Source organism: Mesocricetus auratus, unplaced genomic scaffold, assembly GCF_017639785.1.
Source record: "Mesocricetus auratus isolate SY011 unplaced genomic scaffold, BCM_Maur_2.0 Super-Scaffold_100007, whole genome shotgun sequence".
Lineage (NCBI taxonomy): Eukaryota > Metazoa > Chordata > Mammalia > Rodentia > Cricetidae > Mesocricetus > Mesocricetus auratus.
The window spans coordinates 3,247,355-3,319,443 of record NW_024429191.1 but is presented as its reverse complement, the minus strand read 5'-3'; the positions used below and the strand labels follow the sequence as shown (position 1 = coordinate 3,319,443).

At 43.2% G+C, this 72,089-nt stretch overlaps 1 protein-coding gene and 1 pseudogene across 1 annotated transcript; one reads left to right on the top strand and one right to left on the bottom strand.

Annotated features, from left to right (window-relative positions):
- The first annotated feature begins 20,085 nt into the window (after positions 1–20,085).
- Positions 20,086–48,805, top strand: CUNH16orf72 (chromosome unknown C16orf72 homolog). Its single transcript, XM_005084555.4, is given in 5 exon segments — positions 20,086–20,505; positions 21,150–21,230; positions 31,424–31,593; positions 31,595–31,700; positions 46,435–48,805. Coding segments are annotated over 5 exon segments (828 nt in total). The 5' UTR covers positions 20,086–20,279; the 3' UTR covers positions 46,680–48,805.
- Positions 24,748–26,082, bottom strand: LOC106022375 (annotated as a pseudogene).
- Positions 48,806–72,089: the final 23,284 nt, after the last annotated feature.

Here is a 72,089-nt window from a genome sequence, read left to right as displayed (position 1 = left end):
ACGATGAGAGGAGAAAGTCACACTTTCTGAATAACCTAGGAAAGCAGGCGACTTATGACCCTATATGACTGCTGTAGGGACAGAGGCTCTGGGAAGGAACAGTACACATCTCATTAAAAGACTAATTCATCCACTTATCTTACTGGCTTGTCTTGAAGTGAGCCCACTTTCCTGGGGTGGACCCTTAGCAGAAGTGATGGAGCCAGCCTAGCTGGAGTGTTAGGTCTGCACTCAGGTCAGAGGTTCCATTTTCTTGACCGGATCTCTCATCTAACACAGAGAGCACTTGATGGGACTTCAGCAGATGAGGCAAGCGGAGGTCACAGGGGTAATAGTGGCAGAGAAGACGTTTCTACATCCCAGGAAAGATGTGAGAAAGAAGAAAAGTCACACTTGAAGGTGAGACAAGCTTAAGCCCCCAACATGACTTACTGCTATTGAAAATGTCCCTATTAAAAGAAGATACTTTCTCTGTGGGCAACTTCACAGCAAATGTTAATTGTGCTGGAATTTTTTGTTTGTTTGTTTTTTGGTTTTTCAGACAAGGTTTCTCTCTGCAGTGCTCCCAGAGACCAGAAGAAGGTAGTGGGTCTCCTGGAACTGTAGTTACAGAGGGTTTTTAGCTGTTGTATGGGTTCTGGGAATTGAATCCAGGTCCTTTGGAAGAGCAGCAAGTACTCTTAACTTTGGAGGCATCTTTCAATCCCCCTCCCTGTTTTTTTAGTCTCAATAAATGTCCGGGAGTGGTCCTGTTTCAACCTAACTAGTTGGGATAATAAACCTGAGGCCAAGGGCCCGACTTGAAGCCTTTATAATAAACCAGTAACTATAAGTCAAGTGAGTTCCTTAGTTTCTCAGATGCTCCAGAAAATTTGCTCTCAACCCTGAGGAGGGGATTGTGGGAATCTCCAATTTACTCATGGTGGATCAGAAACGTGGGTGGCTTTGCTTTACAATAGCATCTAAACTGTGGATCAAGGTGTGGGACTGATCCCTCAGTCTAGGAGTTTTTGATGCTATATTTTGGCTTTTCTTTCTTTCTTTTTTTTCCGAGTCAGGGTTTTTCTGTATTGTTTTAGAGGCTGTCTTGGAACTTGCTCTGTAGACCAAGCTGGCCTGGAACTCACACCGATACGCCTGCTTCTGCCTCCCGAGTGCTGGGATTAAAGGCGTGCGCCACCAAAGCCCAGCTATTTTGGCTTTTCTTATGAGGAATAAGCAGTGAATAAATGTTGGGTAAAATCCTAGAGTGTTGTGAAGTTGTGAGTTGGGGGACAGAGTTTAGAGGAACGAAATAGACTTGTACTATTTAATTGTATTGCAATAGAAAATCCTAGGAAAAGCCAGTGGTGGTGGTGCATGCCTTTAATCCCGGCATTAGAGAGGAATATAAAGTAGGAGCTCACTCTCTTAGTGTGTATTCAGTCATGCTGAGGACAGGATTGTCCCAGCCTTGGTAGAGGTAAGAACTCTCTAGTGGTTAGCTGCTTTGCTTTTCTGATCTTCAGTTTGAACACCAGTATCTATATCTGGGTTTTTATTATTCATGCTACAGTTTCGGTGTCAAGGTATAGTCACCTAGTAGAGCATTTTACTGGTGGGATGTTGTTAGAAATAATAAAAACCTGCAGAAATGCTTCCAGTACTAAGTATTTAATAGGTTTAATTATTTGGGGGTTGTTTTCATTTTGACTGTAGGTAGAGGGTGTCTGAACTGATTGATGACACATCCCTGTGGTGTACTGAGCCATGGACAATTCTTTGCCAGTAGAGCAAAAGTCTCACCACATTTGGTATCAGGAGGGTTCTGTGGCTAGAAACAGACATGAGGCATCTTTGTGAAACATGGCATCAGGTAGCAAATGGAAACAAATATAATACCCTAAAAACAATTAGCCCAGTTGGTCTTGGTGACACATACCCCAGCTTCAGTGAGACCTAGGCAAGACGATTGTGCAGTCTGATGCCAGCTTGGGATATATAGCAAGATCTTGTCTCAAAAAAATAAACACAACTGCCTGGTTTACAGAGTGAGTTCCAGGACAGCCAGGGCTACACAGAGAAACCCTGCCTCAAAAAACCAAAACAAACAAACAAATATGTAAAAATAAAACACACAGGGCAACTCAGTGGTGAAGAGAGGATGTGAGTTCAATTCCAACCACCCACATCAGGTATCTCATAATCACCTGTAGCTCCAGCAGGAGTCGGGATTCCACTCTGCTTTTTGGTCTCTGTCCTCACCCATACACACAGCATACACTCACAACACATACGTTATTAACAAAATAAAAATAAATACTAGAAAATAAAAATAAAAACAAATGCTGTGTAATATTCCTTTACACTGTGTGAATACATGATGCTGTGATTGTTTTAATAAAGAAGTTGACTGGCCAATAGCTGAACAGAATACGTTTATGCAGGAGAACCAGAGTAGAAGAATGTTGGTCAGAGCAAGAGCAGAGTCTAGAGTTGCTAGCCAGACACAGTGGGATCTGGAGATGAATATGCCATGTTAATAAAGGTGCCACCACATGGCAAAGCATAAATAAGGAATATGGGTTGACTTAAAATCTAAGAGCTAGTTAGTAATAAGCCTGAACTATTGGCTGAGCATTTATAATTAATATAAACGTCAATGTGTTTATTTGAGAGTGGCTGTAGGACAGGAAAACTCCACCTACAAATGGCACTCAACGTGGGGCACAAATCCATGACCCTGAGATTAAAATCTCATGTTCTACCAACTGAGCTAACACATACAGAGAAAAATAAAGTATTGGGGCGGGAGGTGGCTAATCAGTAAAGTACTTGTGAAAACATGAGGTCCTGAGTTTATCCCCAGAACCTGTGTAAAAAAATCAAGCCAAGTGAAAGACAGCCTGGCCATTGTGAGCACTGGCTGCCCATAACACTCTCAGATGCTCAGGATTTGATTCTCAGCAGCCACACGTGGTTCACAGCCACAAGTAGCTCCAGTTCCAGGGAATCGGATGCCCCCTTCTGGTTTCCACAGATATCACTCACACACATGCTGCACATACATACATGTAGGCAAAACACCCACACACACCAAAAACAAATACAAAAAACGAAACCAAGTGTGGTGCCATGTGTTTCATAATCTTTCCATTATGGAGGTGCAAACAGGTGACCAGCTAGCACAGCCTATTTGGAGAGCTCCAGGCCAATAAGAGACATCGACTCATTTAAAGAAAAAAAAAGGTAGATGGTACCGGAGGAATGACATCCAAGGTGGTCCTCAGGCCTCCATACATATGCACACCTACATAGCTACAAGTACCATTCACACATGAATATGCACACACACACACACACACTCAAGAAATCAATATAACAAAACAAAAAATTGAGTGCACTAGAAAGATTAAATATCAAGTGAGACCCACCATAATGTTACATGTGGAATTACTTGCATCTGTGGCAGTATGGGGACATTTTGCTGAAATGTTATTGTTCAGCAGAAGATGGTGGCTCAAGCTGGGCAGTGGTGTCGCATGCCTTTAATCCCAGCACTCATAAGGCAGAAGCAGGTGGATCTCTTGTGAGTTTGAGGCCAGACAGATCTACAGGGTGAGTTCAAGGACAGACGAAGCTGTTACACGGAGAAACCCTGTCTCAAAAAACCAAATAAATAAATAAATAAATAAATAAATAAATAAATAAATAAACGTTATTGTTCAGTGCTTGTAGTGAAACCCTAAGAACCTCTGTACTTATTTCTGAAAATGCCTATAACCCAGCTCAGAGGGATCCAAAGCACAGGCTTGATCTCACATATGCACAGGTATAGTGTGTGACAAAATACTCAGAAAGCAGCTAAAGGGGATGGGGTTGCTTCCCCAAACAGTTAAAGGGAACAATCCATCGTGGTGGGGAAGTGAGAGCATTAGGAGCTTGAAGCAGCTGGTCACAATTAGGAAGCAGAGGGTGAAAGTGCGTGCTCACCCCTCTTCCTCCATGATGCAGTTCAGGATCCCAGCACAAGTAATGACATCACCCACAGTAGTCAGTGATAAGTAAAGATATCTCCCGGTAGTGGATAACTCTGTCGATATAATAAGCCAATCTAAGCTGAATTAAAGTCCAGGTTTTAATTTAAGCAAAGCAGTCCCAGGTGGTCCCAGGGACCATGAGAGAAAACCACCAGGGCAAGTCCATGCTCCAGACAGGGTGGGGGGTGGAGCTGCTACTTGGCCGACTTCCTTTGGACAGGATCTGGAGTGGGCAGCTCTGAGGGCGGGGTTTGGAAACCCAGCGCCAGGGAGATCCCCAACAGTCAGATCCTCCCACCTCACCTAACTAACAAGATAATCTCTTCCAGACATGGTCAAGGCCTACCTCTCATATGACCCTAGATCCTGTCAAGTGGACTACTAACCCTAACAACTAAAGAAACAAAAGGAAAATGAAAAAGAAACTTATTTGGAGTTAGTAATAGGGGGAACACATCTGTAATTCTAGGACTCAGGAAGCCAAGTCCAGAGAAGGGCCACAAGTTCAAGTCCAACCCGGGCTACATAATGAGTTCCAGGCTAGCCTGACCTACAGTGTGAGACCCTATCTTTTAAAAAAACCAAACCAAACAAAAAAAAAAAAAACAAAAACAAAACACAAAAAACATTCCAAGCCAGGTATGGGGTACATACCTATAATCTCAGCACTGAGGAGGCAGAGGCAAGAAGGTCATGAGTTCAAGGTGACCCTGAATTACACATGGTACAGCTACATTTCCTGGAGGTGTTACATGAGATCCCCTAAAAAAAATATCCATCAGGGGATAAGGGAAGGGAGAGCTTGCCTTTAATCCCAGCATTTGGGAGGTAGAGGCAGGTAGATCTCGGAGTTCCAGGCCAGCCTGGAATACATAGAAAGTTTCAGGCCCGACACAACGACATTTATTTTAAAAAGGAAGGAAAGAAGGAAGGAAATAAAAGGAAGAAGACAACAAAGGAAAATAGAATAAAAATAAATGTGGTGGCCGGGCGTTGGTGGCCCACGCCTTTAATCCCAGCACTCGGGAGGCAGAGGCAGGCGGATCTCTGTGAGTTCGAGACCAGCCTGGACTACCAAGCGAGTTCCAGGACAGCCTCCAAAGCCACAGAGAAACACTGTCTCGAAAAACCAAAAAAAAAAAAAAAAATGTGGTGGCTTTCAATGTAGTCTCAGTACCTGGGAGGTAGAGCCAGGGGGATCAGAAGTTCAAGGCCATTCTCTACTACAAAGTGAGGTAGAAGCCAGCCTAAGTGACAGAAAACCCTGTCTCAAAAACAAAGGGGCTGGAGGATGGCTGGTGAGATGGTTCAGTGTTTTAGAAACACTTGTGGTTCTTATAGATATCTGAGTTCTGTGCCCAGCACCCAAATGGTCACTCAGAGCCTTCTGTACCTCCAGTTCCAGGGATTCTGATGCCCTGCCCTACTCAGCTGCATGTGGTACCCAGACATACATGCCTGCAGACAAAACACTCATACACGTAAGATAAGTAAATCTAAATGTAAAAGAAAATAAAGGGGGGCTATACCTAGTATACTTCTATTTCATTTACTGTTGTTGTGTATTACTATGCGTCATGATGTGTGTGTGGATATGCCTGTGCCGTGGAGCACAGGTGGAGGTCAGAGGACAATTTTGTGGAGTTGGTTTTTCTTTTCACATTTCTGGTGGTACTGGGGATTGAACTCAGGTCTCCAGGCTGTGCTGCAAGCTCTTTACCTGCTGCACCATCTTGTTGGCCCTTATAATATACTTTTGTGATGTGGACCCAAAGAAACAGAAAGCTGAATGTCTTATGCCTTGGATAGATGAAGAATGGACTCTCCAGCAGAGCGGGGTTGTTGCAGGGATGTGGCCAATGGTGATAAATTTGGGGCACTTGTCAGCCTGTGCACAGATATGGATGTTCCTTTCCTCAGAGAATAGGTTGATCACTTCCTCTCACCAGGCCCCATCTCCTGATAGCCCATTCACAGATGAACTTTTGGGGGTGGGTTTGAGACAGGGTTTCTCTGTGTTGCCCTAACTGTCCTGGAACTCCATCTATAGACCAGGCTGACCTTGAACTCACAGAGACCCGCCTGCCTCTGCCTCCCCAGTGCTGGGACTAAAGGTGTGCGCCACTGTTCGGCTCAGATGAATTTATTAACTGCTGAAGCATGTGTCCTTCTGCTGCTCAGTTAATACTTAATAGCACCACCAGAGGGGACCAAACCTTTTGGGGGGCACATTTCCTATACAGACCATTAAGGAAGTGAAAAGTGACCTTTCTGCTTCTACTGTCATCTCAGAAGCCATATTTTGGGGACAGGGTTTGAGGTGAGTTAAAAACTGTGAACCATATTTTTTTTTTGAGACAGGGTCTCATTATGTGGCCTTGGCTGACCCTGGAACTCCATAGGTGAATGGACTGGCCTTGACCTCACAGAGATCCATCTTCCTCTGCCATCCTCTGCTTAGACTAAAGATGTGTGCCACCACAACTGTCATGAGTTTATATTCTGAATGGAAAGCATATTAGCTCTGGTGTCAGCGGTAGCTCTTGCCTTGGCCTGGCATCTTGTGGCTCATCAGTTCATGAAAAGACCAATCCGCCCCCCCTTTTTTTAATTTAAGGAAGCAGGGTTTCCATGCAGCAGTGAACCACAAGGTGGAGGTTATAGTGCGGTCAGGTGACCTGTCAGCTTCCTATTCTTAACTCTGGCCCAGAGCCTGCCTCCGCAATAAAAATAAGTGGTGTATGGTAATCCAGGGCAGATAGGTGCTACTTAAGGAGAGGGCGCACCTGACCCAGCTAATTTGCCCTGATCACCTGTGGCTGCAGAATAGCCTGCAGGGAAGCCTCACTGTGAAGTCACAGCCCCACACTGCAGTACTTTCCAGGTCTCACACAGGACTTTGATTTCTGCCTTTCTCTTTTCAAGCCTCCAGCTCTGTGTGCTCAAATTGAAAGCCTGCATCCGGGTTCTGGGTGGGCTTGTGTCATCCCTGGAGAGTCTGGCTCCATGCACCCACTGGTACTTGGGAGTATTTCCTGTCTTCTTTCCTGGACTCCACAGAGAGTTCTGTCACTGACCCACACTCTCTTGTTTGTTATGTGTCTTTTAAGAAGGGTCGCTCTAAGTTGCCCAGGCTGACCTTGAACTCACTCTCTAACCCAGGCTGGCTTTGAACTTGTAATGCTCCTTTTTTACTTAGCCTCCCAACTAGCTGGGATTACAGGCCTGTACTATCAGGCCTGGCTGAGAGTTTTCATTATTTTACGTGTGTGTGTGTGTGTGTGTGTGTGTGTGTGTGTGTGTGTGTGAGAGAGAGAGAGAGAGAGAGAGAGAGAGAGAGAGAGAGAGAGAGAGAGAGAGAGAGAGAGAGAGAGGTATGCATGTATGCACATGTGTGTGGAGAACATCGGGTGACCTGCTCTATCACCCTCTACTTCATTGCCTTGAGAAAGGGCTTCTCACTGAACTCAGTGCTGGGCTGCCGGTCAGAAAGCTCTACAGGTGCTACAGGTGCTTGTGGTGGCCACACCCAGCTTTTTTGTTTCGTTTGTTTTTCAAAAGAGTGTTTCTGTGTAACAGCAGGAGGGCAGTCATGTTCAACAGGCCTGTGACCCACAGGTTGAGAATCACTACTACTACACCAGTTGGGAAGAAGTGGGAGGGGACAAAAAAAGTGAGAGGGTGAGGGGATTTGCTCCTCGTGGTGGCAAATGCCTTGAAGCAGAGACAGGTGGATTTCTGTGAGTTCAAAGACAGTCTGGTTTATATAATGAGTTCCAGGATAACAGGGCTGTGTGGAGAGACCATGTTTCAAAAAAAAAAGTGAGGGGGTACAATTGAAATAGGTTCTATATGTGTGTGAAAATGTCATAATGAAGGAGGTTCTAGAATGAAGTTCTAGGGTTGCAGTGTTACTCAGTAGTAGAGAAGTTGCCTCGTATATGCAAGGCCCTGGGTTATACTTCAGCATTATGGAAACTCATTATGTATAATTCATATATTCTACTTTAAAAAGACCAAAAAGGAAGAATAAATGTCTTGGTGGGAATTTAACTCAATTCATAATTTTCCTGAGTTGTTTCTAAGTCTACAAATCAAAATTTTCCTTTAATTCTTCTTTTTATACAAATTGGTTGTTCGTAAAAAATAAAGAAAATGGAAGGCCAGGAGTGGTTCCTGTCTTTAATCCCTGTCTCAAGACCAAACCAAAAGAAAGAAACAAAGGAAGAAAGAAAAAAAGAAGGAAGAAAGAAAATGGACAAAGCATCCCTCCCCAAAGAAACAAAGAAATAAATGAAAGGCCAGGCGGTTGTGCATGCCTTTGACTCCAGCACTTGGGAGACTGAGGTAGGGAGGGATAGCTGAATTCAAGGCCTGCATGGTATGCAGAGTGAGTTCCAAGACAGTCAGGGCTCCAGAGAAACCTTGTCTTAGAACAAACAAATAAAAAACGAATAAATAAAAATTAAAGGAAATAAAGACAAAAAAGTAAAGCAAAACAAAAACCTTGAGGAATCTGGGTATGGGTTTAAAAGCCTACAATTCTAGCATTTGGAAAGCTGAGACAGGAGGATGTTCCAGTTCAAGGACAGCTTGGACTATATAGTAAGAATCTGTGCCAAAACGACAGAATAATTGGGTATTGTGGCACAGATCTGTAATCCCAGGACATGGAAGGTAGAATAAGCCAAAACTCAGCTATCCAATGAACTCAAGGCCTACTGGGTGACAATCAGCTTTGTCTTAAAACACCAAAACCAACCAAGCAACCAACAGACAAAACAACTATTGTCACTAAAACCAAAAACTAAACCTTGGGAAATGTTCATGATATAATGTAGCAAAGAAAGCTCTTTTCGGGGACTGGAGAGATGGTTCCAAAGTTAAGAGCACTCTCTGGGGACAGCTGGAGTTCAGTTTTCAGGACCAGGTCAGGAGGCTTGAAGCTGCTGGTAATCCAGCTCCAGGAATCCAACACCCTCTTTTGGCTAGCGAGTGTTCCGAGATATATGTTAATGCACGGGAGTGTGCTAGGTGGCGAGAGAACACACAGGCACAATCTTTTTTTGAAAACTGCATTCCAGTAAACATCTGTTTCATAGAATTTCCTTCACATTTCATCACTTGCAATCATTATGTTTATATGTTTACTTATAGAAAATGTCTGCACTTACAAGGAAGAAGCTTCCAATAAGTTGCTGGCAGGCAAGTGGATGGGAACCCTGATGTGTCCTCAGGCAAACCTTTTATGTGCTAGTAATTTTTTAAAGAGAGTCTTGTGATGGTTACCCCTGGTTGTCTGGTACTTGATATGTGGCTCAGGTTGGCCTTGAACTCCTGACATTTAGTCTACCTCTGGTTAGTGCTAGGATTTGGAGTATGCATTTATTTCCATGCTGTAAATATTTGCTTGGTGGCTGAGGATGCTGAGATGTTCCTGGAGGGGTAGCAGGGTAGAGGTATGTAAGTGGCTATTGAGAGTCAAATACACAAAGGCTATGTAGGTCTCAAATACTACTGAACATCCTGTGTTCATATAAAAGACTGGAAGAAGTGATGAAGGGCTAAAAGTTGAATGGGGTGGTATTTTTGCCATATACCACTCAGACAGGTGAGGTGGGCATGGGACCACTCAGACAGGCTTGGTGGCATGGGACCACTCAGACAGGCTTGATGGCATGGGACCACACAGACAGGTTTGGTGGCATGGGGACACTCAGACAGGCTTGGTGGCATGGAACCACACAGACAGGTTTGGTGGCATGGGGACACTCAGACAGGCTTGATGGCATGGGACCACACAGACAGGTTTGGTGGCATGGGGCCACTCAGATGGGTGAAATGTCATGGGGCCACTCAGACAGATGTAGGGTGCAGGCTGTAATCCCAGCAATTAGGATGCTGAAGCAGAGGTTAAATACGAGGCCAGGCTAGGCTACATATTAAGAGCCTGTCCACAAAAATGAAAGTAGTAATAAAAAGAAAGCACTGATTTCCAGTTTAGTGAGAAAAGACTTGGAGGAAATAACTGCTCAACCTGTTCAAATTCTCTGAAGAATAGACTCCAAGTGGGTGTTGAGCAAGTAAGAGTAGAGAAATAAAAGTTTTTTACGGCTCTTTGGGTAGGGCGGAGATTCTAAGCAGGAAGCTAGAAAAGAAAGAAAGAAAGAAGGAAGGAAGGAAGGGAAGAAAAAAGTTAAAAGAGCAGAAGGCACATTACACTAGCAAATCCTGTAAGGAAGCAGAGGCTGGGGCTCAATCTGTAGGGTGCCTGCCCAGCATACGTGGAGCCCAGGGTTCAGTTCCCAGCACAAATAAACCAGGTGTGGTACTGCATATCTGCAATGCCAACACTCCTGAGGGAGAGGCAAGAGGATCAGAAATTTGAGGCTATTCTTAGCTACACAGTATGGGGCTAGCCTTGGATATATGAGACTCTGGCTCAAATTTTGAAAGGATTTGGGAGTGGGATGGAGGGAAGGCTGGAGACTTGACTCAGTAGTTAGTGGTTAAGAGTGATCATTTCACAATCATGAAGACCAGGGTTTGGATCACCTCACCCGTCTAACAAGTTGTATGTGACCCCAGGCTTAAAAATTAAAACAATCACAGAAAAAAAAAAACCTGATGAGACTTAGAACTTTGGCATCTTTCAGACAGAGCAGAGGAGACCTGATATAACATGTTTCTGACTGGAAAAATGTAGTGTTTGGGGCTTAAAAGGGAAAGCACTAGCCGGGCGTTAGTGGCGCACACCTTTAATCCCAGCACTCGGGAGGCAGAGGCAGGAGGATCTCTGTGAGTTCGAGGCCAGCCTGGTCTACAGAGCTAATTCCAGGACAGCCTCCAAAACAATACAGAGAAATTCTGTCTTGAAAAACAAACAAACAAACAAACAAACAACAACAACAAAAACAAAAAAAGGGAAAGCACTGATATTAGAGAATATTGGATAGAACCTAAGGTGAAATGAAACCAGAAATTAGCTGTGTTTCTTTAAATCCTAAGCAATAGAGCCCACTGAAGAACAGGTTTCTTTTTCTTTTTTTTTTTTTTTTTTCGAGACAGGGTTTCTCTGTATTGTTTTGGAGACTGTCCTGGAACCTGGAACTCGCTTTGTAGACCAGGCTGGCCTCGAACTCACAGAGATCCGCCTGCCTCTGCCTCCCGAGTGCTGGGATTAAAGGCGTGTGCCACCAACGCCCGGCTGAAGAACAGGTTTCTGATGCTGATGATTGGATGTAGAATCACCATGGCAACATTCCTCTGTGGGGTGTGTGTGTCCATCCAGATTGGTTTAATTGAGATGAAAAGACTCATCCTAACAAGAGTGGTGGCGTTCCATGCCCTAGAGGACTGGCCTGCATAAAAAGGAGAAAGTTTCAGGGCGGCATTCATCCAGTCTATTCTGACTGTGGACACAATGTGACCAGCTGCCTCACCTCCGGCTGCCATGGCTTTCCTGCCTGGCAGACTGCAACTGCAAACTGTGAGCTTTATTACATTGATTTTCTCAGTTACTTCCTAACAATTGCAGAGTAACTAATATAATGTAACAAACACTAAGACAATCATTAAATCTGAGTGTTGTGAAGCCTAGGTAGTGTTCTTGTTTTCATTTGCCTTTTTTTAAACACTTATTTTGTTTTCTAAATGTTGTTTTTCAATCTGTTGTAAACAGTTTTACAAACAATTTGTAAAATGAGTACTTAAAATTATTATTATTATTGTGTGAATGATGTGTGTGTGAGTTCAAGTCTGTGCATGCTACTAGATGTGTGTAGTTCTCTCTTTCTCTTTGAACTCCAGGATCTGACTCAGGTTCACAATCTCTCACTGTAAGATCTTTTACCTGCTGAGACATCTTGCCAACCCAAGACGAATGCTTTTTAAAATGTACTGTAACTAACTAGGTGTGATGGCACCTCTCTCTCTGTGTCTCTGGTTAATCTCAGCACTTGGCCAGCAGATGCAGGTAGATCTCAAAATTTCAGGTCAGCCTTGTCTACATAGTGAATTGCAGGCTAGCCAGAATTACATAGTGAGAGCCTGTTTCAGAACAATGTGCTGAACAGAAAGAAGAAAACTCAGCAGGAGCCAGGTGTTGGTGGTGCACGTCTTTAATCCCAGCACACGGAAGGCAGAGGCAGGTGGATCTCTGTGAGTTCAAGGCAGCCTGGTTTACAGAGTGAGTGCCAGGACAGGCCCCAGGACAGGCTCCAAACCACTGAGAAACCCTGTCTTGAAAAACAAATAAACAAACCAACAATATTAGCCTAATGAAGGTCCCCATTTCAATGTTCATCCAAATTCCCAGCTCCTGATGGGGAGAATTGGCTGAAGGATTGCATGCAATTACAACAGGAGTAGGAGAAATGACAACCATAAACATTCTTGTATGAACCCCTGGGTGAGAGCTGTTCAGGCTCTGTGCATTGTGGGAAGATGGAGCCATCCACATCACAGATTTAAGTCTAAATGAATGGATTGCAGGAGGCTTCAGAGGTTATGGAGTCTGTCCCCCAGGATTCTAAGGAAATGGGGAAATTCCTTCCTTTATACATGCATAGCTAGTGCACACATATGTGTACACATATGTGACATCAGCTGCCACACATGGACATCTGCTGACTCCTGGTTTCTCTGAGCATGAGTTCTGCACCATTTCCACTGTCTCCAATTCTAAAGCTGGCATATTTCTTCCCCCAGAGGGGGCATTCCTACTAAGGGACCCATGAAAGTCAGGTACAACTTTAAATGGAGGACAGTCTCTATATCAGAGCTCTTAGCTGAGGTTGCTGTTGCTGTGGCCTTAGGAATGTACTAATGTAAGAGATTTAAGAAATCATTTGGGATCAAAGCCTGACACATGCCTGTCATCCCAATATTTGGGAAGCAAATGCAGAATGGCTACAAGTTTGAGGCTAGCCTAGTCTACATAGTGAGTTCTAGTCTAGTCAGAGCTAGAGTAAGCTGTTGTTCACAACAATCACATGACAGTTAACAACTGTCTGTAACTCTAGTTTCAAGGGATCTGACACCTTCACACCAATGCACACAAAACAAATTTAAAAGAAAAAAATCTTGAGCAACAAGGAACACAGTTTCAAAAAACAAAGCAAAACAAAGAAATAGTATTTTCCCTCATTAGAAAGCTAACATTAACCGGGTGGTGGTGGCACACACTTTTAATCCCAGCACTCGGGAGGCAGGGGCAGGAAGATCTTTGTGAGTTCGAGGCCAGCCTGGTCTACAGAGTGAGTTCCAGGACAGCTTCCAAAGCCACAGAGAAACCCTGTGTGGAAAAACCAAAAACCAACCAAACAAACAAAAAAACTAAGTAAATAAAATACACTTTTTTCAGACTCATAGATAACAAATGAGCAAAATCCAGAGCCTTTCAAGCATGCTAATAATGTTCCCTGCCAGTAAGCTACACCCCAACCCGGAGACAGGAAACCTCTGACCTTACATGGGAAATGGAGAGACTGCTCAGCTGTGAAGAGTTCCCACCCCTCTGGAGTTTGGTTCCCAGTACCAGCAACAGGCAAACTTAACTCTAACCTAGCTCCAGAGGTTCCAGTGACCTCTTTTGGTCTCTGCAGGCACTGCATTCATGTGCATACTGCCTCCCTCATATATACATTAAATAAACAAACAGAATTTATAAAAAGGATATTTTCAAAAAGATTAATGGGCTAGGTGAGGCTGGCAAACCTTTGTGAATTCAAGGCCAGCTCAGTCTATAAAGAAGTTCCAGGTCAGCCAGGGCTAGCTACACAGTGAAACTCTGCCCCAGAATAAAAAAGAAAGAGACAGTAATGGATTGTTTAGTTCTAATCTGTCCATATTTACTTGTATTTCTGTATTACACAGAGTTTTTTTTTCCCTCTATTTAAAAAGTCTCGAGGTAGGTACGCTATGACACCTGCAGATTCAGTCTCAGAGACTTCTTCCTGCTCCATCGTGTTTGTACATATTTCAATCCTAGGGATTACCTCATGTTCAACCCAGCATATCTTGTTTGTGTTCTAGGAAGCAGGAAGGAGGAAAAGGCAGGGGCAAGAGGACAGGCTAAGACAGTTCCTCTTCAATAGTTTTCCTGGAAGCCCCACCCAAGCACTTCCTCCTATTATTTCATCATTCTCCATTACCTGCAAGGGAGACTGGGAAATGTAGTCTTTTAAAAATATAATTTATATTTTGTTTTTTTTCTACATGCATGTGTATATGCCATGTGTGTGCCCATGGAACCAAAAAAGGAAGTTGGATCTCCTGGAACTGGAGTTAAGGGTAGATGTGAGTTGCCACTTGGGTGCTAGGAACCAAACCCAGGTCCTCTACAAGAGCAATAAATACTCTTATCTGATGATCTGTTTTGCCTAGGAAATGTAGTCTTGAAATCAAACACATTGCCCAAATTTTAAAAATTTTATTTATTTATTTGGAGACAGGGTTCTCTGTGTAACAACCCTGGCTGTCCAGAATCCACCTGCGTCTTCCAGAAGACCTGGCTTCAATTCCCAGCATCCACATGGCAGCTCACAATTGTCTGCCTCTCCATTTCAGGAGATCTGATACTCACACACAGACATACATGCAGGCAAACCATCAACACACACACACACACACACACACACACACACACACACACACGAGTTGAGTGTGGTGGCACAGGCCTTTAATTTCAGCACTAAGGAAGACAGAGGCAGATGGATCCTGAGTTCGAGGCCAGTCGCTCTAGAGCTCCAGAACAGCCAGGACTACACAGAGAAACCCTGGGAGTATGGGGAGAAGGAAACTGAAATAGGGTGTTAGGGTGCATTTCTGGAAAAACAAACCAAGAAACCGTTTTGAGAGGTGAAAATGAAGGCCTGCTCCTGTTGGCTGAATGCTCCCATGTTTATTAGCGATCTAGTATTTGTGTAATATAATCACATTCCTTCTTGGATCTATGACCAAAAATAGATGTCTTCACAAGGAAAGGTCAGGGTCAAACCCTGACTACACTACTCATTGAGTCTGAATTATGAGGAGAACAAATACAGCCTTATTCTTTAAAACCTCAACAGGAGCCAGAGGTGGTGGTGCATGCCTTTAATTACAGCATTTGGACGATCTCTGTGAGTTCAAGGCCAGCTATTTTCATATTATGCTCCAGGACAGCCAAGGTTGCATAATTAATCCCTGACTCAGCAAACATAAACAACTCCAACACCATCCTGGCATGGTGGTGAATGCCTGGCAGTCTAGCACTGAGGAGGTGGAGGCCAGAGTTTGAAGGCAGCTTGAACTACACAGTGAGCAGGAGGTCAGCCTGGGCTACATAGTGAGCAGGCCAGCTGGGAATGATCCCCATCTCAAAAAAGAAATAATAATGAAAACAAAAATAAACACTAAACTCCAAACTTCAAAGATGATGTGCTGTATTGTTATCTCACACAGAACATTAGACATGCGCTTTGACTTAAAAACATTTGGTTGTTTGTTTTGAGACAGGGTCTAAGTAGTCTCGGTTGGCCTGGAACTAGGAGTCTACCTGTTTTGCTCCTGAATGCTGGGATTAAAGGCGTGCACCACCACCGACCAGCGCTTTTGACTTTTGATTCAGCAAAATGGGAAGACCATGTTCTTTCTTCTGTGAAGAGCGCGGGAGCTGCATGTCTCATAGTCCGTTACAACAGGAGAGATGTGTGGGACTCTTGGAATTTTGTTTGGCAACACTGGCATTGAATCTGGACAGCTACTGCATTCAAAACAGAGCATCTGTCCTAACTGGTTTTATGTCAACTTGACACAAACTGGATTATCCTGGAGGAGGGAGCCTCAGCTGAGAAAATGCATCTGTAAGAACAGGCTGTAGGCAAGCCTGTGGGGCATTTTCTTAATCTGTGACTGATGTGAGAGGGCTCAGCCCTTTGTAGGTGTTTCTACCCCTGGGCTGGTGAATCTGGTTTCTATAACAAGGCAGACTGGACAAGGGATGGGAAGCTAGTTAGTAAGCAGCACTCCTCCATGGCTTCTGCATCAGCTCCTGCCTCCAGCTTCCCACACTTCAATGATGAACAATGATGTAGAAGCATTAGCCAAATAAACCCTTTCTTGCCTAAACCGCTTTTGGTCCTGGTGTATTACAGCAATAGTACCCTTAACTAAGACAGCACCTTGAAGGCAGGGTTTAAATGAATTCACCGGACCCAAGATAACTGATAAGTAGGTGTTTTATTGGGGAACAAGTTACGCAGATAAGAGCAAATAACTGCTGCAGCCTTCCTGCTCCAGAAGATGCAGTCCCTGCCCTCGTGATGCTCTCCGCAGCGCCTCTACCCTAAAAGGAAACCACACCAAAAGGGTGTGGCCGCTACTACAAGATACCACTACAGCACCTCTCTTATCTAAATGTTTGCAACCTGGGTGTGAAGTCACACACCTGTACCCCAGTACCCAGGAGACTGAGGCAGTACAATTGTTCTGTATTCCAGGCCAGCTTGAATGACACCATGAGTGTCTCAGAAAACCAAAACCCAACCTAATCAATGACCCCCCATACATGCTTGCTTATTTCCAGGTTATTAGAAATAATTCCCCTGGCTCATTGTGGTGACTGGGGAGACCCAAGAATTAGGAGCGCCAGTTGGAGGCCAGCCTTGGCTACATAGCAAGACCCTTTTTCAAAAGAGTGGGTATGTTTTGTGGGTCTAACGAGCTGGTTCAGTGGGAAAAGGCATTTGCTGTGCAAGCTTGCTGACTTCAGTTTGAGTCCCAGGATGCATGTGAAGTTGATATGATAAACGGCTTCTGCTCTCTACATGTGTGACCTGGCATGTGTGCCTATCTATGCATCACGCACAAATGTGGATAAAAAAAACTAAAAAACGGGGAGGGCTGGGGATGCATCTTAGTTGGTACAGTGCTTGCCTCATATGCACAAGGTCTGGATTCTGTTCCCAGCACCACATGACTTGGCCATCCACAGGGAGGCATGCTTAGAATCCCAGCACTCTAAGGTAGGTGTGCACTGCAGTGCTTCTCTTTAGCATTTTAGGAGTCGTTGGCTTCTCCACATGAATGATGTCTGAACTGTCATGAGGAAAAGGTTTGAAGAATAGTAACATGTTAAATGAATCACCTCACCAAGCATGGTAACACATGCCTGTCATCTCAGTCACTTGAGAGAAAGGGGGATTGCCAGTAGGTCAAGCCCAACCTGGGCAAATAGAGTTCTATTTAAATAGTGAGTCTGGAGTGAGAGCCTGTCTCAAAGTCCAAATCAAACGAAAACAAAACAAAACACCCATGTATTTCAATTATTATTGTCATGTACATGTGTGTATGGTGTATGAGTGCCACAGTGTGTGTCGAGGTCAGAGGGAAACTTTGTGGAGTTGGTTCTCTCCTACTTTTATATGGCTTTGTGATCTGAATGCACATCACCAGGCTGTCATGGCAAGCACCTTGAGGCTGGGTTCAACTAAGTTAGGGACTCCCTAGGCTGCCTTGGAAATTGCTCTGTAGTCTAACATATATAGTGATCCTCAGACCTCAGGCTCCTGAGTGCTGCCATTTGAGCTCCCCCATGCCCCTTTTCTCCTGGAGTGAGGACATCCACCTTTAGATCACACACACACACACACACACACACACACACACACACACACACACACACACACGACATAATGATTCAGTTCTCAAAGGTTATTTCTTGGGAACAGGACTGCTGATGAGAATCTAACTGAGCTAGGCAGAATGAATGACTTACATTTTTCATTTTATCTTTTCCAGTCTGCTAGGAATTTATCTGTGCCTCACTCCCAAGGCAGAGAATGCCCACTTTTGATTGTCCTCTAATCCCACGATGGGACCTTTTGTCTATCTCCCACATGATTTTATGCCCTGTGACTTTTACACAGGCTCCCTCGCCCCCACAGGGTTTCTCTGTGTAGCTTTGGAGGCTGTCCTGGAACTCCGTAGATCTGGCTGGCCTGGAACTCACAGAGATTCGTCTGCCTCTGTCCCCTGAGTGCTGGGATTAAAGGCATGCACCACCACTGCCTGACTACAGGCTGCTTTTTTTTTTTTGTTTTTTTTTCGAGACAGGGTTTCTCTGTGGCTTTGGAGGCTGTCCTGGAACTAGCTCTTATAGACCAGGCTGGTCTCGAACTCACAAAGATCCGCCTGTCTCTGCCTCCCGAGTGCTGGGATTAAAGGCGTGCACCACCAACGCGCGGCTACAGGCTGCTTTTTAAATTAAGTAATATTTAATTTTCTGAGACTAGTTTTTGCTTATGCCAATTTGTGATGATCCTCCTGAGTGCCAGAATTGATTCCAGGTGTGTTCCATCGGGCCTCGCTGAAGCATAGGTTGGTTTTTACAGACTAGTTGTAGGCACCTGAAGGGTCCGGGTGTTGATTTGTGATAATGTTGCTTAGGCTTCCTTGAGGTCAATTTAGGATTTAAAAACAACAAAACGAACCAAAAACCCACCATGTGTGTTGGCACATGCCTTAACCCTAGCGCTCGGGAGGCAAAGAAAGGAGGATCTCAAGAGTTTGAGGCAATCACGCTAAGCATAGCGACCCCAAGGACTACAAAACAAAACGAAACAAAACAAAACAAAACAAAACAGAACAGGGGACTGGAGAAATGGCTCAGCGGTTGAGCGCCCTGGCAGGTCTCCCTGGCAGGTCTTGCAGAGGTCCTGGGTTCAATTCCCAGGAACAACATGGAGACTCACAACCATCTGTCATGAGATCTTGCGCCCTCTTCTGGCACGCAGACATACATATATAGCAAATCTTTAAACACACACACACACACACACACACACACACACACACACACACACACACACACACACACACTCTCTCTCTCTCTCTCTCTCTCCCCCCCCGCGAGGAGGAAAAAGAAATATGAATTTTCAGACAGATCAGAGACTAGGAGGTGGGGGAAGGCGACAGGTCAGGGTGATTGGACAGAACCGAGGGTGATTTCGGGAGAAGTCAGCGCAGGCAGGGTCAGATCCTGGTTTTCAGGCTGTGCAGTTGGTGTAGGGTCCTCTGGCCAGGCTGTCAGCTCGGTCACGTCATCGCCCCTACCCTCCTCTTCCCAGACCCGGTTCCCTGGACTGCCCACCCGTAAGTCGCTGCGCAGGCGCGGGGATGCCAGGAATTGCACCAGGGGCGGGGGAGGGACGCGGAGGTCGCACGTGTCCCGGGAGCGTGCACAGGACAGGTGCAGGGCCGCTTCTAGCTCAAAGCGGGACCGATGTCGAGCTCGGGCCGGTCCCGTTCTCCCGGAAGCCGCGGTGGGCGTCCCTTTGAACTCACACGATTTATTTGCCCACTAAGGTTAGGAATTCTGGCATGGAAAACGCTTTGGAAACAGACGTAGACTGACTTCTCAGGAACCCGGAGTCAGAACATAAACAGTCGGTGACCATGGACTTGCAAGCCCTAGAAAGGCGCCTCCACCCCCGGGCGGGTGCGGTCACCCGGACGAGTCACGTGACTCGAGCTGGACAAGGGACAGCAAGCACTGAGCATGCGCAGCCTCCTCTGCGACGGCGTACACATATTTTTTTCTGCTTTGGTTGGCTGGATGCAAACACTGTCAACTCCTCCCTGCTGTACGGTCTTCATGTTCCCTGACATTTACTCCTTTCCCCCCCCTCCACCTCCGCCCATTGATGACATCAGGTCGACAGGCGGGCGAGCCAATCAGAACGCTGTGTTCAGGGGCCGGCACGCGGAACCCGTTGCAGCGGGCCAATGGGGAAGGCTGACGGCGGACGCACCCCAACCGCCTCCTCCCGGGCGGCCCGCTGGCCAAGTGGGCGGCGCTTTCCAGTCAGCATGTGGGCGGGGGAGGGCGGGGCCCGGCCGCCGCAGAGGCGTCGACGCCGCCGCCGTCGACGACGTTCTTCAGTCTTCGGGGTGGGCTCGGCGGCGCAGGCCGGGCAGGGAGCGCCGGGTGGAGAGCGGCGGGGGTCGGAGCGAGGACGGGGTGCAGTGGGCGGGTGGTAAAGGGGTGCGGGCGAGGCCAGGGCAGGGTGCGGAGCCTCTGAGCGGGTCAGGTGGGGAGAGGGCCCCCCCTCCCCGGGCTTTGCGGGGCGGGCGCCGGCTCCGCGGGCTTGCAGCAGAGGCCTGGGCTGGCCGCCGGGCCCCTTGTCTCCGGGCCTGTTGACGACGACGCTCCCGCGGGGGCCCCGCCTGAGGAGGACGCGGCGGCGGCGGCGGCCAGGCCGCGGGAGGCCGCGGAGGATGGAGGAGCGGAAGGAGGAGGGCGAGGCGGAGATTCAGGAGCACGGGCCTGAACACTGGTTCTCCAAGTGGGAGCGGCAGTGCCTGGCCGAGGCCGAGCAGGACGAACAGCTGTCCCCCGAGCTACAGGAGGAGGCAGCGGCCGCCGCGCAGCCCGAGCACAAGCAGCAGAAACTGTGGCATCTCTTCCAGAACTCGGCCACAGCCGTGGCTCAGCTCTACAAAGGTGAGGCCGCGCCGCCATCTTGGCGCCGCCCCGGCCTGCGGAGCTGCCCTTCCGCCCGGCTCCCGGCTCGCTTCCCGGGACCCGGTGGATCCCCGCATCTTGCGGGGACAGCTCGGCGGCGGGGAGGGGACGGCCGCCCCGCGGACCCCTTGCCATCCGACTCGCACGACGCCGACGGAGGATCGGCCCAGGGAGGGAGATCTGCGATGAAAGATGGGGAGACTCCCCCGATTTGGAGTTCCCTGGAGGGTCCCGACTTATCGGTCCGGGTGTCCCCCGCCGGATCGAGGGGATAGGGGAGGAGTCCCTGTCACAAAATGGCGAAGGAGGCGGTGGGGCGGCCCTATTGTGCCCCGAGCCGGCCTCGGGGCGGAGACTGCGAGGGGCGCCTCCCTGCTCCTGCCAGGCCGTGTTTGCTGCTCCAGCTTCGCTGATGTCAGGTTCCCCCTTCTCGACTCAGTAACTCCGGTCTCAAGCTCCCTTTGGGATCCCCAAACCCTGAACAAAATGGCGAAACCTAATATGGCCGTTCCGGAGTGACTGACGCCCAAATAACATTCTCTTCTTTCTCTGTGTTCTTGTGTCTTTTGTCCCCCCTCCCTTATTGTTTTTTTTTTTTTTTCTTTTTCCTTTTTTGATTCCAGACCGAGTGTGTCAGCAGCCAGGACTTTCTCTCTGGGTCCCCTTCCAAAACGCAGCCACCGCCGTCACCAACCTCTACAAAGGTAAAGATAACCTTGCTCTGCCTTTTGCCAGGTTAAGGGGGAAGGGAGGAAGGGCAAGTCGCTTCGGGTTGGCGGCCGATGTTCTGTGTGTGTTTTCTGCTCTCAAGTCCAGCTTCTGCTAACATTGAATGCCTTGCAATTTGAGGATATCATTAGTGTTCTAGCGAGTATTTTTGACACTTCGCTGAGGTCTCCGAGGCCTCCTCCTCGGGGGCACTTGGTTGTCATCCCTGAGAGGGGCTGTTGTTGGCATGTGGTGGGGTAGAGGTTGCTGGTTATTCTGTAGTGCCAGAGACATCCCTAGCTCCTACCCTTATCAAGGACTTATCTTACCCAGTCTCCAAAGTGCTGAGATTGAGAAGCTCTGCAGTGGAAGACTGATGAGCCTTGTTTCTGTTCAGGCTTCAAGGGAAGAAAAGTGATTTTTTTGTGTGTTGGTTTTTTTTTCTTGGTACCACAGAAGGGATCATCCTCCCTTGGAAGATTCTTGAATCTGGGCTCTTGAAGCATGGTAGTTTGATAGCATTGAAGTGCTGATTGAATTGGAATTGTGTGTGCTGTCCTGTTTATAGCAAGTTCATCAGATCTTTTTAAAGAGACTATTTTGTAATTGACTAAATTGTTGGTGTCTGTAATAACAGTTTTGAATGGATGGCTTTGTGTCTGGTGCTGTTTTGGAGTTCATTTTCAGATCTGATGACTGAAGATGTACAGGTATACATAAGGTCTTGGCCATTGTATTGTACTCTTGGTAACAATAGGTTTGACTTAGTGCATTGTTAGAGCTTTGGGAGTTTTCTTGTGATAAAATTAATTTGGATTAATTAATTGGCTTCCAAATGTTAATCCAGTAGAAATTTGTGCAGTTGAGGAAATAACAGTTGAAAGAATATGGAGCATCTTTTTGAGTGTCAGATTGATGATGTCAGCATTTTGTAAGAGGCTTAGTGTACACTTGACAGTTTGAAGGGATGGTAATTTTGAGAACTGTTAACTGAAATGTTAATTTAGAGAATGAGAAACTCATAGTCCAGTCTTACTGAAGAAACAGTAAGTAAGTGGTGGCCCGTGCCTTTAATCCCAGCACTCAGGAGGCAGAGGCAGGTGGATCTCTGAGTTCGAGACCAGCCTGGTCTACAAGAGCTAGTTCCAGGACAGCCTCCAAAGCCACAGAGAAACCCTGTCTCAAAAACTAAAAAAACAAAACAAAAAAACCAGAAACAGCTTATTTATTGATTTTTTTTTTTTGCTTTTGTAAGACAGGGGTCTCACTTTGTAGCCTAGGCTGGCATCAAACTTACAATTCTCCAGCATGTTTCTCCAGTTCTCAGATTATAGGTGTATACCATCAAGCCCTACTAGAAACATAGTTTACATGATTATCAGTCAGCTTTGATTTTATATAGCTGGGTTTCTTAAGTTTTAAGGGAGAGTGTTAGGGATGAAGTCCAGGGGCCTCAAAAATGCTGGGCAGTTAATTAGATAGCTGCTGAGTCACAACCCTAGCCTAAGTTTCATAAGTTTTGACTACTGAATAAATTGATTTGTAGCATCTATTGGTGCTTGGGGGTCTTGAGCAATCTCTTTGGATAGTTCTTGTTTTTATGTAGAAAGAGAATTTAGAAATATAATTAAATTAAAATTTTAACAAATTTAAATTCCTTAGTATATAATTTGCATGCAATAAAATCACCTTTAAAAAATGGGCAGTTTCTTTTTTGACACACATACTTTAACAAATATATCTTCCACTCCAGTTCCTGGCAACTTGATTGCTATATACTTACGAAATGGCTTCGTTGAGTTCACATTGTAGGTATTAATAGCACAATGCTTTGCTTTATTTCTTGAGACAGTTTCTCTGTTTAGATCAAGCTGGCCTGGAACTCAGAGATCTGCCTCTCTACCTCCTGAGTGTTGGGATTAAAGGCAGGCACCTGCTACTACATTCTGACAAAACTCAGTACTTTATGTTGTAGAGTAATAATGTTGTTGTCTTGATAACTGAGGCTTATCCTTTTTTTGTTTTTGCAGTTTTTGTTTCAAAGGGAAGACAGCAAATGTAGAACATTTTTCTGGTTTCTGGGTCCCTAGACTAAGCCATATTAGTGTTGTGAATGGCCCATGGTTTTGGTGCTGGTGCATACTAATAGGAGGAATCTCTCCAGGATTAAAGCTAGAACTTTTCCTTAAAAGATGGGTTGAGCAGGGAGTGGTGGATCACCTTTAACCCAAGCCCTGGGGCCACAGAGGCAGGTGGATCTCTTCAGTGAGGCCAGGCTGGTCTACAGAGCGAGTCTGTCTCTTGAAAAGCAAAACAAAATCCTCTACTGCCTCTACCTCCCCCCTCCCCAATAAAAAGCAAACCCAGCCTGAATTCTGAAGTAAATTTTTTTTATTTTTGAGACTGGTTTCTCTGTGTCAATTCCAGTAGTCCTGGAACTCCCTTTGTACAGACTGGCCTTAGCTCACAGAGATTCGCCTTCCTCTGCCTCCCCAGTGGTTGAATTAAAGGCTTTTGCCACCATCACCAGGCTAAAATAATTAATAGTATAATTACTGCATATGAAATGCTTATTGCTGGATATAGTGGCAAATGTTTGTAATTCTAGTACTGGGGAGGTTGTGGTAGGAGGATCACTGAGTTCAAGGCCAGCCTGAGCTCTGTGATGTGACCCTGTTTCCAAACTGATAAATTTTCTTTGCTTAGAAAACTTCATGAGGAGCATTGCTTTTGTTTGAATAGGACATGTATTTCCTGGATTGCCAGTGTGAATTGATTCTATTAAGTGTCCTGTTAACTAAAACATGCTTTTTACCTCAAAGGGATGGGCAAATTTTATATGGGATTAGGTAATTTTTGTTGTAAGGAGGGTGAATAATGTACTTTCACACACTGCCACCTTTTCAGAGTGTGGCCATTATAGAACAGGCATACAGTTTTAAGAATATTTTGTTATCTTAAATAGAACTGGAAAATTAGTAATGTCACAAGTGAATTCAAAGTCAGATTGTTCACAGTTATGATGAACTTAAGTGTTAGCTGACAGGAAGAAAGACTTTGGCAGCATCCTCGTAAGCAGGCAATACTCTCTTGTATTTAATGTAATCAAGCACATGATAAACTAAAAATGACTCATTTTGTAGCCAGGGAAGAATAGTGCTTCTTGTAATTCTTTTAAGTAAGCACACAGGAAGGTCAGAGTTGAGGTAGAACTCTCTTAACAAAGGGGTCTTTGGGGAAATGCTTATTTGCTTGCTTGCTTCTTTGTGAGTGTCTTCTTATGTAGCCCAAGATAGCCTTGAACTTGAGTGTTGGAATTACAGCTCTACTACTATGCCTGGCCTGTGTCCTCTTTTAAGAGAGGTCATCTTTCTGAAAGACTTTGTCTTTGTACTGGACAGACCACACCCCGATTTAAACATAACCAAATTTACAGGTTAAAAATGTTGAACTGCATCTGGTAGGATTGATATGATTCAGACTAAACCCTCAGTCTTGCCATTGTGAGAATCCCTACAGACCCAGCTTCATTCTCCTCCAGTGCCTTCTCTTGGAGTTGTACCTAATTTTATTAGCAGTTTTCATCTGAATCCATTGAGGAAAAGGACCATTATGCTTTTATTTCTTGGCCAGGAGTTGCTTGATTCTCAGAGTCTTTTGAGAAGACAGGGCCAGAAGCAGAGTTGGGTATGGTGTACCATTACAGAGGAAAAGAGACGCCAAAAGTTTTTCAAGTTACATTTATTTATTTAGTATGTGTTGCATGTGTGTGAAGAAATCAAAGGATACAACTTTTGGGAGTTGATTCTCTTAAACATACATCAACTCAGGTTATCAGGCTTGGTGGCAAGGGCATTTACCTGCTGAGCCCATTCGTTGATCCTCAGATCTTTTAATTGCCAGGGAGCTTTTGAAAAATTGAGCATGCGCTTGTGGTTTGGTCAGGATATGGTCAGAAGAATTTGGAAGAGAAAACAAGTTGGTTTTGTCTTCTTGTTGAGGACATATTTCATTTGGGCAGTCCCTGGTGATACTGGCTTGTGAATCTTAGTTACTTGGAATTTTGAGGAGGAAGGTGGCAAGTTTGCCAGCCTGGGCTACATAGTGAGACCCTGTCGCAAAGAGGGATGGGAATATATGACTTGTTGATGAGAGAGAGACCCTGGACCTTTTATGCCAGAGTTGCTTTTGTGGGGGGGGGGGGAGGTAGGAAATTCTGGTGGTTGGTTCTTGATGTATGTGATCATTCCAAAGAGAACAGCATCCCTTAAATGTTATTGTTTCCTTGGCATAGTGTGAATATTGTGCTTTCAACTAAAGGGAGAGAAGAATTCTAGGTAGGTTTGGTGGGTACCTGGGAAAAACACTGCTAAACCTGTAGTTTACTTTTTGGGAGTACTGGTGCTACTGAAATTGTATACAATTCTGAAAAAAAATTTTTTTGAGACAATGTTCTTGCCATGTGGCTTAGGCTGGTCTCTAGTATGCAGTGATCCTGTCTCAGCTACCCCACTACTAGGGCCATAGACATGATACCATGTCTCTCTGAATCTTGGAGATGCTTAACTCCTTAAGCTTGGACTGGTGGCTGTCATTCAGGACAAGGTTAGCCTGGGTAGCCTTATATATAGGACACTGCCTGAGGTGGTAACTCTTGCCTAGCTGTTTAGTATTGGAACCACAGAGTTACTTCTCAAGTCCCATGCCTCATGTCAACTTCGTCCCCCACCTCCATTGTTTCTAGGCTAGTCTGGCATCCTGCTTTGTAATTGTTGATGACTTTGAATTTGTCATCATCTACCTTACCTGGGAAAACAGACTTGTGTTATCAAAGCCAGTTTTTTCCATGCTGGGTATCAAACCAAGGGTCTACCCAGTCTACCAGCTGAGTTACATCTCCCAGTCCCAGTTGTGTTATTTATTATTTTATTTTATTTTTTGAGACATGTCTCACCATGTAATTGCCTGTAATGGAGCTCACTATGTATATAGACAGGTTAGCCTCAAACTCAGATCCTCCTGCCTCTATCCCCAGAGTGCTGAAATTAAAGGTGTGGACTAATATATCTGCCCCCCCCCCCAATTCTGCTTTCCTTTTTTGTGTTATGTGACCCTGGGCTGTCTTCAAAATTATGGCAATCCTGTTTCGGTCTCCTAATAAGCCAGCCTTCCTTCCTTCCTTCCTTCTTTTTGCTTTTTGTTTAGTTTTTTTTGTTTGTTTGTTTGTTTGTTTTTTTGAGAGAGGGTTTCTCTGTTAAGCACTGGCTGTCCTGGAACTCTTGTAGAACAGGCTGGCCTTGAACTCAGAGATCCACCTGCCTCTGCCTTCCCAGTGCTGGGATTAAAGGCTCTCACCACCAGCATCAAAACTGGAACTGGAGGTATGAATGATTTTGAGTTAGCATGTGGATTCTGGAAACAAAATCTGGGTTCTTTGCTCTAGTGCTTTAAACACCTAACCATCATTTTAGGCCCCTTACCTCTACTCTTTATAAGTGTGTTTGAAGCATGGGTTGGTTAGAAGTCTGTCATGTTGAGACCTTTCTCTTGATACTGCATATTTTGAGTTGTTCTTGTGTATCTGCTTTAGTAGTACTGAAGATTACAGACACCATACAAACTCTTAGTTTTGTGTCTGGCAGTTAGGGAATATTCAAATGTTGATAGTGCTAGTGATCAGGTCTTAACTGTTTGTTTTGAACAGTGGCAAGTGGTTAATATGAAAGGAAGTAATTCTAGTATTTTTGTTTTTAAAGACATGGTTTCTCTTGTGTGTAGACCTGGCTGTCCTGGGACTTGATTTGTAGACCAGTTTGGTCCCATAGATATAGCTTTCACTGCTTCCCAAGTGCTGGGGTTAAAGGTGTGCTCCACAGTTGTCTAGTTCATGTCCTGTTTCTAACAATCATTTCAATTCAGTGTGGCCAGTTTGGTCTTAACCTGTTACTTATACTCCAAAGGTGAACTGAACAAAATGAAAACCTGGTATAAGTTGGGAATGCTTATAACAATATTTGTAAGAAAGTGTGTTCTGCCTAGAGGTTGATGGTAAATGTTTGGGATTATCTAATGTAAATAATAGTACCAAGCTTTGAAGCTTTTTCTTACTTTGTGAACTTTTTGAGACAAGTTCTTGCTGTTTAACAAATAACTTAGGCTTTTATATGTTACTTGCATTTTCAGGCCAGTGAGATAATTCATTTGGTAAAGGTGCCAAGTCTGAGGACCTGAGTTTGATCTCTGGGGTCTACAAAGTTGGCCTGATCTCTGAGCATGTGTCCATACACATCTGAGCAGACTGTATGTAGGAGTAACTTGATTTGGTGACTTGCTTTGCATTTCTCTGCTTGTTGCTTGTATGTTGAGTTTGGTTTTAATGTTAGTGCTACTCTGAAACTTAGAAGAGCCCATACTAACTTGCTACATGATTCTTGTCCAGAATTGAATGGCTTAGTTACCATAGCTAGGTGTAGGATTATGTAAATTAGTTTCTAAGTTACATGTTCTGTTCCTATATCAGGTGTGGAGAGAACTTTGCTCAACACATAGTTAATTTTCCAGACAACAACTTTGAAGGAGAGGCCAGAGATTAGAGGCTAGGGATGTTTATAGCCATTAAGTAGCAGCTGTGATTCTCTCTTGGTTCCCATCTTTTGTTCTTAGTGAAGATTAGGAAAACACATTGGAAGTGAAAAAGAAGTTCTTAGTTACTAATTTTTTAGAGACTACAGGAGAGTTGTTTTATTAAAATAATTGGAAAAAAGTTTCATTTTGACTTTAATTCTTATCCTTATGTTCCTAATAAAAACATTACTTTGGAGCTGGTGATGTAGCTCAGTTGTTGAGTGCTTGTCTGGCATGTTCAGTGGTCCTGGATCAAATACAGCACCCCATAAACTAGGCATGGGATCTCAGGAGGTGGAGGTAAAGGGATCAGAAGTTCAAGGCCATTGGCTATTGAGACCCTGCCTAGACAGCAAAACCCAAATACTTGTTTTTCCTTGTTTGTTAGATTGTAGATGGTCAGTGCAAATTTGACTTTGAATTCCAGTATTTTGTGGTTGTTACTTTCTTTAGAAGAAGTGTTATTTTGATTTAATATTGTGTTTTAGGCTTGTAAAGAAGACTGAATTTTTTTTTTCTCTCTAGTTGAAGAAGTGGATTTTTTGGTGGCAAAACTCTGCTTCTTTGGTTTTTTCCTCAAATAGGGTTTCTCTGTAGCTTTGGAGGCTGTCCTCCTGGAACACATTGTAGACCAGGCTGACCTTCAACTCAGAAATCCACCTGCCTCTGCCTCCCAAGTGTTGGAATTAAAAGCATGTACCACCACCATCACCTGCCTGGAACTCTTGCCGCTTAGCCTAGCTTTAGATAAGGCCCTTCGAGTCCCAGTCTTTCACTTGGGATACCCACTATGACAACTCAAAGTTTTGTATTAGAAAACATTTAAGGACAGAACATTATTCAGTGGCAGAGTATGAATATGGCATGTGCAGGGGTTGAACTCTAGCACCAAAAACAAAACTCTGATGAATTTGGCTCTGTGAATTATGTATGAAGGAACTGCCCAGAATGTTTCTAGTGTATGCCACTGCTGTTCTGGGAAAACCAGACTTTAAAAATCTCTCTATTTTGGAAAACATTTTTCAAATAAACATGGACTGGGCACCGTGACTCTTGTAAATAAGGGTGTGTCTTGTGGTTAAAGGGTGGGTTGACAGTTTGATACTGTGAGACTTCACCTTTCCTTGAGGTTATATAGGCCTTTTCTAGCAATGGCTTTGATTTTGTTAAAACAGTTCTGGACTCAAGACTATCCCATAGTTTCTGTGCTCTGGTTTTTTGAGATCTGAAGCCCACAGGTGCAGATGTGTTCATCAAAACTGTTTCATTACCGAATTTAATTCATTCTTCCTAATTCTCTTAAGAACAAACCTCTCCATTTAGGAGTTTGAATCAAAGCACTCCTTTAGGGCGGGCTTCTATCTTTTTAAAATTTATATTTCATGTATAGTGCTCTTTATGAATACCTGCATGGTAGAAGAGAGCATCTGATCCTAATATAGATGGTTATGAGCCGCCATGTGGTTGCTGGGACTTGAACTCAGGAACTCTGGGAAAGCAGCTCTGAATCACTGAGCTGTCTCTCCAGCCCTAGCAATGTTTATTTGTTGTTGTTTTTGTATTTTTGAGACAGAGGGCAAGTTTCTATAAAGCTGATTGCTTGGATTTTGTACTTTTATTTAGTCCCATGGGATAGGGTTATTGTGTTTGATTGATTTCCTTAACAAACTGCTCAGCTCTTTAAGAATCACTAAAGTTCTTGATAGATGAGTGTATCTACTATTTAAAGATGGCTTTCCCATCTTTCCTTTAAGAGTTGGAAAGAGCCGTGTGTGTAACCTTCATGAATACTGTTTTCTAAGATGGCATTCATGTCTGCTCGTATATTTGAGGAAATGAGTAAGCAGCAGATTTTGTAGTGACTTGGGTTCTAGAAGTTACACTGGAGAAATGATCTCACTATTGTCTTTTTATATCTAAAATAGACTCATCTACTTTCTCAAAGTTATAATGGTTTGAATTTTTTTGGGTTTTTAGTCCTGACTATACTGGATCTTGCTCTGTAGATCAGGATTGCCTTGAACTCAGATATCCTCTGCCTTTGAGTTCAAGGATGAGGGTTTTGGATCACCATGTGGGTGCTGGGAACTGAGCAGAGGTCCTCTGCAAGAGCAGTAAGTTTGTTTGAACTTAAATTTTAAGAGTCCCACTTTTTTGACTTTTTTTTTTTTGGACATGAGCTCTGTAGCAGACAGGAGTTTTGTGGCCCTGGGGAAACTCATTTTGTAGACCAGGCTGACCTTGAAATCACAGATATCTACCTGCCTCTGTTTCCAGAATGCTGTGGTTAAAAGAGTGTACAATATTTGCCATCTACTAAGAGAAAGTGTTGTTGCAGAGTTCTGCTTATATAGCTGCACTCTGGGTCACCCTGCTTTTGGGGATGAGCACTGGGGATTGAGGCCAAGACTTTTCGTGTTAAATTAGTTTTTGCTCTATTTAACTACTATTATTACTTTTTTAAATTTATTTTTTACATTCGAAACCCAGTTCCCCCTCCCTCCTTTCCTCTAACTCCCTCCACTCCCCCCTCCTCCCATCTCCAGGGAGAGGCTAAGGCTTCCCATAGGAATACTTTTTTTTAAAAAGTCAGATTTATTCACCTTAGGCTCTCTGATGTTTAATGATTTGTCTTAGTGGGAATGACCTCTTCATTTTTTGTATGATTCCTCCCCCCTTTTAGAATCTACTCTGTACTTAGAGGCTAGCCAGGGCTACATAGTGAGACCTTATTTCCTAAAATAAAAGATAGTCCATGAGTTTTGCTAGCTCAGCAGCTAACTTCAAAAGAAACTTGGGGTGACTTTTAAGCTTAGAGATATTGTTTCCAACAGAATAAAACAACTGAATGGCAGGGGATATTTTGCTGAACTGGGTTTCATTATGCACTGGGAGGCTACTCTGGGAAAGTTTAAGGCAAAAGAATGGTTATAATTTACAAAAGACTTTTGGTTACAAGCAGACTGCAAATATATTGAGAGCAGTGAGTGTGGTCTTTTGGTTTACTTGTAGTAAGGGCACAGTGGTACTAATTCAAGGGTAGATAGCTTTTGTTTCTCAAGTAACACCTAATACTCTAAAATAGGCTAAAGTTTGACAAGTTACTTTGGCTAAAGAAAAGCATCCCTCCATTTGTGTATACAGTGTTTATCTTTTTTGCAGGAATAGGAAGTAAATTTTAGAATTGAACTCTGCATTTAGACTTAGAAGATTAAATGTTTGATGTTTTAAACATGACTAAGGGGCCGGGCATTGGTGGCGCACACCTTTAATCCCAACACTTGGGAGGCAGAGGCAGGCAGATCTCTGTGAGTTCGAGGCCAGCCTGGTCTCCAGAGAGAGTTCCAGGATAGCCTCCAAAACAATACAGAGAAACCCTGTCTCGAACCCCCCCCCCCCCCCCCAGAAAATGACTAAGGTATATTTTGGACTATAAAATTATATATGGGTTTAGAATGCTCGTAGCGTCTTCATTTTGGTTAATGTACAAAGTGCTTTCTTTAGGAGCAAATATAGTATGTATGGCTGCAAGTCACTGTATATTTCCCCCTTTTTTTTCTAATAGAAAGCGTGGATACCCATCAGCGAAGTTTTGATATTGGAATTCAGATTGGCTATCAGCGACGCAATAAGGATGTGCTGGCCTGGGTTAAAAAGCGCAGAAGAACTATTCGTAGAGAAGATTTGATCAGCTTCCTGTGTGGAAAGGTTCCTCCACCACGAAACTCTAGAGCTCCCCCCAAGACTGACTGTAGTGTCCCCTAACCGAGCTACTTCAACGGAAACTAGCTCATCTGTAGAGACTGATTTGCAACCCTTCCGGGAAGCCATAGCTCTGCATGGTAAAGCCGTTTAAACATATTTCTTTGGAAAATGGTTAAGAGTGTGCCTGTGGGCCCCTTTTCATGTTTAGGGTTAGGTCCAGATACATTATCTGTTTTTTGTCTATATAGTAAATACTGGTTCTTGAAGTGTTGAAGTAGAACGCAAGCTATGAGTATACATTGGCAGCCCATCTGAAAGATTAGTTTGAGCTTATTAGTATTACAGTAATTATTTCTGCACCACTGATTAGAGTTCATTGTTTTGCACTCACATGTTGTACATGTTTTCTTAGTGTCCTTGAGTCAAAAGGGAAGTCTCGTGTCTTAAGAATTTTATTAGTTACAGTTGTTTGGTGTGCTTGGTCCATGATAGTCAAGTAAGACAGGTAATTGTTGAGTTGGCTATCATGGGAACCAAGGACTACCTTTTTTACATCTTTGGTTATCTGGTATAGAAAGTGAGTGATAGCCCAGGGGCAAGAGGCTGGAGAAAACATACTCTCTATGCTTGCTGTTTCTCAAACCTTTATTGTTTAGGTGGGTAGCATTGTGAGAGGTATAGCCAATGGCCAGGTCCTCACTATTTCCCAGGCTCAGAGGATCTAGTATTCTTGGAGAGACAGGGAAATGTCCTCAGTGATAAATCTGTTGTTGCTATCTACTACAGACTTTCATATGAAAGAGAGAGTTACTTACTGTGTGGCTTTTTAGACTGTTGTGAAAAACAAAAAACATCAGGAACCATGTAAGACTTGCTTGAAACCAAGATGGACACATGATCAAGCAGGTGACTAGCTAGGTAGAGAAGTAAGTTGTTAAGTTGTGCATCCTATTAACAGCTAACATTTTTAGGTCATAGAAAGAAACATGAGTCATCTAAAATAAGGCTAACCTGCTAGTAAACAGTGGGATGTGTATAAATGGCTTCTATATCATGGAAATTTTAATGTCTGCAGAGACCTTGCTCCCTTTGGCAGCCATTCCTAATTTAACTTTCTTGTATCCCTAATGTGAAAAGTGTTGCCTCCCTCCACCTCATTTCAGATTTATTTATAAGTTAAAGCATGTATTTCAAGAAGAAATTTATATGAATTCAGTTCCTATGAATTGCGTACTGTTTCTGATACACTATTCAGGACTTCAGAAACAAGGGCAAAATTTTGGTAGTTTTTTTTCCTTCCCTACTGGATTAGTGTGTCACATTTCCTCTTAAATTTGGAAAAACAACTACAAGAGGTGTGAACAATGTGTCAGATTGATTTAGTGAATGGCAGCATGCCATATAGTTTCTTCTCTTAAATAGTGTCACTTTCTTAAAGCATAGTTTATGATTGAATCCATACTTAAAATATTTTTCCTACATACTAGTATCCTGCAGAGATAGTTTTACAAAACAAAAGCCATGCTTGCTGGATAACCATGCCAGGGTATTTATAAAAAAAAAAATACAGCCCAGATTCCATGAGGAAACTGCTCTGTTCCCAAGTGCCAGTGTGTTTTTTTCAGATTTGAATTTGTTCAACCTGTGATTTATCACTTTTTGAACTTTGAGACTTTTGTAAAATATAGTTGTAGAATGGACTGCTAGTTATGTTTAAGTTATGAGGGCATTAAGTGTAAATATAAAACCAGTAAAAATAAATTTTGCCTATGGTGAACTTTACAGTAAATAATTTAATACATACTTGGGCAGAGTGTACAACAGGTTCATACCTCTAAAGTCATATAGTTAAACAGTTTTGGGTTAAAGTTTTAGGGCATCTTCTAAGAATTTTTAGAAATAATTATACTTGAATGTTGTGTTCTAATGGCTGTCAGTTTACTGAGGGGAATGCTAATCTCATTTGAAGGTTTAAACGAGGGTATTTGAGTTAGAGGGCATTAATGAAATGGTAAGGTAGACAAATGACTATATGGTGTTCTTACCTGATTTGTAATGAACTCTTTTTGGTTTTTGAGACAGGGTTTCTCTGTGGCTTTGGAGGCTGTCCTGGAACTAGCTCTTGTAGACCAGGCTGGCCTCGAACTCACAGAGATCCGCCTGCCTCTGCCTCCCGAGTGCTGGGATTAAAGGCATGCGCCACCAACGCCCGGCTGTAATGAACTCTTAAGGTGATTAATTTGGAACCATCCTAATTGGGGTAGAGATACCAGAGGTTTGTTTTTTTTTTTAAGAGTACTTCATTGGAGGGTAAATCTAAATTCATGAAAATTTAGAGGAAGGAATGGAAAAAGAATCCTGTGAGGCAGATTAATTTGTGTTTGCAATGGAAGCAAACATCATGTCCCTCATTTTTGAAAGGGACAACTTCCCTCTAAGTGTATTCATTAGTTCCTGGAACCCATCCACCACCAGTATGCTTCCACCAAAAAGATCTATCAACACATAAAGTCTGTTGTTATTAGCAAAAAAATAGCAGGAACTATTGAGATGATTGTAGAATGTTTCATATAGACAGGGAGTTCCAAAGAAGACACTCTTGAGGGATAACCTCATAAGCTGGGAACCAGCTTAGTGTGAGATTTGGGTAGTTGAATCAGGTGGGTTCTATTTCAACATTTCCAACAGGTTTTTCTTAAAGGAATGGACTAAGGAGATGATTCTGGTGCACAAAAGTATGAGATAGAAAAAAATTGACATAAGCTGTTTTACTAATTGTTTTATAAAAACAAACTAGTACAGAGGATGCCCTGTATGAAACATAAGACTGAAGATTTCAGTCTCATGTATTGGGTGGGAGCTTTAGGATACAGTCCTTGTTAATGGATGGTCACTGGGTATTTGGCAGAGTTCATGCTTTTAACCAGATTTGAGCAGAAGAATGGCCACTTGACCCAGGTACAAGTAGGTGAAGTGTTTGATTTCTTGTATAACCACCTAAGGAACCAAGGAACATGCTGCAATGCCACATGGAATTGTACTTTTTTTGTCATATAAGGTGTTAGATTTCTTCAACCCCTACGTAGCGCACTCTACCAACTCCAGTCTGACATGTCTGCAGTTTTGGTCTCTGTCTCCCAGTGTATGTGGTAGAACATGGTCATCATGAGCTGGTGCTGGCCGGTGGCTTAGCCTCTCCTCAGGGAGTGACTTGTGCTACTCAGGCTGGAAAGAAAAGGAGGTAGCTTAACAGAAGCTGTGGGGCCTATAGCAGTCGTTCTCAACCTGTGGGTTGCAGCCCCTTCTGTGGGGGACCCAACTACCTTTTCACAGGGCTAAGATCATCAAAAAATAGCCATATTTATGTTATGATTGACAACAGCAAAATTACAAATATAAAATAGCAACAAAATAATCTTATGGTTGGGGGGTCACCACAGCATGAGGAACTGTATTAAAGGGCTGAAGTATTTGGGAAGGTTGAGAACCTTTGCTACAGGATTATTCTTTGTTTTGCTTTGGGATAGGTCCCTACACAATCCTGCTGGCCAGAAACTCACTATGTAGACCAGACTGGCCTCAATCAAATTCATAGAGATCCTCTTTTCTCTTTCTCCACAGTGCTGGGAAAGGCATGTGCCACCACTTACTCTTTTTTAAAGGGAAGGTCTCATTACATAGCCCCAGAAAATACTCCCATTAATGCTCAAACAGCTTCAGTCAAAACTAAGTGATGGTGTTTAGCAAAGTGTAAGACTTGTAAGACAAACCTGTGCTTTATTTGATCACTTTTCTGTAGTGTGTTGCTTATTTTCTGTGTACTGTAGGACTTAGTTCTTAGATGCTACATTCACAGAAAATAAAATATATAGGCTCATGCTAATTGATTTTTTTGGTCTTGGTTAATTTCATCTTAAAATAACATTGAAAATCTATTGATTCCCCCACATTCTCCTTTTTTTTTAAATTTGATTTATTTATATTTTATGTATGAGTGCTCTGCATGTATATCTTTGTGTCAGAAGAGGGTATTGGATCCCATTGTAGATAGTTGTGAGCCATCATGTGGTTGCTTGGAGCTGAACTCAGGACCACTGGAAGAACAGCCAATATTTTTTTCTTTCATTTTTTAAAAATTTATTTTATATACCAACCTGTTTCCCCAGCCAGTATTCTTAACTGCTGAGCCATCTCTTCAGTTCCCCATATTCTCCTTTTTATGTAAATAATAATTCATGTAGCCCCAAAATACCCAGAGTACTTTAGTTTATTTCTGCTTACCTTTCTCTTTTAGGGCGTTTCATTCTCTTTTGCTATTTGGGTCTCTGACCCTTTTCTTGGGTGCCTTGACTGACTTAAAATTAGATTTTAGAGGATCTCTATCCCTGGCTGCTACTTTCTTCAGTCTCTTTAGGGGGTCTGTTACTTTTAGCTTCCAGATCTCTACTTTTCACTTAGAACTCTCTAGGCTACCCATCATATGTTTTTATCTTCTGGTGCACACCCCTCACGGTGTCCTGTGAGCATTTGTTACAGGTGACATTTCCTTTTTTTCCTCTTCCTTAGTATTAGGGCTTGAACCTAGGGCTGTGTGCATGCTAGGCAAGTGCTGTACTTCAGATGACATTTCACACCAACCTTAGCAAATATATGCCATCTCCGCCATGTAGCTGTTCAGCAGTTTGTGTAGTCTCTAGAAATTGTGAAGAGTGCTTCCAGTTTCTGTTGAGACAAACAATTAGAAGATTTATATTAATGTCTTGAAAGTGGTGTAAAATTTGTTAGGTCTGAGTGGGGGTGGGGGACAAGAAAGTGCTATCTCCCAGTTTAGCTTGGCTGTGGAAGGGTTTCTGGAGGAGGTGTGTTTGGGTTTGGGATGATCTGTTATTGCTGTTATTTCTGACATTTAGGTGTTAGGCTGTGTTTTATAAAACCATTGGAATAATCTTTCTTCTCCCCACCCTCCCAACCTTATTGCCCCTGCCTAAGATTTCCCTGTGATCTTGCAAGGGCAAGTAGAAACCCATTGTAGTCTGGTTTTGATTTGGGATCAGTATTCCAGCTCTAGTGTTAATGTCTTGACTCTCTTGTTCTTTTCACAAATCTCCGTATCCACCTGTTGATACTGGAAGGCTGATTATGTAAGGCTGATTATGTGACTTCTGACACAGCTTTTCTCCATTTCTCTTTGCCTCTTGAGTGCTGGTATTAAAGGTATGTACCACCAATGTCTGGCCCTCTGAATTTTCATCACCATCTTTTTAAAAAATTTTTTTTTTTTTTTTGTTTTTTTTTTTTTTTTGTTTTTCAAAACAGGGTTTTCTGTGGCTTGGGAGGCTGTCCTGGAACTAGCTCTTGTAGACCAGGCTGGTCTGGAACTCACAGGGATCCACTGCCTCTGCCTCCCGAGTGCTGGGATTAAAGCGTGCGCCACCACCGCCCAGCCATCACCATCATTTTAAAAATAGGCTAAGAATTTATGACCTTGCTGCTTCATTCTCTTGACTTGAGTGCTAGGATTACAGATGTACATCACCACATCTGGCCTGCTGTCTCCATTTCTTTTAAATCGTAAGAAAAAGTTTCCTGTTGTCCAGACTGACTTAGAACTCTGATAACTTTCAACTCCTGATCCTTATGCCTCCACCTCTCAAGTTCTAGGATTACAGGCATGTGCCATTTTGTTTTTGTTTTTAAATGTAGTTTTTGTAATAATATAATAATACATTGGTTGGCCTGCAACTCAATATGTAGATATGCAGTAACCGGGCCTTGAGCTCCTGGATGGTCTTCCTGCCTCTGTAGTACTGGGATTGTTAACTGTGTGTCATTGCACCTGGCTTTCCATTCTTAAAACTTTTCTTGAACCAGGGTCTCACTGTGTTTGGATGCTGTGCTTTTCTGATGATTGAGGTCCTATTGTGCCATTCCTTTTGGCTTTCATAGACCCTAGCAAAGAATATGGTGTAATTGTGCTTCTGAATTTACCATAGGGATAAATACAGAGGTCTGAGAAGTGACTGTAAACAGCACTTGGGGACTGAGAACCTTTGGAAAGAGAGTAAGCTGTGTACCTGCTTAATTCCTGGAAAGGAATCTCACATTAGAACAACTGGGAATTTGCTGGGCCTGAGAATGAAACCATGACGAGGTAGACCTTTTTTTTTTATTTTTATTTTTTTAACATAAACTTTTTTTTGACAGTTTCATACATGAGTACTGTTTTTGCATCATTTCCACCCCATTTTCCCCTCCCAAGTCTTTCCATGCTCCCCCTCTCAAATTTGACTTCTTTAATTACTGTTTTATATATATGTATAAATAATTATAACCTGTTGAATTCATTTAGTGTTGCTTAATGTACATTATATGTGTTTAAGACTGACCACTTGGGATTGAAGACTTGATTCTCTTTCAGCAGCAATCGACTGCCTGTAGCTCTTCATTCAGGGTTTTGCTCTTAAGAGATTTCCCTGATGGAACTTGGAATGTCACCTGGTGGTGGTATTGTGCAGCTCTTGTTGAGAGCTAGCTTTTGGTTTATACTTTTTTAAAAAAAGGATTTATTTTGTTTATACTTTTTAAAAAGATGTCTGTCTTTTGAGGCTTGGTCTGACTGTGGAGCCTGGCTTGGTCTGGAGCTTGCTGTGTAGACTAGGCTAGCTTTGAATTTTTAGCAAGTGATCTTCTTTCCTTTGTCTCCCAAGGAATTGTAGACCTGGGGCTTTTTAGTATACTGTGTATCATCACCAAGCCCAAGCCCAAAGATTCCTCATTTAATATTAACCTACTCTGTGTTCATTGATGAAGAAAAGTTAATTTTGTTATGGTAGAGTAGATTAGTGATAGGTTATTTGGGATCCATCTGGCTCTAAAAATTGTCTCCTGCTCCCTTGCCTCTATAGTTTTAGGGTCTCTTTTCCTATCACACATCTCTTCCTTTCTCCCCTGGACTTACTTAGGTGGGTGGGAAAGATCTTGAGGTAATTTTAGAAAAAAAAATGAAGATTTTGTGTGTCAGGGTTTCTCCTATCAATGAATCTGGGTAAATGTTTTGAAGATGGGTGCTTGGTGGGCAGCTTTAGGAATCCTTGACTTACTATGGTAGGAAGAGTACATAGTTTTTATGTGTAGGCCTCATGTCCTGTGCAACTTTGGGCAAAGTGCTTAAGAGCTCTAATCCCAGTGATGGTGCACACCTTTGATCCCAGCACTCGGAAGGCAGAGGCAGGCGGATCTCTGTGTGTTCAAGGCCAGTCTGGTCTACAGAGCTAGTTCCAGGACAGCCAGAACTGTTAAACAGAGAAACCCTGTCTTGAAAAAAAAAATCTCTTATCCCATTTTTGTAAAGTGATCTCTGTTATATGGTGTAAAGTGATCTCTGATCGTGTATGAGAACCAACCAGATTGCTTACATGATCCTATGTAAATGTTTTTGTCTCTGACAGCCACTTTTTTTCCTTACCTATAGTAAATTACAGGTATCACTCCACAGAGTTAGTTTGAAGCTTCATTTTTTAATTTTTTGTAAATATTGCGTGTGCTCGTACACGAGTGGGCTCGAGTACACACATGCTCTGCCTGCATATATATCTATCTACCATTTGTGTGCATTGTGTTCAGAAGTCAGAAGAAGGTGTCTGGATCCTATGGAACCAGATTTGCCGATGATTGATTCGTGTTCTGGGAGTAAAACATGGGAGAGCAGCCAATGCTCTTAACCTCTGAGCCATCTCTCCAGCCTGTTCTATTTCTTCCTCTTTTTTTTTTTTTTTTTTTCCTGTTTATTGCTTGCTAAATTCTTGAGCTTGGTTCCTGAGGACAAACTAGAGAAGTTGGTTCTGAGTTGCCCTGTTGAAGCTAGTGCTGATTGGGGAGCCTTAGTCTGAAGTCTGTCCTTTAAGATTGTCACCATGAAGATAGGTGCAAGGGGGTGCAGAGTAGGAAAAACTTGTCATCATGTAGATGCAAGGGTGCAGAGTAGGAAGGCACATACATTCCAGAGGGCAAGACTTGTTACCAAAACAAACTTTATTTAAACATCTGATAAATAATAAAGTTTCATCATCATAATATAGACGATCTTTGTAGTTGCTAACGCTGGTCCACACTGACTCTTAAAATCAAAGACACTTAATTTTCATTCCAAAAACAATTTTGATGATATTCTTGACCCTTGTAATGCACTTAAACCCACTGGGCTTAGGTTGTTCTAAAAAAGTATATACTATTTCAGATTGAGGCCTTATACATGCAGGGTCTGGTGTCCTTTTAGACACTGGTGGACATAGTTAGGTTTAAGATACCATTTTGTTTTTGTGTTGAAAAAAGCAGTGAGCCCGGCATTGGTGGCGCACGCCTTTAATCCCAGCACTCGGAAGGCAGAGGCAGGCGGACCTCTGTGAGTTCGAGGCCAGCCTGGTCTACAAAGTGAGTTCCAGGACAGCCTCCAAAGCTACAGAGAAACCCTGTCTCGACAAAACCAGAAAAAAAAAAAAAAGAAAAAAAGAAAAAAGCAGTGAGCTTTGGGAGAAGAAAGGTCTTGGACAAACTCAGACAGTGGAGTCTTTGTGATTCATTTTAAAGTTAAAAGGGAGAGACAAAGAATAATCTTTTTGTTGTAATCATTACTGTCTTCCTCCTTCTTTGTTTCCTTTTCAGGGAGACAGGGCTCTCACTGTACGTACTTGCCTGGCCTGGAATTTGTTGTGTAGACCAGGATGGTCTTGAACTTTGAACTTCAGGGAGTCTCCTGCCTTACTTAATCTTCCCAATTGTTGAGACTACAGGCACATATTAATTTTTTTTGTGTGTGCATATGCATACTGATGATCAAACTCAGGGGCTTTGAGCTCTGCCCTTGAGTGATACCCAGTCTTTGGAAAGGTACCTTTAAAAAAGATTACTTGGTAAGTTAGGATAAGTCTCCTAAGTGTTGAAGGTTGAAGCCCTTTTAGTTTGAAAACCCTTTGTGGATTTGTAATGGGTTTTGGTTTCTGCAGTTTAAAATGCATAGATATATAAAGACATACAAATGTGTACATTGCCTTTAGTTTAGCACTTCCTATATATTACACTGACTTAGAGTGAGTACCAGGTTCTATTTTGCAGTTGTAGGGGCAGGTAACTAAAAATGATTAATCACAAGCAATGTCTGGTCTAGTAAAATTAACACCATCCTGATGCATGTAAACCTAAGGAATTAGTCTGAGGTACAGTGTCATGTGTTTGTTCATTTGCTTGGGGGGTGGGTAAAAGTCTGAGCCTTGTGATACTTATTTACTCTTTCTTGTTTGGTCTTTCTGAGTGAACTTTGGGCTTTCTTGTATGTGCTAGGCAAGCATTGCAGCACTGAGTTCCATTCTTAACCACATTTTAACCTAAGTCAGTTTTAAGTTCCCTGGCAGCTCCTTGGGTCTAGAGAATCTGGGTGGGGCATGTAAGGAAAAAGCAGTCATTGGAATTTAGACATAATGGTATAAGGTCTGGCAAGAATTCTTACCTAGAATTACTAATTCTTCACACACAAAACATTAAACAGATGCCCCAGAAGGAAAGTCGTGACTTTAGGCAACGTGAACCAATCAGATTTTCTCAGCAACGATTCCACAGTGATCCAATTGAAACATTCTTTGGCTTATTTGTGGCAGAGTGATCATTAAAGAGATAAATAACTACATTTAGGAGAACTGTGATAAGACAGTACCTGGAAGAACTTTAATTTTTGTTTGGTTCACTTCCTTCCTTTCATTCTACCATCTCTTCTGATGCTTCAGCAAAAACATGAAAACTATTTCTTGAGAGCTAACACAGATGCTTAAAAGTTCTTAAAGTGATGAGATAGTATAGAAGAAACTGCAATTTTATTTTTTGTGTCAGATGACTGGCTAGAACCAACCTTTGATGGTTTGTTGATATGTCTGTTCATTCATCTTTCACAGCCCCCCCCCTTTTTTTTCTCATGAGGAAACACACTTCTGTTGTGTGGAAAATTGTGCCAGGTGCATCTTGTTGAAGTACATTGCAGTACTCGAACTGTTGATATCTTTTCAACAGTCTAAAAACCTGGAACTTGGTGTAAGAGAGTTCAGAACCAAACAATCTCTTAATCACTTACATTTGATTCTCTCTCTCTCTCTCTGAAAAGTTATACATTAAGTTGTACATTAAGGATAGATAGAATTTTCTTGGACTTATATTATTTTGTTGGATATTGTAGTAGAAGAGTTATAAGGCTATGTAGGTCTTTAAGCCAGTTTACTTTCCCTAGTACTTACTCAGTAATTTGTTGCTAGCTATTAAATAGTTGAATTACCCTAGTTTCATTTTGGAAAATTTTCCAAAAGCAAAAAGTTTCATTATTTTATGATCCCACTCTGTAGAAACAAATACAGCCAATTGATGCATTTTTCTTCTAGTCTTTTTTTTTAATGTATAGATATTATTTCACAGTTGAGATCATACTGCATATATGGTACTGTATCTTGCTTTTCTCACTTAATGTCGTAAACCTTTTTTCTTGTGGCATTAAAAACTGTCTTTGAAAAATGGATGTCTGATAAATGGAAAGCATTTTGGGCTGTCAGTATAACTGAAAATGTTTCCTTCGTGTGACACATGTACTTTTGTAATTGGCTTGATTTAGTGTGCTTTACTTCAATAAAAATTCAGTATTACAATTTACAGATTGGGGTGGGGAGTGGTATCTACTTTAAATGATCAGAAACTTCCTGGTAGATTTTTTTTTTTTAGTTTTAACGATTGAACTCTAAAATGCTACATGACATTGACAACTGTAAGTGCTTGTACCTCACTCAACACACTGCACAGGGAATACTCACACTTCAGTGTACAATTTATTTCCAAGGTAGAAGAATACCAACTTTTTAGGACGTCCAGGCAGGTTGATACCACTTCGATGTCTGAGGGATTTTAGACCCCCCCTCCAGATAATGCTGGCTGAGCAGTCTACAGAGGGACCTGAACCTGTGTTTCACCATCACCTTGTGTACTCCCAGAGGAATTTGAGGTGCTGAAAGCCAGGAGAGAATAGACGGCAGCCCTAGTTGGGCTGTGAATTCTTGGGTTGGGATTTGCTCTTTCACTCTGTGTGACTTAATGCTGGGAAACTGGAGTTTTATGTAATTGATTATGCAAACAGCATTTCCATATTACAGTAAGCATGAAATGATGAACATGGTTTGCAAATAATAGTGATGTGCTATTTTTAATGATTTCCATGTAACTTGGATTCCTATAACCTGGACTGTAAACTTGTTTCCATTCCTCAATGAATGATTAAATCATCCTGAGCTTTAAAAAACAAAACAAAACAACCCCCCCAAAACATTACTACACCAATCATTTCTAATGGATGCAGAAACATTAAAACGTGAGTTTGTTTATCTTATGTTAAGCAATTGATACTTTTCTGTCTAATGCTACTACCTATTCTGATTTTGTCAAATGATATTTCCATAGTCCTTTTGAAAACATGTTTTTGGTGGAAATTAAGTTGTATTTCCTAAGGATGAACAGCTTAGTTTTTTAGTTCTGAAGCATGTTTAGATTTTCTGTACTTGTATGGGCTGCTTGTGTTCCTGTGGCTTAGCAAGATTTTCTAAAGCAGCTTGAGTAGCTGTCACTGGTTTTCAAAATAAAATTTGGGCTGTTTAAAGTGCTTTTTCCCCCCTGTGGTCGTAATCTTAATTTTTGTTTTTGACACTTGTCAAAAGTCTTCTTTGGGGAAGATTAGTGACTCAATCTAAAAGATTCTCATAGCTGAGGATAGGTGACCAGCACCACTAAGTTAAACACTAGTACTCTATAGAGAAATGATGATGTTCTGGGGGACTTTGAGATTGACCAAATTGTTGCATAATGTATTTTCTTTTTCATGGAGAAGTTGAATCAATAAACATTTGCTGGAAGTGACTAGTCCACTCCTTGATGGAGTGCTTTGAATCTTTGGTAGTTGTCATTACCACCATGAGCATTTATGAAGGACATGGGTTTCATTCACTGAAATCCCCTTGTAGTTTCATTTGCAAAGGGGATCTTGAATTATTAAAGTAGCCCAGTTTATTGCTCAGCTCTCAGATTTCACAGAATAATTACTTTAGAACCTCTGCATCCTGGAACAAGTATTATTGACGTTAATTGGTTGCTGTGGCTCTTGACTGTAATTCAACGTTTGGGAGGCTGAGGCAGAATTGTGAGGTTTAGGCTAGCCTGAGCTACAGACAGTAGGATCTTGTTTTAAAAAACAAACACACACATTGGAGAAAAGCTGGGTGTAATGGTCCTTGCATGTCTTTAGTTCCAGCTTTCAGGAGAAAGATGCTGGTAGAGTGAGGTTGTTGAACTTTCGGATACGTTTGGTAGGATGTTACAGGCTGTAGGGTTAGGAAGAAAAACACAGTTTTCTCAGCAAGTTATTGATGGTCGTTGTGTAGAGGTAATAAAAACCCCAGTACCTTGAGTGATGGCATTGATTTAAGTGATCAGCTAGCAGCAACCTGGGTTTATTTCCTGAAATAAAGCCCCAGATTTCAATAAATTTTGAAATGTGGGGCAGGACTCAACCATTGTTGTTGTTGTTGTTGATCAGAATTCTGTGTTATGTAGCAGGCAGTGTGTTAAGTCTTGCATGTAAATATGGAAAGCCTGCCTGCCCATAGGAAGAGATGATTGATTGTGCTGTATACACCCCAGATTTTGGTTTCCTTGCATTTGTTTCTTTAGGCCTATTGACAAAGAAGTGTTTTTCCTCCTTGGAGCTCTTAAGTGTGAGCCGTTTAGGAAGCAGTTAGAAATAAGACTGGGCCTTTGAGGGCAAGGTAGGGATTGCAAGCTAAGGGATGAAAGCTCCCAATATGTGGCACTTGTCTGTGAGAGGGGCAGAAAGAAAGCCTACACAGGCTGCTGAGGAAGCATCTGGTAGGCTGGAGGACAGGAAAGTTTCAAGTAGAAAGTTTCAAGTGGGAGGGAAGCACCATCACGAGGCCAAAAGGGAGAAGTAAAGTTAGTAACCTCAGGAGAGTTGTAAGCCTTATGGACTCTGGCTGAGCAAAGTCCAGAAACAAATTAACAGCCCTGACTTCAAAAAGAACAACTCATCATTGATACTGATAATACAGTAAGTTATATAGGGTAGGATAAGAAGGACAGAGTGAGCAGTTGCCAAGATGAGCCTAAGAGGCAGACTAGTCATGAATCTTAAAACTACTTAAAAAGTTAAGGGTATGTGTGTGAGGGGAGGGAGGAGATAAACAGATTTTTTAAGAATAGGGTCTTGACCTAGAACTTTGTGGTTTTTCAAGACAAGAGTTTCTCTGTATAGCTTTGGACCCTCTCCTGGCACTTGCTTTGTAGGCCAGGTTGGCCTCGAACTCATGGAGATCCACTTGCCTCTGCCTCCCGAGTGCTGGGGTTAAAGGCATGCGTTACTACTGTCCCGGCTTTGACTTGGAATTTAATGTCAATTTTTCTCTTTGAGCCTCCTAACGATTTTTATATAAGAGGAGGCAGTGCAACAGTTCATTAGTGTGTAAACTCCCCTTGCCTTCTTTTGATTGAGACTCAAATGTTTACTACCTGATAACCTGGGGTGGGGTGGGGGATACTTTTGTAGTCTTGGTTTGCAGAATGGAGTTACAGAGCTGTATATCCTTGGGTTACTTTGGGGACTAACAATGTCTGTCCTGGGAAGCATGCCAGGATCAGTGCCCTCCCACTCCCTCCTTCCACCCAAAGGAAAAAAAAACCTAAACCAAACAAGTGCTGGCCTTTGAAAGGTAGAGAGGTAAAGGGGGGATACTTTCGATTTTCTCTAGATCACCATTGTAAAAGGTGCATCCTGATGGGGTTAGAACAGTGAGGGCCTGATTGGGTGACTGCCGAAAGACTGGGAAGTGGTTGTGGACGGAGAACATTGTCTACGAGAAGTCTTTGTACATTAAGAACAACTTCAGGATTTAGTAGATTTGATATGGTAGGTGCATAGTTTTTCCTTTTCTATTTAATCTTCATTTTTCTTTACAGGATTCAAAATAAGGAGTGTGACCTTACTAGATCAAACCTTGAGGTTTGTTTTAAAGGATCCGGTGGAATTCTTACTCTTGGAAACATCAGTGATATTAGATCATTCTCTTTATTCAGGCAGTGGCAAAATCGAAGTGAGGGAAAAATTCATGAGGTGGGGAAATGGACTGTCCATGCTAGGATTTAAACTTTAATGTTGTATTGACTTGGTTCTTACAGGGTCTGCCAGATACATTCCAGACCTTGGATGATGATAGAGCCCTGTTGTGGGGCATACCTATCAGTAGTTCAGTATCATTTTTAACAGTGGTTTTCAGGCTTAATAGTGGGGTTTGGGATGATATATTATACAGCCACCTCATCTAAAAGGATTGTTGGACTAAGTCTACTTAGACCCAGAAATGTTTCTTTGCTTTCTCTGCATACATCAGACACAGACACACATCAGAGAGATTCTAAGAATGCTGACATTGGGCCAAACAAAATGTACTGCTTCAAGCAAGCACTTTCTGTCCTGGTCTGTAAAATTGTATATAGCACTTGCCTAGTAGAATAGATGGGAGAAGCTTATATCTTTGCATTATTAGCACAGTGTTTGATACATTAGCTTTCCATTATTGCTATAAATAATGGTTGTAGTGCCAAAAAATGTAGGTCAAAGCCAGATGGTTGGTTTTTACAGAATAAGTTTAACTATTCACTGCTGACCCCGTACAAAGAAAACCAGCAGGCACCCTTTGACACTGTGACAACATGGAAAGTATAGTGGGTTGCTTTCAAAAGGGTCAACTAATTGAGCAACTCTAAAACCTCTTTTCTTCTTCCTAGGTCTTAGTGGTGCAATGGCTAGTATAAGCGTGCGTTCGAGTACCCCAGGCTCTCCTACACATGTAAGCAGTGGACCGAATGCTAGTCGAAGGAGAAATGGACTCCATGATGTCGATTTGAACACTTTCATAACAGAAGAAATGGCACTCCACTTGGACAATGGTGGAACTAGAAAGCGTACCTCAGCCCAGTGTGGCGATGTCATTACAGACTCACCAACCCATAAACGCAACAGAATGCTCTAAACTGCAGACATTTTCACACCCACCATGCTGCTTGAAAGCCACTCGATCCTCAACATATACTATTATTGCAAAGGAAACATGAGGCCATCTTCCCTGGTTCACTGTTTAAGACAAGTGAATTCTCTATTGGTTGCCATAAAAGGAAGTTCTAGGTATTTACAGTAGATGCCTCCTGTAACTATGGCTTTCTCAAACTATAATCCTAGCAGAGGACATGAGATAATTGTGTAGTCATTAGCAAGATCATCATAGGCAAACATATATCCGTTCCAAGGCTAAAAGTGACCTTAACTGTATTTATTCTCAAAGGGAAAGGAAATATCAGATGTTTATTTGGTTATAGAATGCTTTCTTATTTTTATTTTTTGGTCCATTTCCTGCTGTGTTGAGTATTTTTGCTTAAACAGTATTGCCAGGTTCCTACAATTGTCTAAAACCTTGATCTGGCTTGTAAACCAGATCTGCAGGCTTCCATTTTTGCAGCCACACTGAAACACACACCTGGTTTCCTTAGTGATAGCGTGCAATTTCTGATTATCAGGTTATGCCCAGTTTTCAGTTTTCAAAACAATTCTAACTCTGGTGATTGTGAGATGTAAAGAGGTGCTATGATGGTCATGCAAGTAATACTTAATACTGAATCAATACACAGAACTTTATTGGATTCACTTTGTGTGTGTTAGTGCTCTGAAATAGCAATATTATTAACCTGTCCCCAGCATAACCCTGTAGGCTTCAGATACTCAGTTTTAAAACAAGTAGTACTTCCTATGCCGGGTACTTTACTTGTGGTTAAACACAAACTGCAGTGACCTGAGGAAACGGGTCATGATCTTTGAGAGTGGGCTTCCTTTTTGGTTTGGTAGTAGTGAGAGGAAATGGATGGTGGGAGTAGGTATTTATTCTTTAGTTTTTTTTCTTTTTTTGCATTTTTATGGATGCCCTACTGTGTGTAGTTGTCATAGTGGGTGGAAGGTGATAAATATGTTTTATCTGCTACTAATGTGAACGTAACTTAATAGCAAAACCCAACTTTTCCTGTCCCTTCATCCCTCTCAGAAGTGCAGTTTGGAGTTTCATTCTGGAAAAGATGAGATCGCATGGAGATTCTCTAGATGTTAGGTAGACCCAAATAAAGGTTCTCAGAGTCCTTTTTGGGTAAATATAAGATCTCTTGTAGCTACAACATTTTAGAGCATGTTTCATCTGCATTTTTACTACCTGAACTGAATGGTAGTCTATTTAGAAGACTGATGTCAGCCTGCCAGGCACTGTGATCCATTCTATCCTGTTATATTATATATCAAGTAGGACAGTGAAAATGTTTCCGTGCAAACTTGTAGTCCAGTTCAGTTACTTCTATTTTTATTCTTAATAACCATTGCAAATCAGTGTAAGGGTTTTTCTGATAATTACAGCACTTTGTTAAAAGTTTGCAATTTTGTCAGCCATTTAATAATACCTTTCTGTGAAGAGACTTTGCTAAGTTAACCATTATTGATTGAGTGGGATGCGAGTGGAATGTTAGGAATGTTGTGTGAATTGAAGTTCTGTATTCATTGTAGATATAGCCCTTATTTAAAACAGTGAAATCCATATTCAAACTAGGAATGAAAGTAAGATATTTCTCAATTTTTGCAAAAGTGGAGCTTTCTTTTGTTTATTTGAAAAGCAGGAAGAAATACAGCAATCTGCCATTTTACCTTAAACAGACAAGCCTGTGCATCACAAGTACTTCCAGGCTTCCCTTGGGATATACCAAGACATGGAGTTCACTTTTGCTTTTCTGTGGTTGTGCATATAGATTCTGGAATTGGGGTTTGATGGTGTGATGGCTGTTGACAAGAAGCCAGAACTCCAATTCCTAAGGGACTTGAGACTGAGGAATACGTTTCATCTCTCTTCCTGCCTTGGTTCTGTTTCCTCTGTCCAAGTTGAATAACGATGTTCTTGGTTGTTTGGCTTAAGTTGGTGCTCTGAAGCTGAATCTCAGTGCCCTTTATTCTCAGTTGTCAAATTTTGATAAAACGTGCCATTTTCTTTGGTAAGAGAAAGCAGGTCTAATGTCTGCCAGAACACAATTTATATGCCGAATTATTGGCTCCATTAAACTTTTTAAAAACTTCCACTGGTTACTTTTTTCCATTGCATTCAATATCTAGTACTCTCCTCATCTCAGCATGTCCTCCTCCTTCCTCTGTCCCTTTGTGTCCAGGTTCTACCAGAACAGAGTAACCCTGAGACCTGGTGGTACAAAGTGAAATATGTTCTAGTCTTAGCAAAGTTAATCTGACATACTTCAGAAACTTTGGGAAGTTCCTATTTGCCTGTTTAGATGCAGAACATCAAAAAAGAACATAACGTGTATAGTGCTTTTAAAAATAACACTGACTCTTTTGGCTTTCACTCTTTTTTGGACATGTCTTTCTGTGTAGTTCATACTGACCTCAAGCGTGTCATCCTCCTGCTGGGGTTTCCTGGCATGGTGCTTGCCTGGCCTTTTCAGCTGGCCAAGAACAGAATGGGCTACTCTTGAAGCCAAGCACTTGAATGTAGGGAAGCTCAATCTTTGTCATGAGCCAGAGTCTGATTCTTTAGTCAGTGAGGTTCTGTCACTAACCTGACCTGAATAGGCTGGGTTCATCCCTCCACTACAGGGCTTTGAATATCACTGAGAATTCAGAATAAATATTCAAGAACTTTATTATAGCAGTTAGTATTTTATAGAGCAAAATTAATCCAATATTTGGCTAAATCTAAAGTCCATCAATGTAGTTTACTTGACTGAGTTAGTGATATACACCTTAAATCATAAGTTGAATAAATTATTGAAAATACCAAAAAGACAACAGGGGCTTGTCTGCCTTTTTGTCTTGGTCATCAGGTTCCAGCGTCTTTGTAATCACATAAAGTTTAGATGTGAGCAGGAATGCTAACTTGTGAACAAAGGTGCAAGATCTCAAGGTTTTGAAACCCTCTACTTGGAGATGTAGGCATCTTGGTTCGTTAGTCTTAGGGAAGTACTATAAACAGAGTTATAAAGTGCTGGGGTATGATTACGCCTATATAGAGATACTTATTAGTGATATATTTGTATTAGAATAGTTGTGGCTTTTTTTTTTAATCAGGCTCTCATGTACCTGGTGCTGATCTTGAACTTCTGATTTTCCCTACTTCACTTCCTGAATTCTAGTGTGACAGGCCTGTGCCACTATGAGACACACTACTTGGATTTTATAGTTTGGGAATCTTCAGAGCTGATGCTGCTTGGAATTCAGGGAGTCCTGTTTCAAATTAAATGTCCACCTTTTTAGTTAAAGGTGGTTCTGGAAACAAAGGAGATCCATGTCACATATATAATGCCTGTGGCTTTTCTTTCTGAAAGCTGTTACAACTTTGATGGTTCAGCTGTCCTTACCTAGAAAAGGGAGCTTCTGGATTGTAATCTAGAGTAGTTGATGTGTGTGAAGTTTATGTGAGAACTTGATTTGAGGAGCAGTGGTTTGAGACTGACATGTGTGTCACCCTATGTAGCTGGCATGTTTGTGATAAGGTTGGGGCTTTACTTTGTATGATGGGGTCTGCTTGCTCCTTGTGAAGTCAGTAGACAGCAGCTTGTGCTCAGTGGGTTCCAGCATGGGTGTTATAGCTTCATGGGTCCTTTTCCAAGTTTCTTTTTCTGGTAACTTTGCTTATGTTTCGGTGCTTCAGCAAAGATGAGAAGCTACAGAAATGTCCTGTGTAGCTTGTCATGTTCTACAGTTTGTTTCCCGGATGAAGTCAATCATTCAGGCCAGGGACAGGCTTACCCCTACACCAGTAATCCCAGCATTGGAGAGACTGAGACAGGAGGAGGATCACCTTGAATTTGAGGCCAGCCTAATCTATGGTGGTGAGTTTATAAAGTGAGACTGTGGCTTCATAAAATAAAAACAACCCCAAAAGGAAATTACCAACACATGATTCCTGTTTAAAATACTGATGACTTCTGCCAGAGTGCCTTCTGCAAAGGGTTAGGTTAACCCTTGGTTGACAAGGTCACAGTATCTGCTTTGTGGATTTCAATGCCTGGCTTACCTATACCTGTTTGCCATTCCTGGCACAGTTTTATCATCTCTGAAATAAGTCTGGGTTAAAAATGTGGTTTTCTCAAGTTCCTTGAATGTTGGGAACATTTATGGCCATGTTTATCTTCTCATTGGTTGGGTGAGCTATTGAATTCTGGAATGTAGTTGAGATAGTTTTTAATTTTTTCCAGTGTGCTATTGCTTGCAGTGGGTCATTGAAAAATAAACACATTTTGTGTGTGTGTGTGTGTGTGTGTGTGTGTGTGTGTGTGTGTGTATGTGAGAAGAAAATTTAAATTCCAGTCAGTGTAAAGGCCTTTTGAATTGTTCTCTCTCTTACCCTCCCTAGAGGTAAAATGAATTGTTTTGAAGAGTAGCTTTCCAAACAGTTTTCTATATATTCATAAATCTTCCTAGTTTTGAGACAGTCTTCCACTGTCGGCTTGCTGGCCTTTGAACCCTAGGTGATCTTCATGCCTCAGCCTGTTGAGTGGGATTACAGGCTTGAGCTACCATTCCTGGCTTATTTATAAATCACTCTTGGATGCAGCCATGAAGAAAATATTCTAACTGGCTGATTGTTGATTTTATCTTGTCCCAGGGGCAGTTGGAAAGGGTGGAGGGGGTATACAGCAAACAGATGTTATGTGCTGTGGAGTGTTAGTTTTCAGAACAAGGGTTAGTCCATATATTGAGTGAAGTATTTTTCAGGGCTGGATGCCATTATAGAAAGGTGTTAAGGATGAGCTGGTGTAGGCTACCTCACTTTAGGACTCATCCTCAGGTGGAGGAATGTGCCTCTGGCCTAGGTGTAGGAATAGCTGAGTGTTGTCTGCCTCGAACTGCAGGGCATACAGGCAATTTACAGCATCAAAGATGAAGCTGGTAAATGTTGTGGTGTCCTGTGCTCCAGGTTTGGTGGGCATAGAAAGTTCTGGAACTGCCTTAGAGAGTTCCAGCATAGGCATCAAGATATTCTGCAGACCCAGAGTGCTGTTTTGCACCCTGCCCCAGAAAGGTCTTAAAGGTACTTAAATCCCTGGGACCCAGTGACCTAAGTATTTACTTGTATACTTAAAATGCAGATATCCCTAAATCCACCCAGGAATGGGCCACTGTAGTTGAGCTTTGAGTAAATTCTCAGACTGTTGCTTTGTCCTTGGGGTGGAGGCTAGGGCTGAAATCTCAGATAGAGGGGATCCCTTATCAACGTCCTGGATTGTAGAGGTAAGTGGATTGCTCTTCACTAGTCTCTTCTTGCTGTTATGAGCCTTAGGTCACAGTGGACACTGGATTTCAACGTGCAGTAGAATTTTGTAACTGTGCAGGTTACACATTACATTGAGTACATGAAGTCTTGCCTCTTGCTCATCTTGTTTTCTCATATTTGGACCATGATCTTCAATGAAAAATACCTCCTCTGCCAAGACAGTCGAGAATACATACAAGTGTACACGTCTACTGATAAATTTGCCTCAGACATCAGCATCCACCTTCCTAGATGATGGATTCTGTAGTTTATGGGTACTTGGCTGAACATGCTATGTGTAGCATCATTGCCATCAACATAAGAAGAACCTGGGCCCTGGATGAGTAACACCATCCAGCAGGGGGTATGGATATTTCCTGGATGAATACATAGATTGAAAAGTGGCTTAAAAAATGCTTTTATTAATCCTAACTCCTCAAAAAGAATCTGTTTTCCCTCTTTCTGGGCCTTTAGATTGCCAAGAAAACAAAACAAGGGAAGTTACAAGCATGGATTGGGGTGTGGATGAGAATTCAGTTTTGCCCCTAGCTACTTACCCCTCAGCCCTGCTTTGGAGCCTGTTGTGCAGATGTCTGCAGACACTTGGACGCCATCTGATAGATGTTGATGTCCTCTTGCTTCTTGAAGTTTCCTTGGGTTCTGGGGGGCTCTCTGGGATGCTGTGCCAGTTACCAGCCTCCAACTCTTCCAGAACTCTTTTTCTGCCAAAGTCATGGTTTTAAGTTTGCATATTAGAATCAGCCATTCTCAAGCTGTACCCCAGAAAAACTAGATAGGGTGTGGCTTAGACAGAAGATATTTAAAGCTGTCAGTAGATAACCACCAATCTGGAGCTCTGATAACATTCTGCAAGGGAATGTTGGGTTAGCCCCTTGCCAAGTTGGCTGGGCAGATGACCAGTGACACTAGGCTCCTCAGGCTTTGAGGAAGCCAGTATGACCATTGTGTTCCTCTGGGGCAGACCTCATCACTGGGCTGGGCAGGAAGAAGTTGGCACTGGCATAGTCAGAGGGTGTGATGAGTCCTGACCTACCTGACCTGACAGTTCTCTGTCACCTTGGGGTTTAAAACAGATTCCTGACCTGGGCAGTGGTGGCACAGGCCAGCACTCTGGAGGCAGAGGCAGGCAGATATCTGTGAGTTCGACACCAGCCTGGTTTACAAGAGCGAGTTCCAGGACAGCCTCCCAAGCCACAGAGAAACCCTGTCTTGAAGAAGCACACACAGACCAAAGGTTTGGGGCAGGACAGGATATCTCTACCTCCCCCCAAAGGTGAATTAAATAAAAGAAAGTTTTGAGTTCTGTCTATTTATGTCAGTGTTGTAAAACGATGCTGCATTGGTGATGTGTGTACAGGTGCACCTGGAGCCACAGCAGTTGTGAGGGAAGCTGGCCCAAGGTCAAGCCAGATGAGTGCTACAGAAAAGACTTGGCTCTGGAGTGCACCTGCCATTGTGTTAAACTCATCCGGAAACATCTGAGGTTTTCCCTTCTGTGTAGAGGAAGATGTTAATGGGATGTGTTACTTCCAGAGGTTCCTGGGGGCTGAACTAGTGGAGAACCACCCTCAAAATGATCCTGGCATATTTTCTCTGGGAGAGTTGAGGAGGATCCAGTAGCCAGATGAGAAGACTACTTGTTGAGATGTGTTTGTACCAAGCATGATGGAATGGACCATCACCATGAACAGGCTGCCTAAACCTCTATCCTCATGTGGACTGTGTTCCCAGCACTGTTTCTACCTTCAGTACAGTACTAGCACAGTGGGTGATGGACATACTACAGCCAGTGTGTCTAATCTTTTTAAATCTACTCCTTGCAGCCGCCACCTTGGATTGGGTCTCCAGCACCTTTGGGAACCAGAAAAAAATCCATGTCTCTGGGGACTTGATTATCATGCTTGCACAAAGTACGGAGGGGACCAGTCTCTGGGGAGAGGAGGCCCCTTTAAAAGGAAAATGTGCATTATTTCTGGGTCCCTGGGACCAGGCTGGCCCTTGTGAGGAATGGAAGAAACAGGGCTGGAGTTATTTCTCGGTGGGTTAAGAGAAAGATGTCTTTAGGTCTGATCCACTGGAGCCTTATTTTATATACCAGTTGCAAGTTTTAGTGCAATTTCCTGGCTTTCTCATTGTGTTTTGTGTTGTTTTTACTCAGTAGTTCACTGTTTTAATGTGTCTGCATAAGTCTGCTTGGCTTTGACTCATGGAGTAAATATTTGTTAATGGGATTCCCATTTTGCAGATGAGAAGAATGAGGTACCGAAGGGTTAAGAGAATGCTTGAATCATCAGAACCCAGGTCTATTTAATTTCTGGTCTCTTGAGAAAGTTCCTGTTTTGCTTAAGTCTGGGTTCAAATCAGGGCAGCACTGGGGAATGTGGGGAGGTGAACCTCAGTGCTTCATGTATAAAGTGAGGCTGGAAAAAGAACAGTTGCCCAGGACATGAGCACATTACATATCCCTGGACAGTTTAGGTGTGATGGGCCTGGATGATTCTAAGACCTTCCAAAAGCTACAAACCACCTAGGGAGACAAGCAGATGCTGAAATCTTTCTCCAGGTCTCCACAAATGCCTGATTCCCAATGGGGATACTTAAGGTCAGCCTGAAGACCCCTGAGGCCAGGAAGCCTACATTCTTCGGTGACTCACTTCCTGTTTGGGTGGAGGCCTGTGGAAAAGGCAAACATCTCCGAGCTGCTTCCAGGGAAACAGTAGGGCCTGCCCACCAGTGCCTTAAAGCTGTAGTTCCTCCTGGCACGCTGTCTCAGGGCAAATAGTGAAATCTGGAACCGGGTATGATTTGAACCCTTGCTAAAACTTGGTTCTCTGAAGCTACACTGTTCTCCAACCGCAGAGGTCATCACTAAAAGAATCTGCACGGGTCTCCCCTTTGCCTTCGTTGCAATTTGTCTCTAACTGGGTCACAATACTCCGACCTGAAATCCATGCAGTCTTAAGGTTTATCGAGTACTAAGTCAAGGGGCGTGGGTATTCGAGGTTCCAGCAGGTAAGTGGCACAAATGGACAAATGGGTGGCTCCTTGGGGATAATGGGTTTCTGAGTGGACTTCTGTTTAAGGACAGTCACATGAATCTTGTTTTGAGACAAGGTTGGGAATTGGAGTTGTCCTGTTGCCTGCCAGAATGAAGCACACACCTGTATGTGTATGTACGTGTACACACACACATAAACAAGCCCCTTGGCTTGGGACACCTGGAGAGTGGGTTGGGGCTGAAACCCTCAAGATGCTGCTCAGCACTCAACGACCCCCTCCCCCTTCTGTCTTGGGCTGGTTGTTAGGAGCCAGTGTGCTGTTCTCTCAGGTACTTCTCAAAAGTTCAGGTCCTCTTCTGTCCTCACTGCTGGGTGAGGGAGCTGGTCAGGCCATTCTCCAGGGCTCTGCCTTCAAAGTCCCATGTCGTGTCCTCTCCTCCGCCCTCCCCCCCCCCCCGGAGGTTCCAGCTTTGGTTACAAACCTGTTAACCATTGGCAGGACACAAACTCATGGTCCTAAGCAAGGCAGGCTCCAGCTTTCCTTTGGCTCTGAAGGTGGGGCTGAAACAAACAGGAAGGAGACTAGTCTTGCAGGAATGTCAGCAGCCTGGAGGTACCCAGGTTCCCAGTTGCCACATCATTCTGATAACTGGTTACCATAACTCTCCTGGGTGCTTTGAACACTGATAACCCTGGAAGGTAGAATGCACCTGTTTAGCTCACAAAGACTGAATGACTTGCTTGTAGCTGGTCTTTCTCAAATTTGGACCCTTTAATATCTCTATCCCTGCTTCAGAGCTTGAGATCCCATGGAAGAGTAATGTTTGAGGTTATTTGATTCCCTTGACATTGTGCATCATGTACTCTAGGTCAAAGCAATTGGTGGGAAATCGAGTTTCTGAATTAAGCTTAGTGTGATTTGGTGTGTGTATATATCTCTAGGTCTATCTATCATCTATCTATCATCTATATCTATCATCTATCTACAGATTTAGATATATACCCCCATATATATAATATCACACATACATATATTCAAATGGCTGATGTAGCTTTGCTAGGCAGATGTGAGAACCTTAACCCTTGTGTTCCTACAGGGAAAAGGGAGGTGCCTTAGTTACTGTTCTTTTGCTGTGAGGAGACACTATGACCAAGGAAACAAAGCATTTAATTGGGGGTGTTGCTTACATTTTCAGAGGGTTAGTTAGTGCATGATCATCATGGCAGGAAACTTGGTGGCAGACATATAGGTATGCTTTTGAAGCTTCAAAGCCAACCCCTCAGTGACACATCTCCAACAAGGCTACGCTTCCTAAACGTTTCCAAATAGCTCAACTAACTGGAGACCAAACATTTAAATATATGAGCCTATCTATCAGGGCTATTCTCATCCAAACCATTACAGGAGGAATACCAGAGAGGAGGACCTGGAAACTTGAGATAGCTGGTATGTATGCAACAGAAACAGACAAGACCAGTGCCTACTTCATAAATTGGAAGGTAAGGGCTGATATCCAGGGCTGTTGTTCTCTGACCCCAAATACACACATGAATGGGTACACTCACACACATTATTAAGGAACATTATATGCATCAGAAAGATAAAATGTGTATGACTAAATGCTGAGATTCAGTCTCTGGAGATAAACTGCAGGACTTGAATCCAGGCTCCAGCAGTTAATGAGTGTGTGACCATGAGCAAGCCTAGTTACTTCCTGCCTCAGCGTCCTTGTCTCTAAAATGTAATAATGGTTTCTAATTTCAAGTTATTTTGAGGATTACATGAATTTCACAACTTCAGTATTCATAAAGGTACTCATGGACCTGGTGATGCAGCTCAGTTGGTGGTAATATGGAACACTGCATAGAACCTGGTGTGGTGTTGCATGGTTGCAATTCCCACCCAGGAAGTAGACGAGTTCAAGGTCAGTGTCGGGAACAGTGAATTTGAGGCCAACCTGGACTACATGAGGCCTTGTCTCAAATAAAATAATGACAATGAGGGAAATGTGTATGAATATTTTTTAGGTGTGTGTGTGTGTGTGTGTGTATACCATGTGTGTGCCTGCTGCTTGTGGAGGAGAGTACATTAAATTGCCTGGAATGGAATTTATAGAGAGTTGTGAGCTGCCAAGTGGGTGTTGGGAATTGAACCTGGGTCCTCTGAAAGAGCACCTAGTGCTTCTAACTGCTGAGCTATCTCTCTAGATCCAGTATGTAAATATTTATAAGCATACAAAAACCAGACAATACTTCCTTAAAATAGGGCATAAATGTAAAATTTTGTTCATAATATAAACCCAGGAGAATGGGGTTGTGGCAAGGACCAAATTGGGGCTGAGGAAATGACCTAGTGAGTAAAGCACTTGCCAGATTCTCAGAACTTGTGTGAAAGCCCAGGGGACAATTAGCCTTTGCACATGCACTCACACGTGCAAGCATATACGTGCATCTCCCTCACACAGACACAAGATAAAAGAACGAGAAATTTACTTCCCTGGCCCACAGACTACCATATGAACAGATACCAGTTCTTGTACACCAGTGAGAAAGTGATACTGCACAGTAAAAACAAGGATGTGAATGGACTTTTAGAACTAGAAATACAAATAGACAATACATAGATGAGACAGTTTCTATGCTGTTCTGTTGGTAACTAGAAATTAGAAATCCAAGCACTTGGAAAGTAGAGGTAGGAAGGTTGCTGTGAATTTGAGGCCATAGCAAGACGTTGCTTTCAGTGAACCAGCCAACAAACATGCCTGGTGATGTGGTTCATACAGCACCAGGGAGGCTGAGGCAGGAGAATCATTGTCAGTTTGAAGTCATTCTTGCTTACATAGTGATCCCTGTCTCAAACCCAAAGGAAAACAAAAGGGTCTTAGCTTTTGATCCTGTCATATAATTTCTGCCCCTACATTCCAAAGAAGTAGTTCTTACACAGTGGTACCAGGATAACACTTGGTTTAGGAGACGGAAAGCAAAGGCCTAAATGCTTTCTTTGAGGGTTTAATTATGCTATGGAAGAAAATCTTACAAAGTGGGGAAGTGTTCAAAGTAGGGTAGAACTCAGCAGTGTGGGCTTTCTGCTGGGCGTGAGCAGGGCTTCAATAAATGCTCTGTAGTTTTTTTTTTTTTTTTTTTCGAGACAGGGTTTCTCTATAGTTTTGGAGGCCGTCCTGGAACTCACTTTGTAGACCAGGCTGGCCTCGAACTCACAGAGGTCTGCCTGCCTCTGCCTCCCGAGTGCTGAGATTAAAGGGGTGCACCACCAACGCCCAGCTCTGGAGTATCTTACTGATAATTCCAGCCCTCTGCCTCCCTCCCTCCCTCCCTCCCTCCTTCCCTTCCCCTCCCTTCACTGAGCTCATTGGTGGACGTTGGCTGTGTCTGGATCCCTGAACAGCCCTGGGCTTCTGGCTGCCCTTGTCTGGCAGCCTCCCTCTTACGGGTCCCTGGTCTTGTGCAGATTGTTTATGGCTAGGCACCGCCATCTAGAGGCTACTGAACTGCAGGACATCTGACCCTGCTGTCCCTCACCTGATCACTGGTCTCTAGGCCCAGGGGGGCCCTTGGCATTAAACACATGGTCTCTTGGAGGGCTGCTTGTTTTCTAGAAGCCCCTGAGAAAGCCAGCACTAGACAGACCCTTTGAAGTGTGGTGTCCATGATGAGTTAGGGGGTCAGGGAAGCCTTTGAGAACAGTGGTTCTGAATATGAGGTTCTTTAGCAGCTGTCAGGTAGGAGACTGTTTTAGAGGACTCCTGGGCCATCCTCAGCCCCTAATCAGGTCTTCCTGGGTAGAACTGGTTCTGAATGTCCTAGTAGTAGTATGCTCCCTGTGTGAGTTTGAGTCACCCAAGTTTGTTAGTCACAGTCTAGGCCAGTGAGCACCATTATCTGGTGGTGATGGTCATGGCACAGGCTCTCCGGGAATCCAATGAAAGCCATATGACACAGGCTTCCATGGAAACATACACAGACACATCTCAGGAACAAACTTGAATCTTTGAGGCTTATTCTGTATCCACTGAGCCAGGTCTGCCCTGATTGAATTTCAGGTTCAGAGAATGAGTGCCAAGTGCTAATTGACCTCTGCGCCTGGTGACAACAATGGAGATACAGGGTGTGGCTGCTACCTGTGTGGAGTTTACGGGTTAATGAAGACAGATAAGAGTGGAACAACCCTTGGAGGGGGCCTGGGTCTAAGACAGGGTGCAGCTGACATGGAGCTGAAATGAAGTTTGGGGCCTCTTGTAGCTGCCCTTGAGAAGTTGAGGCAGGAGGATCAGGAATTCAAAATATTCCTTGGGAATGTATGGAATTGAGGCAAGTCTGGGCTCTTCGAGACTGTCTGAAAAAAAGAAGTTACTTAAATGGCAGCTGTAAGTATGCCTTGAATATCCTAAGCTAATTTCACTGTAATGGTTAACCCTAATTGTCTACTTGATGGGACTTAGAATCCCCATGGCAGCAGATTTCTGGGCATGCATATGGGGGATTATTAGATTAAGTTACATGAGTTAGGTAGAAGCAGGCTAAATGTGAATGGTGCCATTCCATGGATTGGAGTCCCAGGCTGAATAAAATGGAGAAAGGGAGCTGAGAGCCAGCGCTCATTTCTCTGCTTCCTGGCTGGATCCGATGTGAGCAGCTGCCTCACACTCCTGCTGACATGACCTCCCCACTAAGATGAACTCAAACTGTAAGTAAGCCAAAACAAACCTCCCCTCCTTTTCTTTATGTTGCTGTTGTCAGGCATTTTATCACAACATTGAAAAGTATAATACAATCCGAGTTTGAGTGGGACAGTCACCCTAAGGTGAGAACAGTATATGCCCCCGCCCCTGCCCAATTTTATTTTATTTCTGTCATAGTGGCCTTGCACCAGCTGCTGCCTAAGATGGAGGGCTCCCTTGCACTTGTCCACCTGTTTATGCAGAGTCCTCATCTTCCTTCAGTCTGTGCTACCTCCAGGCTGCTCCCACATGCTCATTCAGGGTCCGCATCTTTCCTGCCTGTCCTTGGCATGCCCAAATCAATGATTCCTTTCTTTTATGGACATTTGTATTTCTTGTCCATTTACTTTCTGGGGGGTAGGGTGGGGGCGGGGACTATTCTCTTTTCCTTACTCCATCCTCCACACTTCACACAGTAGTCTGCATAAGAGGGATTGGCTGGTGCAGGTGAATAAAGGGGGTACTGGGGTTTGGCTGGGTAGGGGGTCTGGGAGACAGTGCTTAATTAAGGGCATGCAGAGCAGGTAGCCTGCAAACACGAATGCTCCTCTGGCCTTCTCCAGGATCAGACAAGATCTCCATTCGTCTCTCCATCTCCCTCCATTTAGTGTACTTCTTGCCTTGTATACTCAGCAGGGTAGGGATGAGACATCCCTGGGCCCTGGTGCAGATAGGGTTGCGGTTATGATAGGGCCACTTTCATAGTCTCTCTTTACTGTTTTTGGATTTCAAGACAGAGTTTCTTTGTGTAACAACTCTGGCTGTCCTGAAACTCGCTCTGGAGACCAGGCTGGCCTCGAACTCACAGAGATCCACCTGCCTCTGCCTCCTGAGTTCTGGGATTAAAGGTGAGTGCCCTCAGTCTCTGACCTTTTTTTTTTCTTTTCTTTCATGTTCTCTATTGTAAAGATCCAGTTGTATTGTGTTCCATACTATGGAAATGTTGTTGGGTCAAAGTTGGTACCAGGAGAAACTAACCAGACTCAGTGTTTCCAGAAATGCTTGGGGCTCAACATCCATAAAACGAGGGAAGAGTCTAGGGGTGACAGTGAAAGAGACACAAAGGTTGTGAAGGTGGGCTCAGAAGTGTGGCTGACCCCTAACCAGAGAGGCCAGACTGAGCTCTGCAATGATTGCCTTTGTCTCTCTCCTTTCTCGCCCTGTCACCTTCCAGCTGGACATGAGATAGAAGATAGATCTTTTTGTTTTTAAAGATTTATTTATTACATACACAGTGTTTTGTCTGAATGTATGCCTGCATGCTGGAAGAGGGCACCAGATCTCATTACAGATGGTTGTGAGCCACCATGTGGTTGCTGGAAATTGAACTCAGGACCTCTGGAAGAGCAGCCAGTGCTCTTAACCTCTGAGCCATCTCTCCAGCCCCTGTTTTGTTTTTCGAGACAAGGTTTCTCTGTAGCTTTGGAGCCTGTCCTGAAACTAGCTCTGTAGACCAGGCTGGCCTTGAACTCATAGAGATCTGCTTGCCTCTTCCTCCTGAGTGCTGGGATTAAGGGCATGTGCCCCCAAAGCCCAGGGGAAGACAGATCTTTTAGGATGTTAATTCACTGCCTTCTCAGATTGCTCTTTCTTTTGAATAAAGTGCAGTTTTAAAGATCCAATAATTGCCTATGCTCAGTGGCTTCTGTAATGGCAGGTACTTGCTATGCTATTCCAGTTACCCATGGGCTCCTGTGTCTGGGCTCCAGGAGGCTGCAGAGAGCAGAAGTGCTACCCTCATAGCCATGGTGAGCCCCCGAGGGAGGGAGACATTGCTCATTCCTCCAGAGATGCGAGGGGCCTCATCTTCTTGTTACTCTGCATTTCCCCTTTTCATCTAATTAAAAAGGGAGGTTTTAACTTTAGCATAGTAAAATCATATACAACAGAACAGTAATCAAGCAAGAATTACAATTGCGGGCTGGAGAGATGGCTCAGATGTTAGAGCACTGGCTACTCTTCCAGAGGTCCTGAGTTCAATTCCCAGCAACCACATGGTGGCTCACAACCATCTATAATGAGATATGGTACCTTCTTCTGGTGTGCAGGCAAACATGTAGATAGAATACTGTATACATAATAAATAAATCTTACAAAAAAGAAAATGTTCCACCCAGAAAACTGTTCTTTAAAAAATTACAGTTACAATATATAGCTCATTTGTATTTGGCAAAATTAGAGAAAATGCTCTATTATCTATCTTACCTTGGCGAGTCTAAAGTTTTGTACCTAATTTGCTTTTTATCATAACTAAGGAAAACTGTAAATTTAACCATTTAGTTTTTAACTCCATCAAAGACCCCAGAAGGAGTGAATATTACCTAACGTCAGGGACATCTGGCTGCCTGAACAGTGACCCAAAGTTGCTTTGCAACATTGGGATATCCAACTCTGGCCAACAGGCCTAGCATATCTAACAGACTTTCCTGAGAAGCAGGGAATTCTGAAGGGCTGTCCTACCCTGTCTGGGCAAGGTTTGGCAGTTGCCTTTCTTTTGTCTTGTTGGTTCAGTTTGGACAGTATACTGCCAGCAATTGAGGCAAGGTCAGTTTCTTTGCCCAGTGGCTAGCTTTTGCCATAAAGAAAGAAAACTGCATATGGAGTTTCTTTGATTCCCATTATCTTCTCTGAAGTAAATTGCTGCTGTCAGGAGCCTATGTGTCTCACTGTTATGAAAAGCTTTAGGTTATTAAACATATTAAATGCCATATTCTGTAAGTCTTTGAAGCATTTGAAGACCTTTCATCTATCTAAATATATCTGTTTATGACCTTGAAAACATACTTAACATGACTATAAGTTTGACTATTATAGATGACTATTAACCTGCATTTTAATTATACATTACATTTGTAAACGAGCTGCATAAGCACAATAACCAGAACAATAGTAGAAATATACATACAGCATAACAAAATTAAATTTGTATCAATATACAAAAATACATACCAATGAAAAATATTTAAGACTAATAGTTGCTTTTTTTGTTTAAAAGTAGATTCAACAATATACCTTTTTCTCCTATTATTTCTATATCCTAGCCCTTGTTTTCTCTTTAGAAAGAGATCTTTGAATTTAACTCCTTTGTTTAGCTTTTTTTCCTGACTATGACCAATAATAATTTGTAACTGTCCTCCTTTATGATAATAAACACCCATAATTCATTTTTGGGGAGTGTGGGTATAGTTCTCTAGACTACTTCCTGTTGTTTGGGGGTGCTAATAATCTTTGGATCCTGAGAAAATTCAGGTTAATGGTTAAGTCTTGGCTGGAGTATTCAGCCAAGGCTGGATAATCTCAGTCAGCAACCTTGAGGGTGTTCTGGATGCTGGATCACCTGGGCCATCATTTTCAGTTGTGTCTTGTGTTCTTGCTCTGAAAATACATAAGCTTTTTTTCTAATTTATTTATATTTTATGTATGAGTGCTCTGCTTGCCAGCAGAAGGCATCAGATCCTATTATAGATGGTTGTGAGCCACCAAGTAGTTGCTGGGAATTGAACTCAGGACCTCTGGAAGAGCAGCCAGTGCTCTTTCATATGTGTGTGTGTGTGTGTGTGTGTGCACATTAATACAAGCATAGACTGTGCATTGTACACAAGTCAGCCAAAGATTATTTTTTGTTGTGTATTTAAGCAGGTAAAATATATATCACATGTCTTGTAGTTCTTTTAGATTAATTTCTTTATGTCTATAGTCAGGGTTTCAGGGAGGTCTTTCTCAATCAAACCTGATTTTCTTTAACCCTGAATGAATACACAGCCTCTCATTTGCAGTGGAAATAAAGTCATAACCTCTCCCCCAAAGTAACCTTTTGAGTTAAATTTTGAAGTCAAGACATTTCCAAAATATGTAGGTTGGATTACTCCAGAAACATCGATAATCAAATGTCTCTTAACAGCTGTTGCTCCTTCCTCAGCAAACAATTGAAAGAGAACACAATAACACACCGTATCCATAATCTGTGTATTCCCCATCTTTACATGGCTTATTATATTTCTTATATTACTTTATTCATTTAAAGGACCTTAATATTTTATTCTTAAACCATGTTTTATATACCCCTTTTCTTCTCTTTCCCAAGCCTATGTATATTTTTAAGCACACTGTAACCTGTTTAGAGCCTTTTTTTTTTTCCTGAAACTGTCTTTACTGCCTATCTGTGATCTTTTTTTGACTGTATGAGCCTTTAAGTGGTGGCTAGGGCTTCAGTGGCTTGCTCTATCCCACTTGGTTTCCTGAGGGCCTAGCTTCATGGCAGAAATACTGGTGTGAGAACCAGCTTTGCTACCCCTACTCTGGGGAGTTTTTGAGTTCAAGTAGTGTGCCACCTGCTGGTCATAAATCACATTTAAGTGTTTGGTAGCAGGGTAAACCCTATGCAGTTTTTGCTGCCTGTACTAAGCCAGGAAGCTGTCTCTTAAAGGAGCCTCACTGGAGAAAAGGCGGTTACCAAAAAGCTGTGTTTGGAGCCGGGCGTTGGTGGTGCACGCCTTTAATCCCAGCACTCAGGAGGCAGAGGCAGGCGGATCTCTGTGAGTTCGAGACCAGCCTGGACTACCAAGGGAGTTCCAGGACAGCCTCCAAAGCCACAGAGAAACCCTGTCTCGAAAAAACAAAAAACAAAAAAACCAAACAAACAAAAAAGCTGTGTTTGACTCCATTTCTGTGAGTTTAGAATCCTTTTTTAAGCTTTGTCAGGTCTTATATGGAAATTCCGGCCCCACGATGGAACGCCATTTGTAGCAGAGTTTTCCTGTCTTGACCGCCAGCTCCAAAATAACCGCAAAGAGGCTTAATGTTCATTACAAATGCTTGGTCAATAGCTCAGGCTTGTTACTAACTAGTTCTTACTATGTAACCCGAAGCTCGTGGCTTTTACCTCTGTCCCATTTTGTGTGTCCGACTCGTTCTCCATCTGGCTGTCGACTCCCCTGACTCTGCAGTTCCTCATCATCATCATTCCCAGTTTGCCTGACTTTATCCTGTTCAGCTATTGGCCAGTCAAGCTTCTTTATTAAACCAGTCATAGCAATGCATATTCACAGTGTGTACAGAAGGATTATTCCACAGCAGACTCTTCCTTGCCCCAGGGATGGATGCACATTAATCATTTTTGCATGTGCATGAGAAAATTAGCAGGGACTTGAGTCTAAGAGTAAAATTCTGCATGTACTGTTTCTGGACAGTTTATCTCCCCTGAGCAGTATATAACATAGCCTACAGATGCACACTGTATAAAACATGTACCATTATTTTTTTTCCAGCTGTATTTTTGCACTTCTTTTGTAGTAATTTGTGTTTATGTCCAGGCACACATGTGTAACTACTTGTGCATACATGTACAGAGGTCTGGTTGACAATGGCAGTTGTTCTCAATTGCTCTTTATCTTATTGGGCGAGGCAGGGTCTTTCAGTTGAACATCTGCTTGCCAACTGGACTGAGCCTGCAAGTCAGTTTGCTCTGGAGACCCCTGTGTGTGTCCTTCTGATTGCCAGGATAACAGTGGCACCATGCCCGCCCTGTTGTTTTAGGGATCCAAATTCGTATCCTCATACTTGACTGCCATGACTTAATCTGCAGAGCTATGTCCCCAGTGCTCCTGGGCTCGCTGTGTCTGTCTGTCTGTCTCTGGTAGGATCTCGTGCAGTCTAGGCATATAGCTGAGGATGACTTCGGACTAACCCTCCCTCTCATCCATCTCCTGAGAGCTTATGCACTACCACCTGATCTGCATAATTGAACTTAATCTAAGAAACACACAACCTCATGGGTGTCTTGGGAAGGTTAACACCGTAACGTGTGTAACGTGCTTTGTGTGGTAACAGCACATTGGAAACACTCTGTAAATGGCTTTTGTTATGCCTTTTCAGTATCTCCTCTAACATCTAATTATATTAACTATCCCTCCTCCCTAATGAGAATTCTAGAGAGGAATCCTTTGAGAGAGAGAAATGGTCAGAATCAGGTCATTAGTGTCTTTCCCTCTCCTCTGTCCGAGAGAATTATAAAAAAACCAAAATTGTTTGATCGTTAAAGAGCTAATTCAACTAAAAGTGGTGCCATTTGAGTTGTTTTCCTGTGCAGAGTTTTAGCTGACAAAACACAGCATCCCAAATATGTGTGGCATTTTAATTGGAATTCTTTTAAATAGCTTTGTTTACAAACACATAGCTCAATCGTTACACATTCACAGCCCAGCCTTTCAAAACAGTTCAACCATTTTCTTCTCTGACTTTCTGCTCCCAGAAACATGGCTGAACATTTATCTTTTGCTTTTTGTTCTTAGGGCACACTGTTTAGCTGGGTTTTGTAACCTTTATCAATACTTAGTGATGCTTGCTGTGTTTAACGTCTATTGACAAGATTTTTTCAGTCTTAAAAAGTCACATGTATTTATTGTGTGACAGTTAAAGAACAACTCCCCAGAAGTCAGTTGCCTTCTACCATGTGGATCCTGGGCTTGAACCCAGGTTATCAAGCTGGGCACCAAGTGCCCTTCACCTGATGGGTCGGTCATCTTGTCCACCCCAACACAATGGTTTCTAAGATCCTGTGTAGCTCTTGAGTTCCCAGTTTCTGTAAGGTGTTATCAGACACTGGGACATGAAACTTGATTACTAAGGAATCCCAAGGGGGAAAGAACAAGGGCCAGGAACTTGAAGAAAGGAAATTATTATAAAATTTATTAGTAGGAGAAGGCAAAAGATGGTTTCTCACATAGCTCAAACTGGCTTCAGACTCACTACATAGCTGAGGATGACCTTGAACTCCTGACTTTCCTGTAGCTACCTCCTCAGTTCAGAGTGGGGTGCGAGGGTGGTGTGGTGTGGTGTAATAGATGTTAGCTACCATATATTGATTCCAATTGTTTCTCTTAACTTTTTTTGTTTTGTTTTTTGAGACAGGATTTCTCTGTGTAGCCATGACTGTCCTGGAACTCAATCTGTAGACCAGGTTGGTCAAGAACTCACAGAGATAGGCTTGTCTTTGCATCTGGAGTGCTTGGGTTAAAGGTGTGTGCTACCACCATCCCACTTCTCTTTAACATTTCAAAAACAACCCCAACATTTTAATGATATAAAATATGTCAGAAGAAGATGCTTCTTGTAATTACCCCACAATAGTAGAATACTTTTGGTCTACAGAGGCTCATCTCATCTCAGGCTGGCCTTGGGCAACTCCCCTGTTTTAGCTTACCATGTGTTGGGATTACAGGTATGAGACACCTCATTATCTTTTTTTTTTCCCCTCTGGATTCTTTTTGTTTTTGTTTTTGTTTTTTGTTTTTTGAGACAGGGTTTCTCTGTGGCTTTGGAGGCTGTCCTGGAACTAGCTCTTGCAGACCAGACTGGCCTGAACTCACAGAGATCCGCCTGCCTCTGCCTCCGAAGTGCTGGGATTAAAGGCGTACGCCACCAACACCTGGCTTCCCTCTGGCTTCTTGCCCTCTCCATTCTTGTTTTATTCTGCGTATAGGTCCCAGGCTAACAGGTCCTCCTCCCCCACCAGCTGGGAATCAGAGGACAGTCTGACTGCAAGGAGTGACAGTAGACTTCCTGTCATCAATCACATGGTATAGAATGTTCCGCTCTCTCTAAAATGTGTAAGACGGGACCCTCTCTCTGCCACATGGACTTGATCTGTCTTCACCATGCTATTTGCCTGTCTGTGGTATTAATTTCTTGTAATAAATCTCTTGTAAAAAGGGCTGTCTTCCTCAGTTTCTCCCTTGTACCCCAAAACTTGTGATATATATATGAACCTGGCAGAGTGTGTCATCCTGCATGTAAGACAGTCAGTATCCTGACTCTGTACACAGATGCAAAGGTCCCTTTAAGAGACAAGCTCCGCCCACTTCTGCTCTCTCTTTCCTCCATTCCTCTGCAGAGGCAGACAGGTCTCTGTCTCTGTCATTCTTTTTTGTCTATCTGTCTCTCTCTTTCTCTCTTCTCTCTCCCCTCTCTCCCTTCCCTTCACCCAATAAAATTTCCTTCCCATGTGAGTTCTGTCTGCATGACATATTAGCCTCTCACCTGCCTGGGGACCTACCAAAGTCCTTCTCCAGTTGCAGATCACAACAGTCTGCCTTATCAGCCATCCCTGCCTGCCCATGATGGACCATTCCAGAAACTCAGAAACCCTTTCCTTCCTCTACAAATTGATCGATTGACGAAACCCTGTAAGAACTGCTCACCCCCCAGTCAGTCACTCCTGGCTCAAGGCAAGCACCATGGACATGGTTTTGGTTGCTTGGTTGTTTAGTTGGGCTCTCTCCCTCTGCCTTCCCGAAGTCCTCTCCTCTTTCCTATTCTTACCCTCCCCCTATATCTGGTGGTTGCTTTTTGGTTTTTTTTCAAGACCGGGTGTCTCTGGGTACTCCTGGTTGTCCTAGAACTCACTCTGTAGATCAGGCTGGCCTCAAACTCAGAGATCCGCCTGCCTTGGCCTCTTGCATGCTGGGATTAAAGGTGTGTGCCACCACTGCCTGGTTGGTTGGTTGTTTTTTGAGACTGGGTCTTGTATAACCCATTTTGTTACTTGGAATGTCCTTGAACTTTTGACCTTCCTGCCCACCAGAGAACCCAAGATGGAGAAAACACTAATTTTCTTTTTTTCCTGGCAAACCTCTTAGAATTTAGATGTGACTGGTCTCAGGGGCAGCTCACTTGTCTACCAAGCTGTGCTCTAGTCTTGGCACTGAAAAACAAAAGAAGAAACACAGTTAAGCCAGGTGTGGTGATACTAAACTTGTAATCCCAGCACTGGAAAGGCTGAGGCAGGAGGATTGCCTCAAGTTAGAGGCTAGCCTGGGCCAGATGAGGAGTACCAAAGCAGCAGATTCAGTCTAAATAAATACAGAAAAAAAAAAAAACTGCAGGCAACACTTGGAACTTACAGAATTAAGTATGAAGGTAGTTGACGAATGGGATCAGAGTGTACACGGGTGGACAGGTGTCACCCAAATGCTGAGGCACCTTCTGAGTCCTGGACATGGGCCACAGGCCACTGTCACTTGGACTTAACTGAAATCCAAGGCAGTGTCTCACGTGGATCATCAGAAGCAGGAGGGTGCCTTGCCCCCCCCCCTCCGTGTCACAGGTTCCCAGTGGATATCCATGCATGCTGAGCCTTCAGCAGGAGAGCCATCAAAGCTGCTGTTGGTCTCCCTGCTCTCCTCCCCTGCAGGATCCACTTTGTTCCTTGAAAGTGAAGAACCAGCCTGCCTTCATCTTAGGTATAAAAGCCATCTCATAGCAAAGACAAGCTAGGTTCGTTCCTGTTTATGATTAAGCCTGTTTCTCAAGGATTGGTTGGGCTGTGTCCCACCTGTGACCTCAATGAACTACAAATGGTTCTGTACTGTCTGTTCCAGGAATGGTAATCCTGTCTTTTTTTTTTCTCAAAAGGTTGTTTATAAACATCTTGAAACCCTCCCTTTGTTTCAAAAGGTTATATGACCACCTATGACTAGGTTGTTATGACTGCGACTAACTTGCTATGCCCTCCTTGCAGCCATCTTTATTTGAGGAGGGACTACTTGTTACACGTATGCTCTGCCCTGTAACCCTGCCTGCTTTGCCCCTCAAGCCCCCCATTTGGAAGCCCCTACCCCTGAGCTGTAGACACTTTGTCTTCCTCACATCCAGTGCCGACCTCGAACCCCACCTTAGGTACATGCACAAAAACAGCTTGCTTTAATTAATTTGGCCATGCTGATTTGGTTTGGTGGTCTTCCTCCTCACATCTTTGGGATTAACTGAGGTCCGGACAGGCTGAGGGCACAATACAGAACAGAGAAAATACGGGAGATGGAGCAAGGACCCCCATGTCTTAGACAGGGGTTCAGCCAGTGACTACTGAAAGAGACTGAGTTAGTGGGGTGTACAGAAAGGAACAGAACAGTGGTTCAACAGGGAACAGCCGTATCTCCCTGGGGACATTAGGCAGTGTCTGGAGATGCTGTGTGGGAACAGCTCGGAAAGAGGGAGCAGGTTACTGACATCTGTAGAGCTCAAGGAGGCTGAGTGTGGTGAGCCACTCCTATGATTCTAGCAGCCGGGAGACTGGAGCAGGAGTGTTACAAGTCAAGGCCAACCTGGGATATATATAGAGATCCTGTCTGAAAACAACACAAATCCAAGCATAGGAAAGTACCCTGTGTTTGATTCCCAGGGCCACAAAAACCAGGAGTGTCGCTACACACCCACAGTCTCGGCACTGTGAGAAGGTGCTGGGGATATCACTTGCTTGGCAGAGCACTTGCTAGTATGCCTCAAGCCCTAAGTTGGTGGTACATACCGCAATACCAGCATTGAGGCATTGGGGAGGAGAAGACAGAAGGACCAGGAGTTCAAGACCCCCCTCAACTATAGTTCATAGAACTACCTGGGAGTCTGAAAAAACTGTTTTCTTTTTAAAATGAAGCTCAAAACAGGTGCCCACAAGTTTCTATATTGCTGAGGTTAGACCAAGAGGTCAGAAATACACACAGTGGCATCACTTGCCCATAAAACTACAGGGAAGAGGAAAGCAGGGAGGAAAAAAAAACCTGACCCCACAGCCCATGACATTCAACCTCTAAATTCAATAGATTGACATTTTAAAGATTTGAATAATAATAAAACATGTATATCTGAAAAGAATATATTATCCACAGCCATCCCAAAGGCTGGCTGAAGTTCTGCCTACATCGCTGCAGGAAAAAGCAAACCAGATGCAGTTGCCAGTGGGGACGGGAGAGAGGGAGCTGCAGTGTAGTGGGCTTCAGTCACCCCTGGTGGGGAGGGTTAGCAGTCATTTCTCATAAACCAGGCAGAGATGAGGGTGTGTTGTTGTTTCCACAGGTTGTCAGAACACTTGGTTCTCATCACAAACTAGCCTCAGGTACAGCTCCGAGGATTCCCCAGAGTGCCCGGAGTATGGGTTAACAATTGACCCCAGGACAGGGCTATGCGCACACGTCTTGGCTTCCTTTAAGCCAGGGGTGATGTTGTACATTTGTGATCCTGAGGCAAGAGGATTAGGTCAAGCTAGCTTGGACTACGTAACACCGAATCTTAAAAAAAAAAAAAAAAAAAAGGGAGGGGGCCTGACTTCCCCTAACACTCTAGCACACTGCCTGAAACAAAGCCGTATCGATAAATAAATGTGGAACATTTCCGTGGACTCCAGCAGCCTTCCCCGACACCTCTCCTCGTGTCCTCTGCTACAGCTACAGTGGTTTCCTTGTGGACCCTTTAACCACCAGGCACACTCCTATCCCAGAGCTTTTGCATTCTCTTACTCCCCGAAGGTCTTTGTTCATTGTATAAATGCATCATTTCCTCTTTCCTGTTTTGCCCACTGTGGCCTCCATCATGTACCCTCAAATCCATACCATAGTGGGATGGTGAAGGGACTCTAGCCAGCTCAAATATGACTCTGGCAGGCCTTGCCCTTCTCCCCCTCCCCATACCCCTTGCTAAAAATCATTAGATTATATTGCTAAAGCTAGTCCCCAAGGTCTATTCCCTTATTTGGTCACTTCTTCCTCCTGAGGCTGACTACCAAGGTCCAGCTATCAAAGTATTGAAGTCCAGCAATCAAAACCCCCTTTGACTCACCTAATTGACGTGCTCAATTCAAACTAAGCACCTCATCCTAACACAGGGTTTCCTCTTTTACATTTATATCCCACCTTTTCCTTATGTGCCACACCTGTCTCCTCTGTATCCAGAGGTAGTCCTTTGATGTTGTCGTCCTCATCTTGTCCCCCACTGCCCTGGGGCAAATATCTCTTCCCACTCTCCTTTGTTCCCTTCCCCTTCTCTCTTTTCCTTTGTCTCCTGTCTTTGTCTCTTATCCCCTGCTCTTTGTCCCTGTGGGGCCAATGAATCTCCTCTGTGCTGAGAACTTGGTCTTGGAATGCTCCCAGCCGATTCCAGTCCCTACAGGTGGCATTTGGAGGTGGGGCTTCTGGGAGGTGTTACGATTTATATATGAAATGCCCCCCAAAAGGCTCATGTGTGGAAAGCTTGGTCTCTCATGCAAGCGGGGTTTAGAGGTAGGGTTTGGGGAACTGCTTGGCTCATGAGGACTCTGCCTTAATGATCTTAACCAACTAATGGAGCTGAAGTTTGTATTGGCTGTTGTGAAGTACTGAGACTGTCAAAGGTGAGGCATAGTGAAGAGAAGTTAGCCACTGGGAGCATTCCCTGGAAGCGCCTTCCTGTCACTCTTGCTTCTCCACACGTTTCCACCGCCATGACGATATTATGCCTCACCTCAGGCCTGAAGCGATAGAGCCAGCTGACCATGTACTGAAACCTATGCCATCCTTGAGCCAAGATAA